Source organism: Sinohyriopsis cumingii, chromosome 7 (assembly GCF_028554795.1).
Source record: "Sinohyriopsis cumingii isolate HCF-2022 chromosome 7, ASM2855479v2, whole genome shotgun sequence".
Taxonomy (NCBI): Eukaryota; Metazoa; Mollusca; class Bivalvia; order Unionida; family Unionidae; genus Sinohyriopsis; species Sinohyriopsis cumingii.
In genome coordinates this window covers 115,826,266-115,898,354 of record NC_142967.1, presented here as the reverse complement: position 1 = coordinate 115,898,354, position 72,089 = coordinate 115,826,266, and the positions used below count along the sequence as shown (strand labels likewise).

General features: G+C 36.5%; 1 protein-coding gene across 1 annotated transcript; it reads right to left on the bottom strand.

Moving 5' to 3' along the window:
- Positions 1-16,128: 16,128 nt before the first annotated feature.
- Positions 16,129-70,731, bottom strand: LOC149795973 (cell adhesion molecule CEACAM5-like). The gene is made up of 5 exons (XM_089963906.1): positions 70,402-70,731; positions 66,152-66,442; positions 55,248-55,547; positions 50,063-50,329; positions 16,129-16,466 (listed from the first exon to the last, which is right to left on the bottom strand). The coding sequence occupies exons 1-5, from the start codon at positions 70,475-70,477 to the stop codon at positions 16,129-16,131; spliced, it is 1,272 nt and encodes a 423-aa protein (XP_089820032.1). The 5' UTR covers positions 70,478-70,731.
- Between the last annotated feature and the right edge of the window lie 1,358 nt (positions 70,732-72,089).

Here is a 72,089-nt window from a genome sequence, read left to right as displayed (position 1 = left end):
AAGAACTATAATGCAAAGTTTGAAGGATGATGACAAGAACTATAATGTAAAGTCTGAGGGATGATGATAAGAAATAATGCAAAGTCTGAAGGATGATGACAAAAACTATAATGTAAAGTTTGAAGGATGATGACAAGAACTATAATGTAAAGTTTGAAGGATGATGACAAGAACTATAATGTAAAGTCTGAGGGATGATGACAAGAACTATAATGTAGAGTCTGAGGGATGATGACAAGAACTATAATGTAAAGTTTGAAGGATGATGACAAGAACTATAATGTAAAGTTTGAAGGATGATGACAAGAAATATAATGCAAAGTTTGAAGGATGATGACAAGAACTATAATGTAAAGTCTGAAGGATGATGACAAGAACTATAATGTAAAGTCTGAAGGATGATGACAAGAACTATAATGCAAAGTTTTAGGGATGATGACAAGAACTATAATGTAATGTCTGAGGGATGATGACAAGAACTATAATGTAAAGTCTGAGGGATGATGACAAGAACTATAATGTAAAGTCTGAAGGATGATGACAAGAACTATAATGTAAAGTCTGAGGGATGATGACAAGAAATAATGCAAAGTATGAAGGATGATGACAAAAACTATAATGTAAAGTTTGAAGGATGATGACAAGAACTATAATGTAAAGTCTGAGGGATGATGACAAGAAATATAATGTAAAGTCTGAGGGATGATGACAAGAACTATAATGTAAAGTCTGAAGGATGATGACAAGAATTATAATGTAAAGTCTGAAGGATGATGACAAGAACTATAATGTAAAGTCTAAAGGATGATGACAAGAACTATACATAAAGTCTGAAGGATGATGACAAGAACTATAATGTAAAGTCTGAAGGATGATGACAAGAACTATAATGCAAAGTTTGAGGGATGATGACAAGAACTATAATGTAAAGTCTGAGGGATGATGACAAGAACTATAATGTAAAGTCTGAGGGATGATGACAAGAACTATAATGTAAAGTCTGAAGGATGATGACAAGAACTATATTGCAAAGTTTGAAGGATGATGACTAGAACTATAATGTAAAGTCTGAAGGATGATGACAAGAACTATAATGTAAAGTCTAAAGGATGATGACAAGAACTATACATAAAGTCTGAAGGATGATGACAAAAACTATAATGTAAAGTTTGAAGGATGATGACAAGAACTATAATGTAAAGTCTGAGGGATGATGACAAGAAATATAATGTAAAGTCTGAGGGATGATGACAAGAACTATAATGTAAAGTCTGAAGGATGATGACAAGAACTATAATGTAAAGTCTGAAGGATGATGACAAGAACTATAATGTAAAGTCTGAAGGATGATGACAAGAACTATACATAAAGTCTGAAGGATGATGACAAGAACTATAATGTAAAGTCTGAAGGATGATGACAAGAACTATAATGTAAAGTTTGAAGGATGATGACAAGAAATATAATGCAAAGTTTGAAGGATGATGACAAGAACTATAATGTAAAGTCTGAAGGATGATGACAAGAACTATAATGTAAAGTCTGAAGGATGATGACAAGAACTATAATGCAAAGTTTGAGGGATAATGACAAGAACTATAATGTAAAGTCTGAGGGATGATGACAAGAACTATAATGTAAAGTCTGAGGGATGATGACAAGAACTATAATGTAAAGTCTGAAGGATGATGACAAGAACTATATTGCAAAGTTTGAAGGATGACGACAAGAACTATAATGTAAAGTCTGAAGGATGATGACAAGAACTATAATGTAAAGTCTGAAGGATGATGACAAGAACTATAATGTAAAGTCTGAGGGATGATGACAAGAAATAATGCAAAGTATGAAGGATGATGACAAAAACTATAATGTAAAGTTTGAAGGATGATGACAAAAACTATAATGTAAAGTCTGAGGGATGATGACAAGAAATATAATGTAAAGTCTGAGGGATGATGACAAGAACTATAATGTAAAGTCTGAAGGATGATGACAAGAACTATAATGTAAAGTCTGAAGGATGATGACAAGAACTATAATGTAAAGTCTAAAGGATGATGACAAGAACTATACATAAAGTCTGAAGGATGATGACAAGAACTATAATATAAAGTCTGAAGGATGATGACAAGAACTATAATGTAAAGTTTGAAGGATGATGACAAGAAATATAATGCAAAGTTTGAAGGATGATGACAAGAACTATAATGTAAAGTCTGAAGGATGATGACAAGAACTATAATGTAAAGTTTGAAGGATGATGACAAGAACTATAATGCAAAGTTTGAAGGATGATGACAAGAACTATAATGTAAAGTCTAAAGGATGATGACAAGAACTATACATAAAGTCTGAGGGATGATGACAAGAACTATAATGTAAAGTCTGAAGGATGATGACAAGAACTATAATGCAAAGTTTGAGGGATGATGACAAGAACTATAATGTAAAGTCTAAAGGATGATGACAAGAACTATAATGTAAAGTCTGAGGGATGATGACAAGAACTACAATGGAAAGTCTGAAGGATGATGACAAGAACTATAATGCAAAGTTTGAAGGATGATGACAAGAACTATAATGTAAAGTCTGAGGGATGATGATAAGAAATAATGCAAAGTCTGAAGGATGATGACAAAAACTATAATGTAAAGTTTGAAGGATGATGACAAGAACTATAATGTAAAGTCTGAGGGATGATGACAAGAAATATAATGTAAAGTCTGAGGGATGATGACAAGAACTATAATGTAAAGTCTGAAGGATGATGACAAGAATTATAATGTAAAGTCTGAAGGATGATGACAAGAACTATAATGTAAAGTTTGAAGGATGATGACAAGAACTATAATGTAAAGTCTGAAGGATGATGACAAGAACTATAATGCAAAGTTTGAAGGATGATGACAAGAACTATAATGTAATGTCTGAGGGATGATGATAAGAAATAATGCAAAGTCTGAAGGATGATGACAAAAACTATAATGTAAAGTTTGAAGGATGATGACAAGAACTATAATGTAAAGTTTGAAGGATGATGACAAGAACTATAATGTAAAGTCTGAGGGATGATGACAAGAACTATAATGTAAAGTCTGAGGGATGATGACAAGAACTATAATGTAGAGTCTGAGGGATGATGACAAGAACTATAATGTAAAGTTTGAAGGATGATGACAAGAACTATAATGTAAAGTTTGAAGGATGATGACAAGAACTATAATGTAAAGTCTGAGGGATGATGACAAGAACTATAATGTAAAGTCTGAGGGATGATGACAAGAACTATAATGTAAAGTCTGAGGGATGATGACAAGAACTATAATGTAAAGTTTGAAAGATGATGACAAGAACTATAATGTAAAGTCTGAAGGATGATGACAAGAACTATAATGTAAAGTCTGAGGGATGATGACAAGAACTGTAATGTAAAGTCTGAGGGATGATGACAAGAACTATAATGTAAAGTCTTAGGGATGATGACAAGAACTATAATGTAAAGTTTGAAGGATGATGACAAGAACTATAATGTAAAGTCTTAGGGATGATGACAAGAACTATAATGTAAAGTCTGAGGGATGATGACAAGAACTATAATGTAAAGTTTGAAAGATGATGACAAGAACTATAATGTAAAGTCTGAAGGATGATGACAAGAACTATAATGTAAAGTCTGAGGGATGATGACAAGAACTGTAATGTAAAGTCTGAGGGATGATGACAAGAACTATAATGTAAAGTCTTAGGGATGATGACAAGAACTATAATGTAAAGTCTGAGGGATGATGACAAGAACTATAATGTAAAGTTTGAAGGATGATGACAAGAACTATAATGTAAAGTCTGAGGGATGATGACAAGAACTATAATGTAAAGTCTGAGGGATGATGACAAGAACTATAATGTAAAGTTTGAAGGATGATGACAAGAACTATAATGTAAAGTCTGAAGGATGATGACAAGAACTATAATGCAAAGTTTGAAGGATGATGACAAGAACTATAATGTAATGTCTGAGGGATGATGATAAGAAATAATGCAAAGTCTGAAGGATGATGACAAAAACTATAATGTAAAGTTTGAAGGATGATGACAAGAACTATAATGTAAAGTTTGAAGGATGATGACAAGAACTATAATGTAAAGTCTGAGGGATGATGACAAGAACTATAATGTAGAGTCTGAGGGATGATGACAAGAACTATAATGTAAAGTTTGAAGGATGATGACAAGAACTATAATGTAAAGTTTGAAGGATGATGACAAGAACTATAATGTAAAGTCTGAGGGATGATGACAAGAACTATAATGTAAAGTCTGAGGGATGATGACAAGAACTATAATGTAAAGTTTGAAGGATGATGACAAGAACTATAATGTAAAGTCTGAGGGATGATGACAAGAACTATAATGTAAAGTCTGAGGGATGATGACAAGAACTATAATGTAAAGTCTGAGGGATGATGACAAGAACTATAATGTAAAGTTTGAAGGATGATGACAAGAACTATAATGTAAAGTCTGAAGGATGATGACAAGAACTATAATGTAAAGTTTGAAGGATGATGACAAGAACTATAATGTAAAGTCTTAGGGATGATGACAAGAACTATAATGTAAAGTCTGAGGGATGATGACAAGAACTATAATGTAAAGTTTGAAAGATGATGACAAGAACTATAATGTAAAGTCTGAAGGATGATGACAAGAACTATAATGTAAAGTCTGAGGGATGATGACAAGAACTGTAATGTAAAGTCTGAGGGATGATGACAAGAACTATAATGTAAAGTCTGAAGGATGATGACAAGAACTATAATGTAAAGTCTGAGGGATGATGACAAGAAATAATGCAAAGTATGAAGGATGATGACAAAAACTATAATGTAAAGTTTGAAGGATGATGACAAGAACTATAATGTAAAGTCTGAGGGATGATGACAAGAAATATAATGTAAAGTCTGAGGGATGATGACAAGAACTATAATGTAAAGTCTGAAGGATGATGACAAGAATTATAATGTAAAGTCTGAAGGATGATGACAAGAACTATAATGTAAAGTCTAAAGGATGATGACAAGAACTATGCATAAAGTCTGAAGGATGATGACAAGAACTATAATGTAAAGTCTGAAGGATGATGACAAGAACTATAATGCAAAGTTTGAGGGATGATGACAAGAACTATAATGTAAAGTCTGAGGGATGATGACAAGAACTATAATGTAAAGTCTGAGGGATGATGACAAGAACTATAATGTAAAGTCTGAAGGATGATGACAAGAACTATATTGCAAAGTTTGAAGGATGATGACTAGAACTATAATGTAAAGTCTGAAGGATGATGACAAGAACTATAATGTAAAGTCTAAAGGATGATGACAAGAACTATACATAAAGTCTGAAGGATGATGACAAAAACTATAATGTAAAGTTTGAAGGATGATGACAAGAACTATAATGTAAAGTCTGAGGGATGATGACAAGAAATATAATGTAAAGTCTGAGGGATGATGACAAGAACTATAATGTAAAGTCTGAAGGATGATGACAAGAACTATAATGTAAAGTCTGAAGGATGATGACAAGAACTATAATGTAAAGTCTGAAGGATGATGACAAGAACTATACATAAAGTCTGAAGGATGATGACAAGAACTATAATGTAAAGTCTGAAGGATGATGACAAGAACTATAATGTAAAGTTTGAAGGATGATGAGAAGAAATATAATGCAAAGTTTGAAGGATGATGACAAGAACTATAATGTAAAGTCTGAAGGATGATGACAAGAACTATAATGTAAAGTCTGAAGGATGATGACAAGAACTATAATGCAAAGTTTGAGGGATAATGACAAGAACTATAATGTAAAGTCTGAGGGATGATGACAAGAACTATAATGTAAAGTCTGAGGGATGATGACAAGAACTATAATGTAAAGTCTGAAGGATGATGACAAGAACTATATTGCAAAGTTTGAAGGATGACGACAAGAACTATAATGTAAAGTCTGAAGGATGATGACAAGAACTATAATGTAAAGTCTGAAGGATGATGACAAGAACTATAATGTAAAGTCTGAGGGATGATGACAAGAAATAATGCAAAGTATGAAGGATGATGACAAAAACTATAATGTAAAGTTTGAAGGATGATGACAAAAACTATAATGTAAAGTCTGAGGGATGATGACAAGAAATATAATGTAAAGTCTGAGGGATGATGACAAGAACTATAATGTAAAGTCTGAAGGATGATGACAAGAACTATAATGTAAAGTCTGAAGGATGATGACAAGAACTATAATGTAAAGTCTAAAGGATGATGACAAGAACTATACATAAAGTCTGAAGGATGATGACAAGAACTATAATATAAAGTCTGAAGGATGATGACAAGAACTATAATGTAAAGTTTGAAGGATGATGACAAGAAATATAATGCAAAGTTTGAAGGATGATGACAAGAACTATAATGTAAAGTCTGAAGGATGATGACAAGAACTATAATGTAAAGTTTGAAGGATGATGACAAGAACTATAATGCAAAGTTTGAAGGATGATGACAAGAACTATAATGTAAAGTCTAAAGGATGATGACAAGAACTATACATAAAGTCTGAGGGATGATGACAAGAACTATAATGTAAAGTCTGAAGGATGATGACAAGAACTATAATGCAAAGTTTGAAGGATGATGACAAGAACTATAATGTAAAGTCTGAGGGATGATGATAAGAAATAATGCAAAGTCTGAAGGATGATGACAAAAACTATAATGTAAAGTTTGAAGGATGATGACAAGAACTATAATGTAAAGTTTGAAGGATGATGACAAGAACTATAATGTAAAGTCTGAGGGATGATGACAAGAACTATAATGTAGAGTCTGAGGGATGATGACAAGAACTATAATGTAAAGTTTGAAGGATGATGACAAGAACTATAATGTAAAGTTTGAAGGATGATGACAAGAAATATAATGCAAAGTTTGAAGGATGATGACAAGAACTATAATGTAAAGTCTGAAGGATGATGACAAGAACTATAATGTAAAGTCTGAAGGATGATGACAAGAACTATAATGCAAAGTTTTAGGGATGATGACAAGAACTATAATGTAATGTCTGAGGGATGATGACAAGAACTATAATGTAAAGTCTGAGGGATGATGACAAGAACTATAATGTAAAGTCTGAAGGATGATGACAAGAACTATAATGTAAAGTCTGAGGGATGATGACAAGAAATAATGCAAAGTATGAAGGATGATGACAAAAACTATAATGTAAAGTTTGAAGGATGATGACAAGAACTATAATGTAAAGTCTGAGGGATGATGACAAGAAATATAATGTAAAGTCTGAGGGATGATGACAAGAACTATAATGTAAAGTCTGAAGGATGATGACAAGAATTATAATGTAAAGTCTGAAGGATGATGACAAGAACTATAATGTAAAGTCTAAAGGATGATGACAAGAACTATACATAAAGTCTGAAGGATGATGACAAGAACTATAATGTAAAGTCTGAAGGATGATGACAAGAACTATAATGCAAAGTTTGAGGGATGATGACAAGAACTATAATGTAAAGTCTGAGGGATGATGACAAGAACTATAATGTAAAGTCTGAGGGATGATGACAAGAACTATAATGTAAAGTCTGAAGGATGATGACAAGAACTATATTGCAAAGTTTGAAGGATGATGACTAGAACTATAATGTAAAGTCTGAAGGATGATGACAAGAACTATAATGTAAAGTCTAAAGGATGATGACAAGAACTATACATAAAGTCTGAAGGATGATGACAAAAACTATAATGTAAAGTTTGAAGGATGATGACAAGAACTATAATGTAAAGTCTGAGGGATGATGACAAGAAATATAATGTAAAGTCTGAGGGATGATGACAAGAACTATAATGTAAAGTCTGAAGGATGATGACAAGAACTATAATGTAAAGTCTGAAGGATGATGACAAGAACTATAATGTAAAGTCTGAAGGATGATGACAAGAACTATACATAAAGTCTGAAGGATGATGACAAGAACTATAATGTAAAGTCTGAAGGATGATGACAAGAACTATAATGTAAAGTTTGAAGGATGATGACAAGAAATATAATGCAAAGTTTGAAGGATGATGACAAGAACTATAATGTAAAGTCTGAAGGATGATGACAAGAACTATAATGTAAAGTCTGAAGGATGATGACAAGAACTATAATGCAAAGTTTGAGGGATAATGACAAGAACTATAATGTAAAGTCTGAGGGATGATGACAAGAACTATAATGTAAAGTCTGAGGGATGATGACAAGAACTATAATGTAAAGTCTGAAGGATGATGACAAGAACTATATTGCAAAGTTTGAAGGATGACGACAAGAACTATAATGTAAAGTCTGAAGGATGATGACAAGAACTATAATGTAAAGTCTGAAGGATGATGACAAGAACTATAATGTAAAGTCTGAGGGATGATGACAAGAAATAATGCAAAGTATGAAGGATGATGACAAAAACTATAATGTAAAGTTTGAAGGATGATGACAAAAACTATAATGTAAAGTCTGAGGGATGATGACAAGAAATATAATGTAAAGTCTGAGGGATGATGACAAGAACTATAATGTAAAGTCTGAAGGATGATGACAAGAACTATAATGTAAAGTCTGAAGGATGATGACAAGAACTATAATGTAAAGTCTAAAGGATGATGACAAGAACTATACATAAAGTCTGAAGGATGATGACAAGAACTATAATATAAAGTCTGAAGGATGATGACAAGAACTATAATGTAAAGTTTGAAGGATGATGACAAGAAATATAATGCAAAGTTTGAAGGATGATGACAAGAACTATAATGTAAAGTCTGAAGGATGATGACAAGAACTATAATGTAAAGTTTGAAGGATGATGACAAGAACTATAATGCAAAGTTTGAAGGATGATGACAAGAACTATAATGTAAAGTCTAAAGGATGATGACAAGAACTATACATAAAGTCTGAGGGATGATGACAAGAACTATAATGTAAAGTCTGAAGGATGATGACAAGAACTATAATGCAAAGTTTGAGGGATGATGACAAGAACTATAATGTAAAGTCTAAAGGATGATGACAAGAACTATAATGTAAAGTCTGAGGGATGATGACAAGAACTACAATGGAAAGTCTGAAGGATGATGACAAGAACTATAATGCAAAGTTTGAAGGATGATGACAAGAACTATAATGTAAAGTCTGAGGGATGATGATAAGAAATAATGCAAAGTCTGAAGGATGATGACAAAAACTATAATGTAAAGTTTGAAGGATGATGACAAGAACTATAATGTAAAGTCTGAGGGATGATGACAAGAAATATAATGTAAAGTCTGAGGGATGATGACAAGAACTATAATGTAAAGTCTGAAGGATGATGACAAGAATTATAATGTAAAGTCTGAAGGATGATGACAAGAACTATAATGTAAAGTTTGAAGGATGATGACAAGAACTATAATGTAAAGTCTGAAGGATGATGACAAGAACTATAATGCAAAGTTTGAAGGATGATGACAAGAACTATAATGTAATGTCTGAGGGATGATGATAAGAAATAATGCAAAGTCTGAAGGATGATGACAAAAACTATAATGTAAAGTTTGAAGGATGATGACAAGAACTATAATGTAAAGTTTGAAGGATGATGACAAGAACTATAATGTAAAGTCTGAGGGATGATGACAAGAACTATAATGTAAAGTCTGAGGGATGATGACAAGAACTATAATGTAGAGTCTGAGGGATGATGACAAGAACTATAATGTAAAGTTTGAAGGATGATGACAAGAACTATAATGTAAAGTTTGAAGGATGATGACAAGAACTATAATGTAAAGTCTGAGGGATGATGACAAGAACTATAATGTAAAGTCTGAGGGATGATGACAAGAACTATAATGTAAAGTCTGAGGGATGATGACAAGAACTATAATGTAAAGTTTGAAAGATGATGACAAGAACTATAATGTAAAGTCTGAAGGATGATGACAAGAACTATAATGTAAAGTCTGAGGGATGATGACAAGAACTGTAATGTAAAGTCTGAGGGATGATGACAAGAACTATAATGTAAAGTCTTAGGGATGATGACAAGAACTATAATGTAAAGTTTGAAGGATGATGACAAGAACTATAATGTAAAGTCTTAGGGATGATGACAAGAACTATAATGTAAAGTCTGAGGGATGATGACAAGAACTATAATGTAAAGTTTGAAAGATGATGACAAGAACTATAATGTAAAGTCTGAAGGATGATGACAAGAACTATAATGTAAAGTCTGAGGGATGATGACAAGAACTGTAATGTAAAGTCTGAGGGATGATGACAAGAACTATAATGTAAAGTCTTAGGGATGATGACAAGAACTATAATGTAAAGTCTGAGGGATGATGACAAGAACTATAATGTAAAGTTTGAAGGATGATGACAAGAACTATAATGTAAAGTCTGAGGGATGATGACAAGAACTATAATGTAAAGTCTGAGGGATGATGACAAGAACTATAATGTAAAGTTTGAAGGATGATGACAAGAACTATAATGTAAAGTCTGAAGGATGATGACAAGAACTATAATGCAAAGTTTGAAGGATGATGACAAGAACTATAATGTAATGTCTGAGGGATGATGATAAGAAATAATGCAAAGTCTGAAGGATGATGACAAAAACTATAATGTAAAGTTTGAAGGATGATGACAAGAACTATAATGTAAAGTTTGAAGGATGATGACAAGAACTATAATGTAAAGTCTGAGGGATGATGACAAGAACTATAATGTAGAGTCTGAGGGATGATGACAAGAACTATAATGTAAAGTTTGAAGGATGATGACAAGAACTATAATGTAAAGTTTGAAGGATGATGACAAGAACTATAATGTAAAGTCTGAGGGATGATGACAAGAACTATAATGTAAAGTCTGAGGGATGATGACAAGAACTATAATGTAAAGTTTGAAGGATGATGACAAGAACTATAATGTAAAGTCTGAGGGATGATGACAAGAACTATAATGTAAAGTCTGAGGGATGATGACAAGAACTATAATGTAAAGTCTGAGGGATGATGACAAGAACTATAATGTAAAGTTTGAAGGATGATGACAAGAACTATAATGTAAAGTCTGAAGGATGATGACAAGAACTATAATGTAAAGTTTGAAGGATGATGACAAGAACTATAATGTAAAGTCTTAGGGATGATGACAAGAACTATAATGTAAAGTCTGAGGGATGATGACAAGAACTATAATGTAAAGTTTGAAAGATGATGACAAGAACTATAATGTAAAGTCTGAAGGATGATGACAAGAACTATAATGTAAAGTCTGAGGGATGATGACAAGAACTGTAATGTAAAGTCTGAGGGATGATGACAAGAACTATAATGTAAAGTCTGAAGGATGATGACAAGAACTATAATGTAAAGTCTGAGGGATGATGACAAGAAATAATGCAAAGTATGAAGGATGATGACAAAAACTATAATGTAAAGTTTGAAGGATGATGACAAGAACTATAATGTAAAGTCTGAGGGATGATGACAAGAAATATAATGTAAAGTCTGAGGGATGATGACAAGAACTATAATGTAAAGTCTGAAGGATGATGACAAGAATTATAATGTAAAGTCTGAAGGATGATGACAAGAACTATAATGTAAAGTCTAAAGGATGATGACAAGAACTATACATAAAGTCTGAAGGATGATGACAAGAACTATAATGTAAAGTCTGAAGGATGATGACAAGAACTATAATGCAAAGTTTGAGGGATGATGACAAGAACTATAATGTAAAGTCTGAGGGATGATGACAAGAACTATAATGTAAAGTCTGAGGGATGATGACAAGAACTATAATGTAAAGTCTGAAGGATGATGACAAGAACTATATTGCAAAGTTTGAAGGATGATGACTAGAACTATAATGTAAAGTCTGAAGGATGATGACAAGAACTATAATGTAAAGTCTAAAGGATGATGACAAGAACTATACATAAAGTCTGAAGGATGATGACAAAAACTATAATGTAAAGTTTGAAGGATGATGACAAGAACTATAATGTAAAGTCTGAGGGATGATGACAAGAAATATAATGTAAAGTCTGAGGGATGATGACAAGAACTATAATGTAAAGTCTGAAGGATGATGACAAGAACTATAATGTAAAGTCTGAAGGATGATGACAAGAACTATAATGTAAAGTCTGAAGGATGATGACAAGAACTATACATAAAGTCTGAAGGATGATGACAAGAACTATAATGTAAAGTCTGAAGGATGATGACAAGAACTATAATGTAAAGTTTGAAGGATGATGAGAAGAAATATAATGCAAAGTTTGAAGGATGATGACAAGAACTATAATGTAAAGTCTGAAGGATGATGACAAGAACTATAATGTAAAGTCTGAAGGATGATGACAAGAACTATAATGCAAAGTTTGAGGGATAATGACAAGAACTATAATGTAAAGTCTGAGGGATGATGACAAGAACTATAATGTAAAGTCTGAGGGATGATGACAAGAACTATAATGTAAAGTCTGAAGGATGATGACAAGAACTATATTGCAAAGTTTGAAGGATGACGACAAGAACTATAATGTAAAGTCTGAAGGATGATGACAAGAACTATAATGTAAAGTCTGAAGGATGATGACAAGAACTATAATGTAAAGTCTGAGGGATGATGACAAGAAATAATGCAAAGTATGAAGGATGATGACAAAAACTATAATGTAAAGTTTGAAGGATGATGACAAAAACTATAATGTAAAGTCTGAGGGATGATGACAAGAAATATAATGTAAAGTCTGAGGGATGATGACAAGAACTATAATGTAAAGTCTGAAGGATGATGACAAGAACTATAATGTAAAGTCTGAAGGATGATGACAAGAACTATAATGTAAAGTCTAAAGGATGATGACAAGAACTATACATAAAGTCTGAAGGATGATGACAAGAACTATAATATAAAGTCTGAAGGATGATGACAAGAACTATAATGTAAAGTTTGAAGGATGATGACAAGAAATATAATGCAAAGTTTGAAGGATGATGACAAGAACTATAATGTAAAGTCTGAAGGATGATGACAAGAACTATAATGTAAAGTTTGAAGGATGATGACAAGAACTATAATGCAAAGTTTGAAGGATGATGACAAGAACTATAATGTAAAGTCTAAAGGATGATGACAAGAACTATACATAAAGTCTGAGGGATGATGACAAGAACTATAATGTAAAGTCTGAAGGATGATGACAAGAACTATAATGCAAAGTTTGAGGGATGATGACAAGAACTATAATGTAAAGTCTAAAGGATGATGACAAGAACTATAATGTAAAGTCTGAGGGATGATGACAAGAACTACAATGGAAAGTCTGAAGGATGATGACAAGAACTATAATGCAAAGTTTGAAGGATGATGACAAGAACTATAATGTAAAGTCTGAGGGATGATGATAAGAAATAATGCAAAGTCTGAAGGATGATGACAAAAACTATAATGTAAAGTTTGAAGGATGATGACAAGAACTATAATGTAAAGTCTGAGGGATGATGACAAGAAATATAATGTAAAGTCTGAGGGATGATGACAAGAACTATAATGTAAAGTCTGAAGGATGATGACAAGAATTATAATGTAAAGTCTGAAGGATGATGACAAGAACTATAATGTAAAGTTTGAAGGATGATGACAAGAACTATAATGTAAAGTCTGAAGGATGATGACAAGAACTATAATGCAAAGTTTGAAGGATGATGACAAGAACTATAATGTAATGTCTGAGGGATGATGATAAGAAATAATGCAAAGTCTGAAGGATGATGACAAAAACTATAATGTAAAGTTTGAAGGATGATGACAAGAACTATAATGTAAAGTTTGAAGGATGATGACAAGAACTATAATGTAAAGTCTGAGGGATGATGACAAGAACTATAATGTAAAGTCTGAGGGATGATGACAAGAACTATAATGTAGAGTCTGAGGGATGATGACAAGAACTATAATGTAAAGTTTGAAGGATGATGACAAGAACTATAATGTAAAGTTTGAAGGATGATGACAAGAACTATAATGTAAAGTCTGAGGGATGATGACAAGAACTATAATGTAAAGTCTGAGGGATGATGACAAGAACTATAATGTAAAGTCTGATGGATGATGACAAGAACTATAATGTAAAGTTTGAAAGATGATGACAAGAACTATAATGTAAAGTCTGAAGGATGATGACAAGAACTATAATGTAAAGTCTGAGGGATGATGACAAGAACTGTAATGTAAAGTCTGAGGGATGATGACAAGAACTATAATGTAAAGTCTTAGGGATGATGACAAGAACTATAATGTAAAGTTTGAAGGATGATGACAAGAACTATAATGTAAAGTCTTAGGGATGATGACAAGAACTATAATGTAAAGTCTGAGGGATGATGACAAGAACTATAATGTAAAGTTTGAAAGATGATGACAAGAACTATAATGTAAAGTCTGAAGGATGATGACAAGAACTATAATGTAAAGTCTGAGGGATGATGACAAGAACTGTAATGTAAAGTCTGAGGGATGATGACAAGAACTATAATGTAAAGTCTTAGGGATGATGACAAGAACTATAATGTAAAGTCTGAGGGATGATGACAAGAACTATAATGTAAAGTTTGAAGGATGATGACAAGAACTATAATGTAAAGTCTGAGGGATGATGACAAGAACTATAATGTAAAGTCTGAGGGATGATGACAAGAACTATAATGTAAAGTTTGAAGGATGATGACAAGAACTATAATGTAAAGTCTGAAGGATGATGACAAGAACTATAATGCAAAGTTTGAAGGATGATGACAAGAACTATAATGTAATGTCTGAGGGATGATGATAAGAAATAATGCAAAGTCTGAAGGATGATGACAAAAACTATAATGTAAAGTTTGAAGGATGATGACAAGAACTATAATGTAAAGTTTGAAGGATGATGACAAGAACTATAATGTAAAGTCTGAGGGATGATGACAAGAACTATAATGTAGAGTCTGAGGGATGATGACAAGAACTATAATGTAAAGTTTGAAGGATGATGACAAGAACTATAATGTAAAGTTTGAAGGATGATGACAAGAACTATAATGTAAAGTCTGAGGGATGATGACAAGAACTATAATGTAAAGTCTGAGGGATGATGACAAGAACTATAATGTAAAGTTTGAAGGATGATGACAAGAACTATAATGTAAAGTCTGAGGGATGATGACAAGAACTATAATGTAAAGTCTGAGGGATGATGACAAGAACTATAATGTAAAGTCTGAGGGATGATGACAAGAACTATAATGTAAAGTTTGAAGGATGATGACAAGAACTATAATGTAAAGTCTGAAGGATGATGACAAGAACTATAATGCAAAGTTTGAAGGATGATGACAAGAACTATAATGTAATGTCTGAGGGATGATGATAAGAAATAATGCAAAGTCTGAAGGATGATGACAAAAACTATAATGTAAAGTTTGAAGGATGATGACAAGAACTATAATGTAAAGTCTGAGGGATGATGACAAGAACTGTAATGTAAAGTCTGAGGGATGATGACAAGAACTATAATGTAAAGTCTGAGGGATGATGACAAGAACTATAATGTAAAGTCTGAGGGATGATGACAAGAACTATAATGTAAAGTTTGAAGGATGATGACAAGAACTATAATGTAAAGTCTGAGGGATGATGACAAGAACTATAATGTAAAGTTTGAAGGATGATGACAAGAACTATAATGTAAAGTCTGAGGGATGATGACAAGAACTGTAATGTAAAGTCTGAGGGATGATGACAAGAACTATAATGTAAAGTCTGAGAGATGATGACAAGAACTATAAAGTAAAGTTTGAAGGATGATGGCAAGAACTATAATGTAAAGTCTGAAGGATGATGACAAGAACTATAATGTAAAGTCTGAGGGATGATGGCAAGAACTATAATGTAAAGTCTGAAGGATGATGACACTGATAATATCTCCAGCAGGAAGTTGATACCTGTGTCTTAATATATGTTAAAGCTGGCAAAACAAAGATCTTTCTTTACCATACAATCATTCTGCTTACATTTTACAAAAAACTGTAATGTCTTGTTTGCTTGTGTCCCGATTCCATTAAATGCAGAACAAGTATAGTTGTTGGTATCCTGACACTGGGCAGACTCAATCCTAAACTGACTTTGTACAACTCCAGATTCGGTCTTAAGAACAGTGTTGGTGCCTTCTTTCCTCCATGTTATTGTTGGTAGTGGGTTGCTGTCAACTTGACATTGGAAAATGGCTGATGAATTTTCATTGACAGTGTTACTATCCTGCACAGACAGGCTCATTAGTTTGGCTCCATCTGAAAGTATTGTCATGTGTATACTGAACAGTATATGCACTTACAACATCATAAAATCTCACTTGTTATAGCACACATATTGCATAGTTATTAATGTTAAGTTCAATAACATACAAAGGTATGAGTTAGTGTTAGCTAATGGAAATTTAAATTTGGAGGATAGAATAACAGAAAGTTATGTTTTCTTGCCTTCTACGGTTCATGTGTGTTAAAAGGTCAGCACGTCACAACCAAACCTGCCATATTTGTATACAGTGACAGTAGTGGGTCACACACAGATAGGGACTTTCATGGTTAAGGGTGTGAGTGGGTCTGGTGGGGGCTGGGTATTGCTGGGGGTGTGAGTAGGTGTGGTGGGGGCTGGGTAATGCTGTAGGTGTAAGTGTGTATGATGGGGTCTGGGTATTGCATTTGATGCAATTAATTGTATTTTCAAATATAAAATTCCAATGATCTATAAATAATATTGATTTTTAATACCCCATATATTCATGTCACATCTACCTAATGGCCAAATATAACAGCACTTGGCCAAATATAACAGCACTTGGCCAAATATAACAGCACCTGGCCAAATATAACAGCATATAACAGCACTTGGCCAAATATAACAGCACTTGGCCAAATATAACAGCACTTAGCCAAATATAACAGCACTTGGCCAAATATAAGCACTTAGCCAAATATAACAGCACTTGGCCAAATATAACAGCACTTGGCCAAATATAACAGCGCTTAGCCAAATGCACTTGGCCAAATATAACAACACTTAGCCAAATATAACAGCACTTGGCCAAATATAACAGCACTTGGCCAAATATAACAGCACTTAGCCAAATATAACAGCACTTGGCCAAACATAAGCACTTAGCCAAATATAACAGCACTTAGCCAAATATAACAGCACTTGGCCAAATATAATAGCACTTAGCCAAATATAACAGCACTTGGCCAAATATAACAGCACTTGGCCAAATATAACAGCACTTGGCCAATCAAATCAGGATGAATAGGATACTGTCTACATATATTTATTCCAATGGTGCTGACTGCATGCCACGAAAACAATTGGTTCAAGGTTTGTCTAGTTTCATACCTCTATCCATATTTTGATAGCACACCATCATCATTTGTCAAATACTGAATGACCAACATGCTAGGGTACTGTAATGCCAGGCAATTTATTACTGACAATTTGATGGCACACCATCATCATCTGTCAAATACTGAATGACCAACATGCTAGGGTACTGTAATGCCAATCAATGTATTACTGATATTTTGATGGCACACCATAATCATTTGTCAAATACTGAATGACCAACATGGTAGGGTACTGTAATACCAGGCAATGTATTACTGATATTAAAACATAAGTTAGTAACATTCTGACAATCCCTCTAATTTCAACTGAAAAGCAAGATCAAGTTGTGTAAGCTAACTATTTTGTCATATTTTAGACACAAAACTTCATGATTACTTAGAAGACCAACTTATCATAACCTGTAATCAAACTGATTTAGACATAAATAAAAAATACCTGATCATATATGGAAACTCGTATTGTAAGAAGCATTTGATTCAGAAAACAGGATGTAACCTAACTGCATCTATGATTGCTTTATCTGCCCTTTGTTATCCTTAATACCAATGTAACTTGATTTCTGTATCTGCCCTTTCATTACCCTTAATACCTATGTAACTTGATTTCTTTATTTGCCCTTTGTTACCCATAATACCAACGTGACTTGATTTCTTTATCTGCCCTTTCATTACCCTTAATACCTATGTAACGTGATCTGCCCTTTGTTACCCATAATACCAATGTGACTTGCTTTCTTTATCTGCCCTTTGTTACCCTTAATACCAATGTAACTTGATTTCTTTATCTGCCCTTTGTTACCCTTAATACCTATGTAAATTGATTTCTTTATCTGCCCTTTGTTATCCTTAATACCAATGTAACTTGATTTCTTTATCTGCCCTTTGTTATCCTTAATACCAATGAAACTAGATTGATTTATCTGCCCTTTGTTACCCTTAATCCTAATGTAAGCTGATATTTTTGTCTGCCCTTTCATTACCCTTAATGCCTATGTAACTTGATTTCTTTATCTGCCCTTTGTTACTCTTAATGCTAACATAACTAGATTTTTTTGTCTGCCTTTTCATTACCCTTAATATCAATGTAACTTGATTTATTTATCTGCCAGTTTGTTACCATTGATACCAATGTAACTTCATTTCATTATCTGACCTTACATTACCCTTAATACCAATGTAACTTGACTTCTTTATCTGCCTTTTCATTACTATTAATACCTATGTAACCTGATTGATTTATCTGCCCTTTCATTGACCTTAATACCAATGTAACTTTATTGATTTATATGCCCTTTGTTACCCTTAATACCAATGTAACTTGATTTCTTTATCTGTCCTTTCATTACCCTTAATATCTATGTAACTTGATTGATTTATCTGCCCCTTCATTACCCTTAATACCAATGTAATTTGATTGATTTATCTGCCCTTTGTTACCCTTAATGCTAATGTAACTTGATTGATTTATCTGCCCTTTCATTACCCTTAATTACACTTAATATCTGTATGACTAAGCAGCCAACAGCATAAAACAATTTTGCCCGAGTGTATCAGCAAATCAAGTTTTTGCAACATTTGGGACATTAGGGCCCAGAGTGTCCAAGCAGTCTATAGTGCTCACCATTCCAGATCACTTCTATCTCATGTCTATCTGTATGGGTTTGACTGTCAGACTTGGCCAATGTGGATGTGTGAGAAAGCTTGCCAGTATCTTCTCATGGGTCGGTGGTTCTTCCTGGGGTTTTCCTCGGCTTTTTCCCCCCACTAGTTATACTGGTTATCATGTATAGTCTATATTGTGCTGAAAATTGGTGCTAAACCCCCAACAACAACATTTGGTACATTAACCATCTGCTCTATAAAAGGCTTTGCAAGGATCTGAATGTGGCACAGGAACTCAAAAGAAGACAAAATTTGTATTTATGAGGTTTTAATGCATTTTAAAACTTGTAATATGGCTGTAACTACCTGCAGCTAAAATGTATCTAATGATTTACTTTAGATGGTGCCATTGGCTGCTGCTGTATCTAGTGAATGGCTCTAGATGGTGCCATTGGCTGATGCTGAATCTAGTGCCTGGCTCTAGATGGTGCCATTGGCTGATGTTGTATCTAGTGATTGGCTATAGATGGTGCCATTGGCTGCTGCAGTATCTAGTGATTGGCTCTAGATCATGAGATCGGCTGCTGTTGTATCTAGTGATTGGCTCTAGATCATGAGATCAGCTGCTGTTGTATCTAGTGATTGGCTCTAGATGGTGCCATTGGCTGCTGTTGTATCTAGTGATTGGCTCTAGATGGTGCCACTGGCTGCTGTTGTATCTAGTGATTGGCTCTAGATGGTGACACTGGCTGCTGTTGTATCTAGTGATTGGCTCTAGATGGTGCCATTGGTTGCTGCTGTATTTACTCATTGGCTCTAGATCGTGAAATTGGCTGCTGTTGTATCTAGTTATTGGCTCTAGATGGTGACATTGGCTGCTGCTGTATCTAGTCATTGGCTCTAGATCATGAAAATGGCTGCTGTTGTATCTAGTGATTGGCTATAGATGGTGTCATTGGCTGATGTTGAATCTAGTAATTGGCTATAGATGGTGCCATTGGCTGCTGTTGTATCTAGTGATTGGGTATAGATGGTGCCATTGGCTGCTGTTGTATCTAGTGATTGGCTCTAAATGGTGCCATTGGCTGCTGCAGTATCTAGTGATGGGCTCTAGATGGTGCCATTGACTGCTGCTGTATCTAGTGATTGGCTACAGATGGTGCAATTGGCTGCTGCTGTATCTAGTGATTGGCTATAGATGGTGCCATTGGCTGCTGTTGTATCTAGTGATTGACTATAGATGGTGCCATTGGCTGCTGCTGTATTTAGTCATTGGCTCTAGATCATGAAATTGCCTGCTGTTGTATCTAGTCATTGGCTCTAGATGGTGCCATTGGCTGCTACTGTATCTAGTCATTGGCCCTAGATCGTGAAATTGGCTGCTTTGTATCTAGTGATTGGCTCTAGATGGTGCCATTGGCTGCTGTTGTATCTAGTGATTGGTTCTAGATGGTCCCATTGGCTGCTGTTGTATCTAGTGATTGGCTCTAGATGGTGCCATTGGCTGCTGCTGTACCTAGTAGTTGGCTCTAGATGGTGCCATTGGCTGATGTTGTATCTAGTGATTGGCTCTAGATGGTGCCATTGGCTGCTGTTGTATCTAGTGATTGGCTCTAGATGGTGCCATTGGCTGCTGTTGTATCTAGTGATTGGTTCTAGATGGTGCCATTGGCTGCTGCTGTATCTAGTGATTGGTTCTAGATGGTGTCATTGACTGCTGATGTATCTAGTGATTGGCTACAGATGGTACCACTGGCTGCTTTGTATCTAGCGATTGGTTCTAGATGGTGCCATTGGCTGCTGTTGTATCTAGTGATTGGCTCTAGATGGTGCCATTGGGTGATGCTGAATCTAGTGATTGGTTCTGGATGGTCCCATTGGCTGCTGTTGTATCTAGTGATTGGCTCTAGATGGTGCCATTGACTGCTGCTGTATCTAGTGATTGACTATAGATGGTGCCATTGGCTGCTGCTGTATCTAGTGATTGGTTCTAGATGGTGTCATTGACTGCTGATGTATCTAGTGATTGGCTATAGATGGTGCCATTGGCTACTTTGTACTAGTGATTGGTTCTAGATGATGCCATTGGCTGCTGCTGTATCTAGTGATTGGTTCTAGATGGTGCCATTGACTGATGTTGTATCTAGTGATTGGTTCTAGATGGTGCCATTGACTGATGTTGTATCTAGTGATTGGCTCTAGATGGTGCCATTGGCTGCTGTTGTATCTAGTGATTGGTTCTAGATGGTGACATTGGCTGCTGTTGTATCTAGTGATTGGCTATAGATGGTGCCATTGGCTGCTGCTGTATCTAGTGATTGGTTCTAGATGGTGCCATTGACTGATGTTGTATCTAGTGATTGGCTCTAGATGATGCCATTGGCTGCTGCTGTATCTAGTGATTGGTTCTAGATGGTGACATTGGCTGCTGTTGTATCTAGTGATTGGCTATAGATGGTGCCATTGGCTGCTGTTGTATCTAGTGATTGGCTCTAGATGGTGCCATTGGCTGCTGTTGTATCTAGTGATTGGTTCTAGATGGTGCCATTGGCTGCTACTGTATCTAGTCATTGGCCCTAGATCGTGAAATTGGCTGCTTTGTATCTAGTGATTGGCTCTAGATGGTGCCATTGGCTGCTGTTGTATCTAGTCATTGGCTCTAGATCATGAAACTGGCTGCTATGGTATCTAGTGGCTGGCTCTAGATGGTGCCATTGGCTGCTGTTGTATCTAGTGATTGGCTCTAGCTGGTGCCATTGGCTGCTGCTGTATCTAGTGATTGGTTCTAGATGGTCCCATTGGCTGCTGTTGTATCTAGTGATTGGCTCTAGATGGTGCCATTGGCTGCTGCTGTACCTAGTAATTGGCTCTAGATGGTGCCATTGCCTGATGTTGTATCTAGTGATTGGCTCTAGATGGTGCCATTGGCTGCTGTTGTATCTAGTGATTGGCTCTAGATGGTGCCATTGGCTGCTGTTGTATCTAGTGATTGGTTCTAGATGGTGCCATTGGCTGCTGCTGTATCTAGTGATTGGTTCTAGATGGTGTCATTGACTGCTGATGTATATAGTGATTGGCTATAGATGGTACCACTGGCTGCTTTGTATCTAGCGATTGGTTCTAGATGGTGCCATTGGCTGCTGTTGTATCTAGTGATTGGCTATAGATGGTGCCATTGGGTGATGCTGTATCTAGTGATTGGTTCTAGATGGTCCCATTGGCTGCTGTTGTATCTAGTGATTGGCTCTAGATGGTGCCATTGACTGCTGCTGTATCTAGTGATTGACTATAGATGGTGCCATTGGCTGCTGCTGTATCTAGTGATTGGTTCTAGATGGTGTCATTGACTGCTGATGTATCTAGTGATTGGCTATATATGGTGCCATTAGCTAATTTGTACTAGTGATTGGTTCTAGATGATGCCATTGGCTGCTGCTGTATCTAGTGATTGGTTCTAGATGGTGCCATTGACTGATGTTGTATCTAGTGATTGGCTCTAGATGGTGCCATTGACTGCTGCGGTATCTAGTGATTGGCTATAGATGGAGCCATTGGCTGCTGCTGTATCTAGTGATTGGTTCTAGATGGTGCCATTGACTGCTGTTGTATCTAGTGATTGGCTCTAGATGGTGCCATTGACTGCTGCTGTATCTAGTGATTGGTTCTAGATGGTGCCATTGGCTGATGTTGTATCTAGTGATTGGCTCTAGATGGTGCCATTGACTGCTGCTGTATCAAGTGATTGGCTATAGATGGTGCAATTGGCTGCTGCTGTATCTAGTGATTAGTTCTAGATGGTGCCATTGACTGCTGTTGTATCTAGTGATTGGCTCTAGATGGTGCCATTGGCTGCTGCTGTATCTAGTGATTGGTTCTAGATGGTGTCATTGACTGCTGATGTCTCTAGTGATTGGCTATAGATGGTACCATTGGCTGCTTTGTATCTAGTGATTGGTTCTAGATGGTGCCATTGGCTGCTGTTGTATCTAGTGATTGGCTCTAAATGGTGCCATTGGCTGCTGCAGTATCTAGTGATGGGCTCTAGATGGTGCCATTGACTGCTGCTGTATCTAGTGATTGGCTACAGATGGTGCAATTGGCTGCTGCTGTATCTAGTGATTGGCTATAGATGGTGCCATTGGCTGCTGTTGTATCTAGTGATTGACTATAGATGGTGCCATTGGCTGCTGCTGTATTTAGTCATTGGCTCTAGATCATGAAATTGGCTGCTGTTGTATCTAGTCATTGGCTCTAGATGGTGCCATTGGCTGCTACTGTATCTAGTCATTGGCCCTAGATCGTGAAATTGGCTGCTTTGTATCTAGTGATTGGCTCTAGATGGTGCCATTGGCTGCTGTTGTATCTAGTGATTGGTTCTAGATGGTCCCATTGGCTGCTGTTGTATCTAGTGATTGGCTCTAGATGGTGCCATTGGCTGCTGCTGTACCTAGTAGTTGGCTCTAGATGGTGCCATTGGCTGATGTTGTATCTAGTGATTGGCTCTAGATGGTGCCATTGGCTGCTGTTGTATCTAGTGATTGGCTCTAGATGGTGCCATTGGCTGCTGTTGTATCTAGTGATTGGTTCTAGATGGTGCCATTGGCTGCTGCTGTATCTAGTGATTGGTTCTAGATGGTGTCATTGACTGCTGATGTATCTAGTGATTGGCTACAGATGGTACCACTGGCTGCTTTGTATCTAGCGATTGGTTCTAGATGGTGCCATTGGCTGCTGTTGTATCTAGTGATTGGCTCTAGATGGTGCCATTGGGTGATGCTGAATCTAGTGATTGGTTCTGGATGGTAACATTGGCTGCTGTTGTATCTAGTGATTGGCTCTAGATGGTGCCATTGACTGCTGCTGTATCTAGTGATTGACTATAGATGGTGCCATTGGCTGCTGCTGTATCTAGTGATTGGTTCTAGATGGTGTCATTGACTGCTGATGTATCTAGTGATTGGCTATAGATGGTGCCATTGGCTACTTTGTACTAGTGATTGGTTCTAGATGATGCCATTGGCTGCTGCTGTATCTAGTGATTGGTTCTAGATGGTGCCATTGACTGATGTTGTATCTAGTGATTGGTTCTAGATGGTGCCATTGACTGATGTTGTATCTAGTGATTGGCTCTAGATGGTGCCATTGGCTGCTGTTGTATCTAGTGATTGGTTCTAGATGGTGACATTGGCTGCTGTTGTATCTAGTGATTGGCTATAGATGGTGCCACTGGCTGCTGCTGTATCTAGTGATTGGTTCTAGATGGTGCCATTGACTGATGTTGTATCTAGTGATTGGCTCTAGATGATGCCATTGGCTGCTGCTGTATCTAGTGATTGGTTCTAGATGGTGACATTGGCTGCTGTTGTATCTAGTGATTGGCTATAGATGGTGCCATTGGCTGCTGTTGTATCTAGTGATTGGCTCTAGATGGTGCCATTGGCTGCTGTTGTATCTAGTGATTGGTTCTAGATGGTGCCATTGGCTGCTACTGTATCTAGTCATTGGCCCTAGATCGTGAAATTGGCTGCTTTGTATCTAGTGATTGGCTCTAGATGGTGCCATTGGCTGCTGTTGTATCTAGTCATTGGCTCTAGATCATGAAACTGGCTGCTATGGTATCTAGTGGCTGGCTCTAGATGGTGCCATTGGCTGCTGTTGTATCTAGTGATTGGCTCTAGCTGGTGCCATTGGCTGCTGCTGTATCTAGTGATTGGTTCTAGATGGTCCCATTGGCTGCTGTTGTATCTAGTGATTGGCTCTAGATGGTGCCATTGGCTGCTGCTGTACCTAGTAATTGGCTCTAGATGGTGCCATTGCCTGATGTTGTATCTAGTGATTGGCTCTAGATGGTGCCATTGGCTGCTGTTGTATCTAGTGATTGGCTCTAGATGGTGCCATTGGCTGCTGTTGTATCTAGTGATTGGTTCTAGATGGTGCCATTGGCTGCTGCTGTATCTAGTGATTGGTTCTAGATGGTGTCATTGACTGCTGATGTATATAGTGATTGGCTATAGATGGTACCACTGGCTGCTTTGTATCTAGCGATTGGTTCTAGATGGTGCCATTGGCTGCTGTTGTATCTAGTGATTGGCTATAGATGGTGCCATTGGGTGATGCTGTATCTAGTGATTGGTTCTAGATGGTCCCATTGGCTGCTGTTGTATCTAGTGATTGGCTCTAGATGGTGCCATTGACTGCTGCTGTATCTAGTGATTGACTATAGATGGTGCCATTGGCTGCTGCTGTATCTAGTGATTGGTTCTAGATGGTGTCATTGACTGCTGATGTATCTAGTGATTGGCTATAGATGGTGCCATTAGCTAATTTGTACTAGTGATTGGTTCTAGATGATGCCATTGGCTGCTGCTGTATCTAGTGATTGGTTCTAGATGGTGCCATTGACTGATGTTGTATCTAGTGATTGGCTCTAGATGGTGCCATTGACTGCTGCGGTATCTAGTGATTGGCTATAGATGGAGCCATTGGCTGCTGCTGTATCTAGTGATTGGTTCTAGATGGTGCCATTGACTGCTGTTGTATCTAGTGATTGGCTCTAGATGGTGCCATTGACTGCTGCTGTATCTAGTGATTGGTTCTAGATGGTGCCATTGGCTGATGTTGTATCTAGTGATTGGCTCTAGATGGTGCCATTGACTGCTGCTGTATCAAGTGATTGGCTATAGATGGTGCAATTGGCTGCTGCTGTATCTAGTGATTAGTTCTAGATGGTGCCATTGACTGCTGTTGTATCTAGTGATTGGCTCTAGATGGTGCCATTGGCTGCTGCTGTATCTAGTGATTGGTTCTAGATGGTGTCATTGACTGCTGATGTCTCTAGTGATTGGCTATAGATGGTACCATTGGCTGCTTTGTATCTAGCGATTGGTTCTAGATGGTGCCATTGGCTGCTGTTGTATCTAGTGATTGGCTCTAGATGGTGCCATTGGCTGCTGCTGTATCTAGTGACTGTTTCTAGATGGTCCCATTGGCTGCTCTTGTATCTAGTGATTGGCTCAAGATGGTGCCATTGACTGCTGCTGTATCTAGTGATTGGCTATAGATGGTGCCATTGGCGGCTGCTGTATCTAGTGATTGGTTCTAGATTGTGCCATTGACTGCTGTTGTATCTAGTGATTGGCTCTAGATGGTGCTATTGACTGCTGCTGTATCTAGTGATTGGTTCTAGATGGTGCCATTGGCTGATGTTGTATCTAGTGATTGGCTCTAGATGGTGCCACTGACTGCTGCTGTATCTAGTGATTGGCTATAGATGGTGCCATTGGCTGCTGCTGTATCTAGTGACTGGTTCTAGATGGTGCCATTGGCTGCTGTTGTATCTAGTGATTGGTTCTAGATGGTGCCATTGGCTGATGTTGTATCTAGTGATTGGCTATAGATGGTGCCATTGGCTGCTGTTGTATCTAGTGATTGGCTCTAGATGGTCCCACTGGCTGCTGTTGTATCTAGTGATTGGCTCTAGATGGTCCCATTGGCTGCTGTTGTATCTAGTGATTGGCTCTAGATGGTGCCAGTGCCTGCTGTTGTATCTAGTGATTGGCTCTAGATGGTGCCACTGGCTGCTGCTGTATCTAGTGATTGGCTCTAGATGGTGCCATTAGCTGCTGTTGTATCTAGTGACTGGCTCTAGATGGTGCCATTGGCTGCTGCTGTATCATGTGATTGACTCTAGATGGTGCCAGTGGCTGCTGTTGTATCTAGTGATTGGCTCTAGATGGTGCCATTGGCTGCTGTTGTATCTAGTGATTGGTTCTAGATGGTGACATTGGCTGCTGTTGTATCTAGTGATTGGCTATAGATGGTGCCATTAGCTGCTGTTGTATCTTGTGACTGGCTCTAGATGGTGCCATTGGCTGCTGTATCATGTGATTGGCTCTAGATGGTGCCATTGGCTGCTGTTGTATCTAGTGATTGGCTCTAGATGGTGCCACTGGCTGCTGTATCATGTGATTGGCTCTAGATGGTGCCATTGGCTGCTGTTGTATCTAGTGATTGGCTCTAGATGGAGCCATTGACTGCTGCTGTATCTAGTGATTGGCTCTAGATGGAGCCATTGGCTACTGCTGCAGCAACTCAAGCTTTACATCTTCTGATGATGGTCATAATTTTTTTTTACTGAATTAGCTCGAAACAATGAGACGATTTGTTGAGGAATATTTGACATGGAAATCATTAGCTATTATTTTTTGCTACTGACATTGTTGATTATGAAGATTTTTTATTGGAGTAATTGCTAGATTGAACTTTGCTGCTTCTGAGTGAAGACAACATTGTATACCAAAAATTGTTATGAAATTTATTTTCTAAGTGTACCAAGTGTATCTCTATCTAAAAATGGCACAATATGCAGTACTGGATGGATCGGAGGACCATTTGGGACTACACATACTTTGAAAATCAATCACTTGTCTGAGACAAAGCCATGGTTCACTTGCTTTAGCATAAAGGCTTTCCAATGGGGAAGTCATAAATGCTTCCAGACTTTCTAATGGGGAAGTCATTAATGCTTCCAGACTTTCTAATGTTAAAGTCATAAATGCTTCCAGATTGAGTATAAACTCCCTGTTTGTGTATCATGATAAGAATCAATAGGTAAGAATTACAATCTGATTTGTACACAACTGAACCTCAGTCAAGTTTAGATCTAAATCAAGTCCTGTATAACTGGAGTGAAACCTTCTGGTCTGCTCCCCAACCTATGTTCACCACAAATCATACTGAATCCAGGAAAATTAGTTTACAACACAAAAACTATTCCAAAAATTTGGTCTCATCCACAACAAGGATAAGCAAACCAGCTTATTATATAAGTTAATTGTCAAGGGTAATAACTCTTTTCCAACTAGAACTGACAAGACAAAACACATAAAAGACACATCTAGGTCTGTGTGATGACACACAGAAAACACTGCATCAGAATGTATGTATCTTTGTCCTTGAATATGCAGTCTCTTGTAAAAAGTCCTAATGATCCAAGACTCTGTATATGTGCATGTCCATGTATATTCTTGCATAAATGTATATAAATTCTTCTTTTGTATGTACTCCATATTAATGTAGATGTAAAACATTTCAGCCATTTTTCTGACCTGAAATTTTGCTGATTTTCCTGTTTAATTGTTCAGTCTAAATTAATAAAAAGGAATGCAAATCTTTTCTAGGAATAGTTCTAAATGTGCATGGCTTACAAGAAGACAAAATGTTACCATGTCAACCTGAAACTCAATGCCATATCACATTATATACTTGAAGTTAAAGGGACTCGGAAAAGAAACTACATGATGTAACCAAACTTCTCTTTGATATTCATAATTTGCCATCGTTACTTTCAAATTCATTTAATATAAGATGTAAAATCTTGGGGAAATGATTGAAATAATATGGTACAAATTTGTCTACAATGCAATTTTCAGCCATTTCCTGATTATATTAACTATGATGGAATATTATCAGTGCCTATTCACTCATCATTTTGACAATAAATGTATCAGAAAACATATCCTTGGTTTGTGAAGATAAAAAGATTTAAATTGTAAAATGAATAGTTGCCTAATTAGGTAACTAGGTTCTTTGATGAACAGGAATAACTAAGTTTTAACCTAATTTTGGGTAATGTCATGGACAGACAATGTTTTGTTACATTTAACTAATGTTCTGGGTTGTCAAAGCTAAGCCAAACTTTGGCAAAAAGTTATAAGCTGTCAATTTTTAAAGTAAAGTAAACTTTTGAAAAGCCAAATGCACTCACTGCAAATGCCTGATTGGATCAAATTGAAATATGTCTGAAAATGCACAGCTGTGGTCTAAACCCTAGAATCAAACAAAAAGATGAAAAATTATATTTCATTATCACCCACAAAAATAATGTTTGGAGAGCTAGTTCATCATCAGTATCAACTAAATGTGCTTAATGAGTAAGTGTTATGCATCTTCTAGACTTTGTGTCTAAAATCTGATCAAAACAAATTCATGGTCTATTCTAAAGCTGAATATTTCTTGTTTCATTGGGGGTTGGGGCTGAATCAGTTGGCTTGCATGCAAAACCATCATTGATTTCACTAAGGACAAAAAAGACATTGCTAGAAGACTTTTGGTGAAAACACCATGTTGATATGATCATCCATTTTGATGAATCAGTGATGACAATTTTTTAATATATTTATTGTGGCAGCCATAACGGATGGTTGCAGGGCACCATTTAGAACCAACTTGATATCATAGACGTCTTTGTGAAAACACAATACTGATGTAAACAACAATTCTTAAGGAATAGCAATAAGATTTTCAAGACAGCCAATATGATAGCCATAATGGATGTCAGACTGGCACCGTTTTCATTTAGGACCAACTGGACACTGTAAGAAGTCTTCTGGCAAAAAAAGCATTCCAAATGTGACTTTCTGTTTAGGTGGATGGCTGACAAGAACATTTTCAAAATGGCAGTCATGGTGGCCATATTTGAGGTCAGATAAGCATTTGTTTCATTCAAGAGCTACTAGCTATAATAGTCAGTCTTCTGGTGAAACACTGTTAATATGACTTTCCATTTCAGGATAGTAATAACATGATTTTAATGAAGGCTATATAAAAATCAAGAAAAATATCAACTATTGTTTAGAACATAGCAGTCCTGTGCTTGCATGTTTTAAAGATTTTTAATTGGGTAAATTCTTTTGCACTTTTTAAAATCTGTTAAACAATGTAATACCTATCTATACAGTTCATAACCATCTGAACTGATATGGCAAATAGGTACCTGATGTAATACCTCCCTATACAGTTCATAACCATCTTAACTGATATGGCAAACAGTTACATGATGTAATACCTCTCTGTACAGTTCATAACCATCTGAACTGATATGGCAAACAGTTACATGAAGTAATACCTGTCTGTACATTTCATAACCATCTTAACTGATATGGCAAACAGTTACATGAAGTAATACCTCTCTATACAGTTCATAACCATCTTAACTGATATGGCAAACAGTTACATGAAGTAATACCTCTCTATACAGTTCATAACCATGTTAACTGATATGGCAAACAGCTACATGAAGTAATACCTGTCTGTACAGTTCATAACCATGTTAACTGATATGGCAAACAGTTACATGAAGTAATACCTCTCTATACAGTTCATAACCATGTTAACTGATATGGCAAACAGTTACATGAAGTAATACCTCTCTATACAGTTCATAACCATGTTAACTGATATGGCAAACAGTTACATGAAGTAATACCTCTCTATACAGTTCATAACCATCTTAACTGATATGGCAAACAGTTACATGAAGTAATACCTCTCTATACAGTTCATAACCATGTTAACTGATATGGCAAACAGTTACATGAAGTAATACCTGTCTGTACAGTTCATAACCATCTTAACTGATATGGCAAACAGTTACATGAAGTAATACCTCTCTATACAGTTCATAACCATGTTAACTGATATGGCAAACAGTTACATGATGTAATACCTGTCTGTACAGTTCATAACCATCTTAACTGATATGGCAAACATTTACATGAAGTAATACCTCTCTATACAGTTCATAACCATGTTAACTGATATGGCAAACAGTTACATGATGTAATACCTCTCTATACAGTTCATAACCATGTTAACTGATATGGCAAACAGTTACATGAAGTAATACCTCTCTATACAGTTCATAACCATGTTAACTGATATGGCAAACAGTTACATGAAGTAATACCTCTCTATACAGTTCATAACCATCTTAACTGATATGGCAAACAGTTACATGAAGTAATACCTCTCTATACAGTTCATAACCATGTTAACTGATATGGCAAACAGTTACATGAAATAATACCTCTCTGTACAGTTCATAACCATGTTAACTGATATGGCAAACAGTTACATGAAGTAATACCTGTCTGTACAGTTCATAACCATGTTAACTGATATGGCAAACAGTTACATGAAGTAATACCTCTCTGTACAGTTCATAACCATCTTAACTGATATGGCAAACAGTTACATGATGTAATACCTCTCTGTACAGTTCATAACCATCTTAACTGATATGGCAAACAGTTACATGATGTAATACCTCTCTATACAGTTCATAACCATCTTAACTGATATGGCAAACAGTTACATGAAGTAATACCTCTCTGTACAGTTCATAACCATGTTAACTGATATGGCAAACAGTTACATGATGTAATACCTCTCTCTACAGTTCATAACCATGTTAACTGATATGGCAAACAGTTACATGATGTAATACCTCTCTATACAGTTCATAACCATCTTAACTGATATGGCAAACAGTTACATGAAGTAATACCTCTCTGTACAGTTCATAACCATGTTAACTGATATGGCAAACAGTTACATGATGTAATACCTCTCTATACAGTTCATAACCATCTTAACTGATATGGCAAACAGTTACATGAAGTAATACCTCTCTATACAGTTCATAACCATGTTAACTGATATGGCAAACAGTTACATGATGTAATACCTCTCTCTACAGTTCATAACCATGTTAACTGATATGGCAAACAGTTACATGATGTAATACCTCTCTATACAGTTCATAACCATCTTAACTGATATGGCAAACAGTTACATGATGTAATACCTCTCTATACAGTTCATAACCATCTTAACTGATATGGCAAACAGTTACATGATGTAATACCTCTCTATACAGTTCATAACCATCTTAACTGATATGGCAAACAGTTACATGAAGTAATACCTCTCTATACAGTTCATAACCATGTTAACTGATATGGCAAACAGTTACATGATGTAATACCTCTCTATACAGTTCATAACCATCTTAACTGATATGGCAAACAGTTACATGAAGTAATACCTCTCTATACAGTTCATAACCATGTTAACTGATATGGCAAACAGTTACATGATGTAATACCTCTCTATACAGTTCATAACCATCTTAACTGATATGGCAAATAGTTACATGAAGTAATACCTCTCTATACAGTTCATAACCATCTTAACTGATATGGCAAACAGTTACATGATGTAATACCTCTCTATACAGTTCATAACCATCTTAACTGATATGGCAAACAGTTACATGATGTAATACCTCTCTCTACAGTTCATAACCATCTTAACTGATATGACAAACAGTTACATGAAGTAATACCTCTCTATACAGTTCATAACCATCTTAACTAATATGGCAAACAGTTACATGAAGTAATACCTCTCTATACAGTTCATAACCATCTTAACTGATATGGCAAACAGTTACATGATGTAATACCTCTCTATACAGTTCATAACCAAGTTAACTGATATGGCAAACAGTTACATGAAGTATTACCTCAGCAGCAGAGGAGGGGAACAGACCACTTAAGGGAAGGGTCACCCTTGTTATACAAAAAAAATAGTGACCCTTCATAGAGGTCAAATACCACGTCTACGATTATTGTTTGTCCCCAACATAATTGTAGACGAGCCTCCTCTGCTGCTCAATCTTCGGAATCCTGGGATTTTGTTCTATGTTTCAAGTAATATTCAAGTTCTGATGGTGGTTTTTCTATTTTTGGATTTATGTTTTTTCTTTTTCTGTAATATATCATCAAACTTCTGTATCGATCTCCACCGCAATTTTTGCAAATCTGATATAATCCTCTAACGCCGTTGTTACATCCAACACATCTTCGTGGACCAGCATGAGGGTTTTTCTTTATAAGATAATTATGTTTTTTGCAATATTCTCCACGACATTTTTTATCACATTTATTAGTGGTTCCTTGACGCAGCCACGCACAATTGTTCATTATATTAATGATATCAGTTTAATTTTATCATCACCCCTTTTGCTGTTATAATAATTAAATCATTATGCTATAATAAAATGGTACATCCGGAATCTCATACTGCAAGGATAGCTCGAGAACGATTAGAAGCAATTAAAAAATTTCTTCCTGTTAGAGATTCATTTAGAAAAAATCTACAAGCGCAGCAAGAAGCACAAGTTGAGTATGAAGAAGAAACTAAAAAACTGTTTAAGCCCGTCACTGCAGCTACTGAACAAGTTGCAACAGTCATCAAAGAAGATCTTCTTCCGGTATCAAAACAAACTGCGGCGCAGACTGAAAAAATAGCAAGAAGAACTAAACAGACAAAAAGGATTTTACGAGACCTTCCAACTAATATAGCTGCAGCTCAACCTCCACCTGTCGGTGAAGAAATACTTGAAGGTATTGGAAAACTTCGTACTGAAGTCGCCGACGTGGGAAAAAAATATGCATCTGAATCCAAACCAGTAGGAGAGAATTTAGAATTAATTGCAAGATTTAACGAAGGAACTGTTGAAGATATTAGAAATACTGAAAGAGAAAAATTACCTGAAATGATATTATTTGGTATATTTAATAAATCTAGTATTTTAAAACCTAGTCATGAAAAAGTAAATGATGATAATTTTGTTAAATGGATATATCGCGTATATTACAACAAAAAACAAGCTAGAGGTCCAGAATACGAAAGTCTTCATGAAGAAGTAAAAAGACTTTATAAAGAGAGAATAAAACAACTAAAACAAGAACAACCCTCCCAGCAGGAACCTTCATATCAACTTCCTCCACCTCTGCAAGAAATAGAACAACAACAATCTTCTTCACCGGGGGAAAGGTTTAGGTCGAAACTTAAAAAAAGTGCTAAACTACTTAAAAAAACAGAAGAAGAAAGATCACCCTTAAGACTATTTAAGAAATCAGAAGAAGAAGGAGCAACGGGAAGTGGTCTGGGAAATAATTTTGTTTGTCCTAATAATATCCTCAATGACGTGTCACGGTTAGAAGTTCTCATAGGGGGAAAACGTGCAGGAAATAACTCAACAGAAATAACCAATGAAATATCTGATATTTGTCGAAGATTATTTCAAGGTGGTATTATGGATCGCAGCATTTATCGTTCACTTATTGATGAAATTGCTGATGATTATCACAGTGACTAAACAATTAATCAATTAGTATATAAAAATGATTATACATACTGCTCAGCGTGGACCGATCATGGTCAGGGTAGTAAACTCATGACTGCCAAATTACAAAGTAATTTACGGAGATGGACTTGGTGATGTTATTCAGGGTTTATTTAGAAGGATGGCTCCAAAAGCAATACCGATTGTAAAACAATTAGGTATGAAGGCTATTGAGGCTATTCGTGAAAAAGCTCCTGGTGCAATCGTCAATGTTGCTGGTAAGGCGTTCTCGGCGATCAAAGATAGACTAGCATGATTAATAAGATGAAAACAACCACCAGTGAAACTGGCAAGTACTGAGGTTATGCCAGCAAATGTCAGTAAAATAATAAATCAGGCTGCAAATCAAAAACTAGCGGAATTATCTGAAGAAGCAGAAAAAAATATAACAGCGAATTTAATAGCGGGAGGCGGTCTTCGTCGACGATGATTATCATTTGGAAAAATGGTAATTACAATAAAATGTTTAAACGCATGTCCGACCCAGCATTTGACATGGATGCACTGGTCCTCAAAGATGAATCAGTGCGTGATTATCAATTTTATTCCTATGACGCAAGACAACCAAATCAGTGGGGGAGAATCGAATTACAGGTTCTTGATACAAGTAGATATTTCTTGCCCGCTGAGGCGTTTATTGAAATAGAGGGTAGAATTGTAACAAATGTTGCAGCTAATACGCCATATGCTGCTAATTTGCGTGTTGGTTTTGTCAACAACGGGATTATGGCACTGTTTGATAGCGCCACATACATGATTGATGGAAAAAATATTGAATCAATTCAGAAGGATGTCGATGTTGCTACAACAATAATTGGTCTAGCCAGATATTCTGATGATTACACAAGATCAGCCGGTCCAACAATGATGTTTGCTAAGGATATCACTGACAGCACTGATCATGTTCAATATACCAAAATACGGACACCTCGAGATACTGCATCTGATCCACAACCAGTTGATTTTGAACACGCAGACAGACCAGGTGCTGCTTTTGATATTGTAGGAAGCGTTAATGCGACTTACAACCTGGGATTTGCAACACGCCGAGCAGCGTTGTCAGGAAATGATAGAAATTTTTCATGTGCAATTCCATTATCTCACATCTTTGGATTTTGCAGAAATGTTAGAAAGGTCATCTTTGGACAGGTTTTCCGGGGGTTGTATCTGTTATACTGAATAGCGGAACCGAAGAAATATTTATTCTGGAAGCAGCTGATAAGAAATTAACCGCAACATCCTTCTGGTGGTGTTTGGAATTTGTAGCTGAAACACCTCAATTGGTTACGGCATAAAATATAATGAGTGCTATCGACGTTCAAGGATTTAGGTACAATCAAGCGCGTGAATGGCAGGCAGCGTTGAAAGATCGAGTCGAACAATATACAGTAAAAATAAAAAAGTATCAACAACGATTAGTTATCATCGACGTTGTTGTTTATTCGGTATCCGCTGTTGTTGCCGAAGCGGAATAATATTATCCGCGGTAACAATGATGGCACCAGTAGCTGTGACTATTTGTGTTTGTGCAACTACGACAATTGCAGGTGTGCTTAATATCGTTGCAAAAAAAATATGTACTTGCACGAACGAAAAATTATCCGATTACAAGATAAAATTACACATAGCAACTGTCGCATACACGAGGTTATCCTCGTTGTTATCAGCGAGTCTCAATGATGGAATTATATCCAATTTTGAGTTTTCAATGATGATCAGCGTATACAATTGCGCCGGTATTAAAGGTACGAGTATCAATAATGACGGAATTACTACAGCAGATCGTGACGAACACAACCCCGCACAAGACCACGATGATCTCGCTAAGTTCGATTAATCCTGAATTTAACATCAATTTTCCAACAGCAATTCGCGCGAATGAAATTGCACTAGCACAATTACGAGTATATTACAGCTGGCCAAACATCAGATCGAGATCATTTAATGGTACACCAGCAAATAATTCGCTTGTATTTGCTGATAAAAACAAACCCGATGGAACACCTGACTGGGTTGTTGTTGGAATACCAACTGGTAGTTATGAGGTCGAACAAATCAATGATGAATTTGCTCGTAGAATAAAATCAATAACAGGAAAAGAAGCAAAAATATCGATTAATGTTCATGAGCCGACGCTGTCCTCGACGATTGAAATAAACTCGCCTGATTACGTCGTTGATATTTATCAGTCCACGATAAGATCCGTGCTAGGCTGGCCTGATATCGTGTCAGTGCATGAAGGACCACCAGAACCAAAATTAATTGATTTTATCGCAGGCAGTGCCGGGTTTATAACAACTCCAGAATACCAAAATTTGTATCCATGGACTGGTAGGGATTTTCGTATTATTAATGATGGAAAATATTATCCTATGACACCGTTTTCTATCATTGATTTTGATGCAAAAACATCAACTAATATCGTTTATGAAAGAGAATTCAGATCAAGGGCTAGCGAAATTAGAACTGAATACACAACTACATTAACGACACTAGCACAGTTGTTTAAAAACTATATCCTGGAATATCCTAATGACGATCTAAGACATCAGATCATTGCAACGATGGAACATTTAAATCAAATTGTATTAGATCTTAAATATTTTAATCAGACCATTATTGAGGTAATAAATGCTAATAATTATATAGATTCAGGAAGAAAAAGTATCAAACAAGCATACATTGATCATTATAAAATAACTGAAGCAGATTTATTAAATTTTACACTACCAGGATTTGAAACTGGCGAATTGATAAGATCACTCAATGATCTTGTCGCGAAAAACTTTTCTGAAATACTTGGTGCATGGACAAAAATAACACCACCAGCAACTGTTCTTAGATATGATAATGATCCACTCGGAGGCGGTAGGCACATATCTCCGGGAATCGTCAATATAACGTCGACGATCGCGGTTAACCTAGTTTGTGACGTAATCGAAGGCAGTTATCAAATAGATCTTGGAAAATCAAATCAGGCTCAACAATGATACATCCTATACACGTTCACACCACAAGTTCCCCCTGGCGATTTGATCGTGCAAGTACCAACCAATCCTGTCTATCTACGCACACATAATCAGTATTTGTCACGAATAAATTTCAAACTCACAGACCACCTTAATCGCTTAATTGACCTACGTGGAGAAGAGCTTGTAATAAATCTGTATGTAAAGTCGTAGAAAGATCCAGCACGTGAGGGTTTTTATACACTTGAAAACGCGCGTTTTCACAAAACATAGAACAATTTAGCCACGGAAACGAGGATTTCTTATTAACACAAGAACAGTTAGATGAACTCCGGCGCACTCCTGCATCAAAGTCGAATAAATATATCTGATGAGGTAATTCATCTTTTTTAAAATGTTTTATTTTTTTCCGAAAATTTGATCATTTTCACATAAATAAGAATCTTCGATTCTAAGTACCAACTCACCCATCAGAGTTATAAATAAATAATAAATCAGAAATAAAATAATAATTCAGAAATAAATAATTTGTAAAATTAAGAAATTTGTACAATTTTATGTTTTTGATGGGGTAAATGGTACTCAAATTAAGAAATTTGTACAATTTTGTGAATTTGATGGGGTAAATGGTAGTCAAAATTAAGAAATTTGTACAATTTTATGTTTTTGATGGGGTAAATGGTAGTCAAAATTAAGAAATTTGTACAATTTTGTTAAATTTCAGTAAAAAAAACAAATTAATTCAGTAAATAAATAAATAATAATTCAGAAATAAAATAATAATTCAGAAATAAATAATTTGTAAAATTAAGAAATTTGTACAATTTTGTGAATTTGATGGGGTAAATGGTACTCAAATTAAGAAATTTGTACAATTTTGTAAATCTGATGGGGTAAATGGTACTCAAATTAAGAAATTTGTACAATTTTGTGAATTTGATGGGGTAAATGGTAGTCAAAATTAAGAAATTTGTACAATTTTGTTAAATTTCAGTAAAAAAAACAAATTAATTCAGTAAATAAATAAATAATAATTCAGAAATAAATAATAAATCTGACTACCAACTAACCCATCAAAATTACAAATTGCATGAATAAGAATCTTCGATTCTAAGTACCAACCAACCCATCAATTTCAGAAATAAATAATATTTCAGAAATAAATAATAATTCAGAAATAAAATAATAAATCTAAGTACCAATTAACCCATCAAAGATCTCAGCCATCTTCAAAATTACTACTTTGGACGGGGTTACTCGCTAACATAATTTTTCTTAATAGTCTTATGCGAGTACTAATTGTTTTCTTTTCCTCGTACTCGTGGGATAACAGCGATCTAATTTTTTCAACCGCGGCGGAGAGAGGAACGAATTCCTTCACCTGATTATCTTCTACGGTAGCTAGCGACTGAAACATAGCTGCCTGAATCCGCTCTATGAACTTATATTGAGATGATAGAACGTACTTATTTTCATTCTTAAGCTCTTCTAACGTTTCAAAATCAGATATTATTTTTTCAGGATTTAGTTCATCAGATATATTAATTCTGTTTTCTTCTAGTTTTTTGATGGCAGAAATAATGTCTTCGATATTTTCATGGTTCATTATATAAATATATAAATCTTTAAAATAAAAAAAAATATCCCTAAACCCCTATCGAGTCTTTAGCGAGTTCGTCGGGATGTTTCAAGGACAGTACAAACATATAATGAAAGACAGTACAGCCAAGAACTCATAGATTGCCATCGCATTCTATCAAGTTCACCAGGCACATGAAATATTCCTTCTACGAGAGCTTCTAACCCGTCAAACAACGGTCTAGAGGCCCAAGAAGGGGGACGGCACAAACATATATTATGAATGAACCTCTATTCAAGTCTTTTAGCAGGTTCAGTAAATATGTAATGAATGAATGAATGTAATGAGATGTAGTGAATGAATGAATGTAATGAATGAAATATATATAATGAGATGAATGAATGGCCATTTTCTCCGCTCAACAGAACCACCTACCCCAATAATCAACCCGTGGGTGGTACAAAACATGTATCAACCACCGGTGATACGTGGTTTGGATTGTTTTGTGAGCGGAGAGAGGCTGGCGGTGCCCCAATTAATTATAAAAATCGCTAATATGCGTAACCACCGACCAATTGTCAGTCATGGGATTCGATCCTGGACCGCGAGCGTCACAGTCCAATTCGATACGGATTGAGCTATCAAATCTTATTACAAACATATGTTTCGGAAGTTAATATATAGCTACAGCATTTCTGAATTAAAACAGCGGAATAGTTTCTATATTTAAATAACTGTTTCTACATTAAAATGACGGTTTCTGAATATAACAACGGTTTCTGACTATAACAGCGTTTTTCGTAACAGACTGCAAATATAAACCTGCGTGCAGTGATTCACTGCATATCGATTTGTGCATAACAACGGTTTGTAAATGCAGCATATACAGCTACTTGCGGATCAATAACAACGGTCAAGTTACCTCAGTTCCTCGCTATGTTGTATGATGGGAAATTTCTATTTTGTAAGTTAGAAACCATAAATATACTTCTACGAGTAATTAATTACGACGTACATGGTTAATCTGACCATAAAAATCGGAAATTTACGAAGAAAACTATATATTACAAAGTAATCTCCCTTTTGCATAATTAAAAATTCAGTAGTATAAGGGGGACATACAGCAACTAATATAATTCAATGTGGTTAAATATAATTCAATGTGGTAATGATAATTATTGATATCGGAAGATAATTTTTTGCTTATATTTTTTCGAGAAAGATGTTTTATATATATTTTCTGCTACTTTTTGTACTGAATGCGGGTGAATATCAAAATATTTCGCAGCAGAACATATTGAACGAAATATAATTATTTCGCCAGTTTCTGTGTTTGTGGAATTTACCGCCTTCTTTCCGATTGTCTTACATCTTCCAGTATTACCACGCGCAGAGTTCACGCTTTGCGTGACAACACAAAGGTTGGATAAGGAGTTGTTCTGAGGATCCCCGTCAAGATGATCAATAACAAGACCGTCATTGATCAATCCGTTATGACACTCATAGGTAAATCTATGACACAGATAATGTTTCTTTCCTGCCTTGTACGTGAACGCTAGATAACCAGAATTAATGACATGACCAACTGGTTTTTTTAACCTGCAGTGTCTGATGATACCATTAATATTTGATTCGTAGTTTGTCACGACAGGATGTGGGATAAATATATTTTGCTCCATATATGATAATATTATTTGTTTAAATTATTGTTTGTCTGAAAACTTAGTTAGATAATCCTCCACGGATTTTATAGCATTTTCACTATTATTATTTTTTTTGTCATAATATCTTTTAAGTTCTCTGAACCGTTTCCCCCCGCACTTTCCACATAATTTTGTTTTTCCTTGCACTCCAGTACCACATCGCAGACATGGTATTGGTCCTAAGCTTCCACGGTTAATGCACTGCATGTGTTGTCCGCAGAACTCCCTTTTACAGGATTTATTACAACGAGTCAATGAACCCACCATGAGCCATCTGCATTGAGACATTGTATACATAATATTTTAATTTAAATACTTGTCTGAAATATAGTATGAACGAATTCGATAGATTATCCCGAATAAAGCCCTGGAGCGTGGATAAATTCAACCTCGACAGAATATCTCCAGACTTACCAGTACGAGATCTGGTTGATCCGAAAAATAAAAGTCTGATCTCGAAAATTCACGACGCCAAGAAAGAATTTCACACAGATGGTGCATCTCATGTCTGGTCAACGTTCAAGATTATACGCAACGGCGCCATTAACGCTATGATGAACGACAAACGAGCAGCAATTATCATTAACTACCTCTTTGATATTCATCAAGGTAATCGCAAGTATCTTTTCAAAATAAAATTCGTCGTGTTGACAGAAACAAATGATTGGATTATCCGTGACAAATATGATCCTGTCCATGGTAATAAAAAAACTGTCGTACTAAGTAAAGATTCCAAACCAGGTCTATTGACAGGTATTGACAAACCGTATTATGAACGAGCATATCCTGTGACCGCGGTTATTTATGGAATCTATGTGATAAATGAAAAACCTAGCGTTGATAAACTAGCGCCGATGAAATTTTCAAAAATAAATTGTGTAGCTGAACGAGTAACAGAACATTTTACCGTTTTGACTCGTGGAAACGGTCTAACGGATAAGAGACGTAAAATAATAAACACGTGGGGAGAAATGGTTAAAGATACTGGTGCGTCTATGAAAGATGTCGCTGAGTTAGGAAAAAGATTAAAATTTCCAATAACCGTAGCGACGATAACTGGAGAAATTTTGTATGAATCAAAATATAGATCAAAAGGAGCTTCGATCGAAATTATTGATCATAACTCACACGCGTGGACTAACGCAGTAACAATATTTCCACGAGATCGAACTGTTAAATGTTATCCCGTAGATAATTCTGATGGAGGTATGTTTGATTTTATTAACGAAATAAGTAAAAACGATCCTGTGTCAGTATGGTTATTTCATTCTTGCGTGGAAGAAAATAATCAATTTGATCAGTTTGTGAGGCCAAATGGTGTTATTTATCGAACAAATCATCTTCACGAGAAAATGAAAAATCTTGCACTGCAATACACTGATGACACTGACGAATTATTGACCAACTGCTTTACTGTTCCGTCCGTTGCTGCTCATTTTGCTAGAAAGAAAAATTCGTGGAAACCAACTCGGTTTGATTTTCTCAATGACATAGTATCCAGTTGTGTCGAATATGGACACGGCGGACTATGGAATACTAAATACGATCATAGAGATGTTATTTCAGTTGATATGGTTGCGTGTTATCCGGAAAGTTTTCTTGGATACGGAGATTGTTCTGTGTATTTTGAGCGATTCGGTCATCCCACGCACGAAATGACGCGAGTATCGATAAATGGACCATTACCGGATTTTGATCTGACTGGATTTGCTCGTATCGAGTCATTCGAAATGTCTAAAGGACTCCATGCAATTTGTTATGTTTGGTTTGGAAAACATTTTTCTGAAAAAATGTGGACACCAATAGTACTATTACGGTATATGCTTGATTGCACGATGTTAATATCGCTGACGATCAGCGAAGCAATTATATCATATCGAAAACAAACCGAAGTTTGGTTACCACATTCGGATGAAACCGATTCGAAGGATCTTGGTAGAAAAATAATTGGCAAATTTACCCGAGGAGCAGCATATGATCACAGACAACATTGTACAAGATTGATCATGGACGACGCTGAGTTAGATTTTATAATCGCTGATACAACGAACAAGAACACGTTTGTAAGTCGAGAAACAGCTTTCTTGTCAAATGGAAATAAACTAGGTACAATCGTGAACTACATGGACGGTGAGTCACTTCAGTATACTCATTTAAGATCATCGATGCTCGCGTATGTTTCAATAAATCTATTATCGATGATAAATAAGGTTTCTACGCATGCCGTCAGAGTTGCTACCGATTCGTTTTATATAAGCAAAAAACATTCAATGCTGTTAGAAGGATTAAACATAGGCACTTATGCATCGTGGGGTTCGTGGAGAATAAAAAAGGAATATATGCTCGATTATTCCGAATCCGCTGATGTTGCGGTTAAAGATATTTACTGTAAAAAATATCAAACGTTGACAACTTCGTTGTTACCATCGGTATACGATCCAATAACTAGACACAAAACGGTTTATCTAAACGGACCTGGCGGCAGTGGTAAAACCACTCGAGCTATCGAACTATTTCAGAACTCGGATATGATCGTGCTAACACCCACACATAGACTCGCGCGAGAGATGAAACAACGCGGTGTTAATTCCTGTACTTATCACAGCTTTTTTCGATGGAAGGGTGATACATGGACATCTTTAAGGATGGGAGAGAAATACATTCCAAGGATTATAATATGGGATGAAATATGCACTGTACCGCAAGAAACATTAAAAACATTTCTTGATTGGTTGTTGACAAGAAATACTGCTGTGATAATGTGCGGCGATCACGGTCAACCACCACCTGTAGCTGGACCATCTCCACATGATTGGCTGAAAAGTTTCGTTGATCACTACGAAGTAGTGGCTGATGATCATAGAGCACTTGATGCAGCATTGAAGGAATTTAAAAAATTAATCAGACTACAACCGAATAAAATTCAATGTGAAATAATGCGCGAGATAATTTCAGAAACACCCATGAAAGACTTTATGCAAACGTGGCGACCAAACGATTTGATAGTTGCAAGTAGAAAGATAGTTCGTGATACACTTCAGCGGGAGTTGTTTCAGTTACAACGAGAAAAGTTTCCAACGTTGTCAGTTCCACTATGTTATCGACCAGCAGATACGCGACGGCAAAATATCGACGTTGATATACCAGGAGAGTCAAAGAGGAAACAGAATCTTGTATTGAATGATATTGTTGCCGTCGACGTTGATGTTGTTGAAGATGCTCTACGTGCTGATAAATCCCCGTGGACGCTCGGATACGCGATGACAATTCATTCATCTCAGGGATTAACTATTACTGATACAGTTGTTTGGATCGTTGATGATCACATCGAATGGTCGAACTTGGTTTATCTCGCAGTGTCTCGAGTTAGAAAAATATCTCAATTGAGACGAATCGTCATGAACTCGTCAGTGATTAGTGATGATATTGACGGTGATATAATAAGAAAAAAATTATCTGGTTATGAACGGTGTGACAAAAAAAATAAACGCAATTTTGATCTTGATGTTGATTTTATTAATGCGTTAAAACAACAACAGAATAATCATTGTGCAAGTTGTAATTGTATAATGTTATGGCGGTATCTGAAAAATGATCCAAGACAATTTACCGTAGATAGAAAAAATAACAATCTTGGTCATACACGAGAAAATATCATGTTGACCTGTCTTGAATGTAATCGACGCATAGGCGCCACCGCTAGTTAAGTGATTTTGGTGGTAATTGTGTATCCGTAGGGATTACTTGTAATTGTTCACGCACAAATCCGCGTTGAGGAGCAGCCGAATCTAGTCTGTAGATTGCGGGTCTACCTGGCGATCTTGTCACGGTGGATATCTTATGCGTGGTAACACTCCAAATAGGATCAGTCGCTCTTTTTTTACCGCCTTCAAGTTCGCCGGGCTCATATAAATATCTAACTGTAACATCACCCAATATTTTTTGTTTTTCAATATCTTTTCGTTGTGTTGGTATATTTGTTTTGTTAATTGCATTAATGGGTTTCATGTTGGTTGTTCGTGTAATCTCATTATTTAATGCAGCTATCACGCTTGGTAATCTTGCCACCCATTCACGAGATCTTTTATCCTGAATCAATTCCTTCGCGTATTGATATCCAAATAACCGCTCAGCGAGTGTTCGATTAAATCGCTCAACAATCGCCTGATCACGATGAATTGCAGTATGCCCTCGTCGTATTTTGGTATTATGCTGTTTCATCAACGATGATACTGGACCAAGAAATTCCTTGCCAGGATCAACCTGTAGCAGCTGTGGCCATCGCAGACCACCTCGTTGATAAATTCGTTTAAATGCGTCGGCTACTTCAGCGGCTGTTTTAGTCGTCAACGGTTCTGCTTCTTTATATCTACTTGCAACGTCAATGACAGTTAGCGCGTATTTGTACGTTTTTCTACGTACAGTATCAGATGGTAAAAATAAAATATCAGCTTGATGAACTTCATTAGGAACACTGACACTGAAATACACGTACTGAATTTGTTTAGGACGTGGTAGATAAATTTGCCATATTGCCTGCCTGGACAACCACGCGCTAGCGGCAGAATGTTTAACCGCTGCTGCATCAGCAAGTTTACTAATTGCTGATTTACCCTTCCAGTATCCAATTGGTGAATAATAAATCGATTCCATTATATATTACCAGCCCCTAGCGCTAATTTACTTTTCATCGCGGATCTTACTAACCAATTAGCTAATGATTCTCTGATATTTTTATTTTTTATGGAATTTAATGAATGAATTAATTTCACATCTGCAATATGCCTATCTTGTAGATTTTTACTCTTATAAGCTACATCATGAACATGACAAGCTCGATCAATGGCGTTTATTGGTTCCTCGCCTGGTTTTGGTTGATCCTGATTATCAAGCCTGATATCGAGTCGAGTACCAGGACCGCAATAATTATATCCTGGTAGATGTTTTTCTCCGCTGTATTTAGCCCATGGAGCACCTGGAAACTTTGACATCAAATTAGCAATATCACCACCGCGCCTATTAGGTAAAAACGAAAATTTCTTTCTACCGCATACAGAACATTTTCCACCATACGCTATTTTTTTATTTTTTGTTATAACCGTAGCTAAATCAGTGGTTGGAGTTTTAACTTTACAGCGTAAACAATATAAATTCATGTTATGATATATATGGATATAATTGATTTCTCAGCAACTCGGCAGCAAGAGCCAGTTAAACACCATCCTGCACTACCGAATTCCATCAGAATGATTATCATGGGACCATCTGGATCGGGTAAGACGCAATTATTACTTAATCTGATAATGAGATGGTTGAAATGGGATAAGTTGTATTTGGTAGCACCATCCGCTGATGATCAACGATGTTATGAAGTACTTAAAGATTTTAACAAAAACGCGCGATTACTGGACGAAAATAATGATGTTATAGAGTTTATAACAGATATTGATGAAGCACCGTCCGTTGATGTTTTAAACGGATTTATTAATAATTTAGTTGTATACGACGATGTGATGCTAGATAAACAGTCAAATCCAGCTAGGATTTTTTCCCGTGGTAGACATAAAAATACCGATGTTATTTATGTTACTCAACGATACACACAAATACCAAAAGTGATCAGAGATAACTGTAACATTTTAGTTGTGTTTAATGGCGTAGACACACACACGTTGCGAAATATTCATCAAACCTGGTGCAGCGGTGACATGGATATAATTAAATTCAGAAACTTCTTTTCACGAGCGCAAACTACTCCGCACAGGTTTATAACAATAAATTTGCACGATCCTAGAAGAAGATATCGTATTGGACTTGATAAAATATTTGGATAACGGGGGGTGATGATAAAATTAAACTGATATCATTAATATAATGAACAATTGTGCGTGGCTGCGCCAAGGAACCACTAACAAATGTGATAAAAAATGTCGTGGAGAATATTGCAAAAAACATAATTATCTTATAAAGAAAAACCCTCATGCTGGTCCACGAAGATGTGTTGGATGTAACAACGGCGTTAGAGGATTATATCAGATTTGCAAAAATTGCGGTGGAGATCGATACAGAAGTTTGATGATATATTACAGAAAAAGAAAAAACATAAATCCAAAAATAGAAAAACCACCATCAGAACTTGAATATTACTTGAAACATAGAACAAAATCCCAGGATTCCGAAGATTGAGCAGCAGAGGAGGCTCGTCTACAATTATGTTGGGGACAAACAATAATCGTAGACGTGGTATTTGACCTCTATGAAGGGTCACTATTTTTTTTGTATAACAAGGGTGACCCTTCCCTTAAGTGGTCTGTTCCCCTCCTCTGCTGCTACCTCTCTATACAGTTCATAACCATCTTAACTGATATGGCAAACAGTTACATGATGTAATACCTCTCTATACAGTTCATAACCATGTTAACTGATATGGCAAACAGTTACATGAAGTAATACCTCTCTATACAGTTCATAACCATGTTAACTGATATGGCAAACAGTTACATGATGTAATACCTCTCTATACAGTTCATAACCATGTTAACTGATATGGCAAACAGTTACATGAAGTAATACCTCTCTATACAGTTCATAACCATCTTAACTGATATGGCAAACAGTTACATGATGTAATACCTCTCTATACAGTTCATAACCATGTTAACTGATATGGCAAACAGTTACATAATGTAATACCTCTCTATACAGTTCATAACCATCTTAACTGGTATGGCAAACAGTTACATGATGTAATACCTCTCTATACAGTTCATAACCATCTTAACTGATATGGCAAACAGTTACATGATGTAATACCTCTCTATACAGTTCATAACCATCTTAACTGATATGGCAAACAGTTACATGATGTAATACCTCTCTATACAGTTCATAACCATCTTAACTGATATGGCAAACAGTTACATGATGTAATACCTCTCTATACAGTTCATAACCATCTTAACTGATATGGCAAACAGTTACATGATGGGAAAGTGCAGTATCCATGTCTTTTCATGTAACCAACTGAGTGAGGCAAGAGGTGTTTCTTTTTCGCCTTCATTATTTAACATATACATATACTATTTAAATCATAGAATGGCTAAACAATCATATGGCACAGCAATTTGCTATCAAATGCTTTTTTCTTAACAATTTTAGTTTTGATGTTGAAGTGTCATTGCTAACTCCTTCTATCACTGTCAAGGAAATTATTAAAGATATGTGAGCATTATGCACTTAAGAATGATATCATAGATAATACACAAAAAGCAGTATGCATGAATGTTCAGTCAACTTCTTTCAAAATATAACCTCCTCCCTCTGTACTTCTTAATGGCCAGTTACATATTGCATATTACAACAGCTATACTTATTTGGGTCATGTGTTTACAATACATTTATACTTATTTGGGTCATGTGTTACAATACAGCTATATAACTTATTTGGGTCATGTGTTTACAATACATTTATACTTATTTGGGTCATGTGTTACAATACAGCTATACCTATTTGGGTCATGTGTTTACAATACATTTATACTTATTTGGGTCATGTGTTTACAATACATTTATACTTATTTGGGTCATGTGTTACAATACAGCTATACCTATTTGGGTCATGTATTTACAATACATTTATACTTATTTGGGTCATGTGTTTACAATACATTTATACTTATTTTGGTCATATTTTACAATACAGTTATACTTATTTGGGTCATATTTTACAATACAGTTATACTTATTAGGGTCATATTTTACAATACAGTTATACCTATTTGGGTCATATTTTACAATGCAGTTACACTTATTTGGGTCATGTGTTTACAATACATTTATACTTATTTGGGTCATATTTTACAATACAGTTATACCTATTTGGGTCATATTTTACAATACAGTTATACTCATTAGGGTCATATTTTACAATACTGTTATACTTATTTGGGTCATATTTTACAATGCAGTTATACTTATTTGGGTCATGTGTTTACAATACATTCATACCTATTTGGGTCATATTTTACAATACTGTTATACCTATTTGGGTCATATTTTACAATACAGTTATACTTATTTGGGTCATATTTTACAATACAGTTATACTTATTTGGGTCATATTTTACAATACAGTTATACTTATTAGGGTCATATTTTACAATAATGTAAACAGTTATACTTATTTGGGTCATATTTTACAATACAGTTCTACTTATTTGGGTCATGTGTTTACAATACATTTATACTTATTTGGGTCATATTTTACAATACAGTTATACTTATTTGGGTCATATTTTACAATACAGTTATACTTATTTGGGTCATATTTTACAATACAGTTCTACTTATTTGGGTCATGTGTTTACAATACATTTATACTTATCTGGGTCATATTTTACAATACAGTTATACTTATTTGGGTCATATTTTACAATACAGTTATACTTATTTGGATCATATTTTACAATACATTTATACTTATTTGGGTCATATTTTACAATACAGTTATACTTATTTGGGTCATATTTTACAATACATTTATACTTATTTGGGTCATATTTTACAATACAGTTATACCTATTTGGGTCATATTTTACAATACAGTTATACTTATTTGGGTCATATTTTACAATACAGTTATACTTATTTGGGTCATATTTTACAATACAGTTATACTTATTTGGGTCATATTTTACAATACAGTTATACTTATTTGGGTCATATTTTGTGATTCAGTTTATCAGATGAAGAATATGTTATGAGACATACAGATTTTTTTAATACTCAAACAAACATGCTTTTATGTAAATGAGAAATTGTTTTGTGAATTTCAAAATTAGATTATTCAATTCTTATTGATGCACGATGCATTGCATATATTGGTGGACAAACTACAGTGAATGTTTGACAAGAAAATTCACTGGTTATAAAAATGGTCTTCGTTGTTATCTTCCAAGATGGAACAATTATCATGTTTTTAACAAAAATATATTTAATTTTGACAACTTAAAGAGAAAGTTTGTGTTTTTAATGAGGATAACAATATTAGGAATTCTTCCTGAAACCTCTGTGGGACTATAATGATATTCATTTCAATTTTCAAGTTACAGAAAGATGGAAACATTTTCTTTTTACCATAATTCTACTCTTAACAACGACAGACACATTCAGCAACTGTACGTGTATCTTCATATACAGGTATGATAAGATAAGAATTCTTTATTTCAGACTAGACTGTCATACATCTAAATTAAAAGTATAAATGTATTTTTTTAAAAACACCTAGAAAGATTTTATACTTTAATTTATAACTTCTAAAACAAAGATTTTTTTATCTTACATGTATTTATAGTTTTTAGGATATGATTTATTATTTTAAATGTACTTAATAGTTTTGAAAGGATTTATTTACTTAAATATACTTAATGTTTTTAGAATATGTCTCATTAATTTTCTGTGAAGACATTCATTTTTCTTTAATATTTGTTTGGCATGGGCTTCAAACTTTCAGAAGCTGTATATATCTTTCTGGTCTTAGCAGGGTGAATAAAGCGACAGCAGAGTACAATGTTGCTGTCTGAATGATTCCTGTTTGCTGTACTTACATATGACTATCAGTGTTGTTTGAAGACTCTGAGATCTACCAGTAACGCCGTTGGACACAGTACATGTATAGTTGTCTGCATCACTCTTGCCAATGCTGTCTATCATCAAGGTCTGGTCGGGTTTGAGATATCCAGGAACTGACCCTCTCCTCCATTGGAAACTACAGATAGGGTTACAGTCTGCTGTACAATGTATAATGACTGAGTGGTTTTCTATGGCCTTGATAATCCCAACAGAGGGGTTAAGCTGAGCATCGTCTGGGCCATCTGAAATTATGACACAATCATCAGCTCACAAGCTCAAACAAAAAGAAAACATTAAGCACACCATAGCTTGATCATCTTTATTAAACACAAACAGGACATATGAGACATATTGACTGGACTTCCTGTGGTGCAAAAGGTTTATCAATTGTTTGTACTGTGGACTTCTTGAGACACAAAAGAAGGTTTATTGTTTGTACTGTGGACTTCCTGAGGTGCACAAGAAGGTTTATTAATTGTTTGTACCGTGGAATTCTTGAGGTGCAAAAGAAGGTTTATTAATTGTTTGTACTGTAGACATCTTGAGGTGCAAAAGAGGGTTTATTAATTGTTTGTACTGTGGACTTCCTGAGGTGCACAAGAAGGTTTATTAATTGTTTGTACTGTAGAATTCTTGAGGTGCAAAAGGTTTATTAATTGTTTGTACTGTGGATTTCTTGAGGTGCAAAAGAAGGTTTATTAATTGTTTGTACTGTAGACATCTTGAGGTGCAAAAGAGGGTTTATTAATTGTTTGTACTGTGGACTTCTTGAGGTGCAAAAAAGGTTTATTAATTGTTTGTACTGTGGACTTCTTGACGTGCAAAAGAAGGTTTATTAATTGTCTGTACTGTGGACTTCTTGAGGTGCAAAAGGTTTATATAGTGTTTTGCACTTTTTGCAATTTTACCCACATTCAGAACCTTGATGTACCTTTTCTTTACCTAACCAAAAAGTCAATAAAATTTAAATGAATAAAAAAAACATGTTCTATACATCAATTGATTCATTAACTTTTTTTATTTGATTTTGACTTGAAAGCCTTATGTTTGCTTCATTGAAGCTAATTTAATAACTAAAGGAATGGCAAGCAATTTATTCAAGTAAACATTCATCCAACTCACCAGCATCCCTCCTCTTCCTTATAATGCAGACTAGCCTAAAGTCAAACCAAGAGTTCATCAAGGAATTGTTACTCTATCGGCCAACATGAATGCCAGGAATGCAAAATAAGACCATTTCTTCTTTCTTCTTTTTAATTGCAAGGTCTAGAAACTATCTCTTGTATTCTTGACAAATAAGATTTCCAAGATGACCACCACAGTGGCCATATTGCATGTAAGATCGAGTCCAGTTGAATTTATACTGATAGTGATATCATTAATTATATGAATTCAGATAATGCATATCATTCATCTCAAAACTTAGAATTCTCTCAAAATCAGTGGCTTATGAAAAAAAGTCTCAAAATTTGCCATCTGCGTATCCATTATATATTTCCAAAACAAGACATTATAAAATTACTTCTCTGAGGAATTGATAGTTTTGCATTCAGTGATACCTTCTTTCATGAACTTTTTCATGGTAATACAATTCTTAACTAAAGTTTTCAAAGAAAAGTCGAATTTTTTCAAAAGGGTGGTGGACTTTTTGTTTACATTAAGAATGGCATTTCTCTCAAACCTTGATATGATCTTGAGGAAATTTGTATGGAAATAATCTGGCTATAAAGACATAATGTCCAAAAACCATTTGTATTAGGCTGCATATAGACCACCAAACACTGACAATACTTGGTATACTTTATTTCAAAATACACTTTAAACTCTGTATAAACAAAACATAGAAGTCTGTTTAGTGAGTGACTTCAATAACAATATGCTTTATGAAACCAGTCAAAGCTGGATTAAAACCATGAATTACATGAATTATCAACAGCTAGTTCATGTACCCACTAGGATAACAAAAGTTCCAGCCCGAAGACGTATGCAACTGACTGAAACATCCTGAAATTGACCTATCTAAAAGTTTATCAAATCCCTGTTTTCCCTTGAATTTAAAGGAGACCAGAAATCAAAATTTTCCTTCTACGTATGTAATTCTCTACAGATTTTAATTCGACTGACATGTTTATAAATTAAATATCGTAAGCGGGTAGTGATTTTATTGCATGGAAGATACCACGATTCCGTAAATTGCCGAGTTTTTCCGAGTTTTAATGAGACGACAGATCACGTGGTACCGTGACGCAATACTAGCCAGTCCTCGAATACAAACATGAACATTGGCGAGCGAGGCAGACGGAAGGACACCACATTTGGGTTGCACATTCAAAACTTGAATCTGCAGTCTGATATAACAGCTTATGTACTGTACTGGTCAGTGTTAAAAGAATTCTTTTAGGCACAGGCCCCGGGCTGGTGACTTAAATAAACTCAAGCCCTGACTGAAATTCTACAAGCCCGGACAGTTCATACCTGTCAACTCTCAAGCCGGGAGAAAAACCTTGTGATTTTGGGGGTATTTCCTCATCTACATCCCGATCTCGTAATATCTCTAAATTTTTCGCAGCGATGTCCCGATAATTACATTATGTCTGTCAATTTTCATTTGTCAGAACAAGAAAAAACCAACCCCAAACCGTTTATAAATAGATATGACCTATGCAATCCACAGTCTAATCTGCCACACTGCAGACATCGTAGTGATATGACTGAAAAAATTGTTAAAGCTACGTTAAAAATTCAAATCACACGCACACACGTCTAAATCCGGCACTGGAGGAAATAATTAATATCCCAAAAAGTTTTTTTTTTTTTTCTTTTTTTCTTCTTCAGTAAATAGAACGTGAAAATTAAACATTATTCAAGTAAATTTCAGATGTTTTTAAACAACTACAACGGTACTTTAGTATAACAAAATTAAAAGAATACAATTGTCACCAATTAGCTTAAATGAATGATCACTGTGAAATTTTCTCTGCAAACAAAATCGCATCTCCATTTCCGCCAAAGAAACTTGGCCAGTTAACACCTAACATTCCTCCACCGTATATGTAAAGTTTAATTACCATAATTAAATTAAAAGGAATAAAACAAAATATACCATGCAGTATATGTGGCCCTAAAGAACTAATTCTGAATAAACATTTTGTTCAGCAAACAGTGTTACATGCATTAAGACTTAAACCTGAAGTCCATGGCATCGTAAGTAACAACAAAATAGGCATCGTTTATTTTGGCAATCAATTGCTGGTGCTTACACACACACACACACTGTCGAACAGGGTTTCTTTGAAGTATGTCCGAAGGGCAGTCCTTTTCACAAGATCAATGCAAGGATGGAGTATGTTCATTAGTCACATCGGCTTTATTGTTTGCGTACATAAATCAGAACTTTAGCTATTTTGCAATTTAGCCAGAGCTGACCAGAATATGCAAAATAGGCTTGTCCTGGGGGAATAATAAGGCGTATCACATGGAGAAAAGGTACGTCCCATGGGCGCTCGCACATTGGGGTAAGGGGTTGGGTCAATAGTCCCCCCCCACAGCCAGTTTCTATTGTCAGCCATTTAATGTGAAACTTTGACCTCTTTTCTTTTAATCGCTACTATTTAAACTGCCCAAGGAATAGTTTTATATCAGTTCCAATCATTACAGATTACCGTTTATACATATTACATGTATACAATGATTTTTTTTAAATTTGTAATTTTTATAAGATTACTGAAAATTGTGTTTTCTCGAAACACGACAGGTATTGAATATTATTTTTGGCAAAGCCTCCATTTAATTAAAATCAAATCTAAATTTCACCTTGAACAGTAGTGATTTGATTTAGATTGTGCCGTGTTAAGGCATGTATGTCAACATCTTGAAAATACATTTACTAATTTCACCAGCCCGATCAAAGTTTCCTCAGGCAAACAATTTTTGTTTCGACAAGCCTGACGGGCACCTCATTTTGAACACAGGATGGGCCGGAACTAAAACCAGAGGGGCCCAGGGTGTCGGGTTATCCGATTTAATTTTAACACTGCTGGTGTAGATCAAAGATCTGTGAATTGATTGTTGCATTTCGTGGTCACTTACTCGGCCTTCTGCCTATTTTCGTAACTCGCACGTTCAACACTTTTCCCAGGACTTAAAATATTCAACGTTATGTCTGGAACAGCGCCAACTTTTTGTCTAGGCCTAGCATTTGCGTATCCTTGAGCTGCCATTTTTTTAGAATCCCTCTCGTAACAGTTCTTTGAGAAATGTAACGAGCACATAGGGCTGTATGGTGTTGCTTTGAAATCGACACGTTTGTAATAATGTATCCATTCTTTCATTATGCCTTTATCTTTCGGAAAAGAAAAAAAAAATGTTGTCCACTGGCTTTTCTTAATGTTTTATTACACCCGTAAGCAACGCAAACGGTATTGTCTTTTACTCTGGCAACTCTCACTTGGGCTGCTGGAGTCGCTACTATGACGTCACATCCCGAAAGTAACCGAATAGGCGCGGAAATTTTGCATACGAGGTCACGGAAATTCAGCTCCTAGAAGATAGGCCAATATTTTAATATTGGCATTTCGGTCTCAGATGATACTTCAGAATAAGGTTTACTGCTATAGTACCTTTATTATTATTCAATATTTCCATTGGTTTCTGGTCTCCTTTAAGCAATTTATCTGCAACAGTACAGATATTTTCCTGGTTGGAGACAAACCCATTCTTCTTCACAATTTTCGACTGACAGGTAGAATTGGAAACCTGAATCATAATTAAGCCCTCTTAATGTCCACTTTTGGTATGATTAACTGACTGAGACTAGTGTAAACTTAAATTTGTTATTTTATTTTTTTATGTTTGAAAGGTCAAATGTATGTAATTTGATCACAGGTTAAGATGACTGACATTGAGTTATGACACTATTGAGGTATAGATGCTTTCAACATGAAAAAAATAATTCCAAAAAGCATGTATTTTTAATGGCTGCTATCTCATTTCCTGTAGTAGAAATTCTCCTAGCTCACATATAAGGTGAAGGTCAATAAAAAATAAAAGCAATGCATAAACTTAATTCGAACTAAACCAAGTAATAATTTGACCAGCTGTATACTTGACAATTTTGATACAATCATCTGAAAATTAGTAAAACGAATCTTCACTACTTACACTTCACATCAATGACATGTTCACTGCTTTGAACTGACTTCACTAGTGAATCCTCATATACAACACAAGTTAGCCTGCCACTGTTGTCTTGTCTTGTAAGACTGGCAATGGTCAGTTCTGTTCCTTGGACCTTATAGCGTCCTCCTGTTGTAATAAGCTGGTCATTTACTTTCCACTCTGACATCATAGTCAGGCCATGGTCAGGAGGTACACTGTTGGACACAGAGGAACAATTCAGGTGGTAGTCAGATCCCAATACAGAACTGGAGAGTGTAATTATCTGAGGCTTGGATGGAGAAGCTAAATGAAAGTTAACAGTTTATATATCAATACAGAACTCTTGATTAACTGCAATAAGCTCAACTTAAAAAAGTTAAATCTTGTCTGATTCTGGAAGAGGTCATGATTTTTATGATGACCACATTAATGACAATTTACATTTCCAAATAAGAGTACCATATATAGTACATATGACCTTCTTATGACCTTTTCTTAACTAATGTCCTTGACCTTTAGCTAGGGACTTCACTATAGTCTGATAAGTGTGGACCTGGATTTATGTCTATCTTTATTGAGTCTATTACTACGGTGCATGCCTGTAGATTGCATAGGAGATATAAATAGGTCTTGACAAGTCCCAAAATCAAATCATAATAATGAACCCATTTACAATTTTGGAGTGATTTCCCATGGAGGGGGACAGTCACATGGGTTCTGTTGTGACATGGGGTATTGTGACATAAGCCATGTAACAAGTAGGAACATATTACAACGTATGGGTGTATATAAGGAAACAGAGGTGAACAGTTAATTCATTTCTATCTCCTATGTCCTTATTTTAATATCACTCTGTAGATGTGTTTAATGTTGTGTTTAGATATAATTTACAAGGAAACATTTGTTTGGATTATTCATTGGAATTACAAAGTACTCACTGGCTCTGGACTAAAATAGTCTGAGATTTTTGTAAATTTATTCAAAGGAGATCTGACCAATGCTATTGTGGTACAGTAGGACCATTGGTACATCAGCACACTCAAGGACATGTAACTCATTCAGAACATTTGATTCATTTCAACTTGTGTAAAATGTTTTGGATTATTTTTTATTTAATTCATATCAATGTAAGCTTCTCTTCAATTTTCATTTAATAATTTAGAGATTTAAACTAGTTTTCAAATTTTACAAAACTTATTCGTTTCACTTCGCTGTGTTACTTAGTTTATGACCACAGCAAGAAACACCTGCATCAAGTTTCATCAAATGTCAGTATCATTTGTTGTGACCTTGCCCTTGAAGCAGAGGGCACATGAAAACACAAGATTCTGTCATGTCAAGAAGAGTCAAAGCTAGAGTTTATTAAAGAATCCTTATTGGTTAAAAACTAATATTGATACATGAACAGAGGTCAATGTTTTCTATTATTCCTTGTTGTCTCCTTAATGTGGATGGTGGGGCTTTGGATAATGCATTTGTACATAAAATACTGTTGAGTCATGACATATAATGTTTGGACATAGTACTTGTACATAAAATGCTGCTGAGTGATGACATTTAATGTGTTTAAATGTTATTAAATGTATTTAATCACTTAAAAGTTACACTTCTGGTAATGATTTTGCTTGCCGTGACATTGAACTTTGGCTAATGGGTTATGACTATAGCATGCATCACAACGACTGTCCATAAAGTATGACAATAGTAAGGATCACAATGACTGTCCATACAGTATGACTATGGTATGCATCACAACGACTGTCCATAAAGTATGACTATAGTAAGGATCACACAACGACTGTCCATACAGTATGACTATGGTATGCATCACAACGACTGTCCACAAGGTATGACTATGGTATGCATCACAACGACTGTCCATAAAGTATGACTATGGTATGCATCACAACGACTGTCCATAAAGTATGACTATAGTATGCATCACAATGACTGTCCATAAAGTATGACTATAGTAAGGATCACAATGACTGTCCATAAAGTATGACTATCGTAAGGATCACAATGACTGTCCATAAAGTATGACTATGGTATGCATCACAACGACTGTCCATAAAGTATGACTATGGTATGCATCACAATGGCTGTCCATAAAGTATGACTATAGTAAGGATCACAATGACTGTCCATAAAGTATGACTATAGTATGCATCACAACGACTGTCCATAAAGTATGACTATGGTATGCATCACAATGACTGTCCATAAAGTATGACTATAGTATGCATCACAATGACTGTCCATAAAGTATGACTATAGTATGCATCACAATGACTGTCCATAAAGTATGACTATAGTAAGGATCACAATGACTGTCCATAAAGTATGACTATAGTAAGGATCACAATGACTGTCCATAAAGTATGACTATGGTATGCATCACAACGACTGTCCATAAAGTATGACTATGGTATGCATCACAATAGCTGTCCATAAAGTATGACTACAGTAAGGATCACAATGACTGTCCATAAAGTATGACTATAGTATGCATCACAACGACTGTCCATAAAGTATGACTATGGTATGCATCACAACGACTGTCCATAAAGTATGACTATAGTATGCATCACAATGACTGTCCATAAAGTATGACTATAGTAAGGATCACAATGACTGTCCATAAAGTATCACTATAGTAAGGATCACAATGACTGTCCATAAAGTGTGACTATAGTAAGGATCACAATGACTGTCCATAAAGTATGACTATGGTATGCATCACAACAACTGTCCATAAAGTATGACTATGGTATGCATCACAACGACTGTCCATAAAGTATGACTATGGTATGCATCACAATGGCTGTCCATAAAGTATGACTATAGTAAGGATCACAATGACTGTCCATAAAGTATGACTATAGTATGCATCACAATGGCTGTCCATAAAGTATGACTATAGTAAGGATCACAATGACTGTCCATACAGTATGACTATGGTATGCATCACAACGACTGTCCACAAAGTATGACTATGGTATGCATCACAACGACTGTCCATAAAGTATGACTATGGTATGCATCACAACGACTGTCCATAAAGTATGACTATAGCATGCATCACAATGACTATCCACAAAGTGAAACTATGGTATGCATCACAACGACTGTCCATAAAGTATGGCTATGGTATGCATAACAATGACTATCCACAAAGTATGACTATAGTATGCATCACAATGACTATCCACAAAGTATGACTATGGTATGCATAACAACGACTATCCACAAAGTATGACTATGGTATGCATCACAGGGACATTCGCCTTCAGCTAATGGGTTATGACTATGGTATGCATCACAATGACTGTCCATAAAGTATGACTATGGTATGCATCACAATGACTATCAACAAAGTAATGCTATGGTATGCGTCACAACGACTGTCCATAAAGTATGACTATGATATGCATAACAACAACTATCCACAAGAATGACTATGGTATGGATCACAAGGACTGTCCACAAAGTATGACTATGGTATGCATTACAACGACTGTCCATAAAGTATGACTATGGTATGCATCACAGCGACTGTCCATAAAGTATGACTATGGTATGCATCACAACGACTGTCCATAAAGTATGACTACTGTATGCATCACAATGACTGTCCATAAAGTATGACAATGGTATGCATCACAACGAATGTCCATAAAGTTTCATTAAAAATGTACTCCAGATAAGGATACAAGTCACAGAATTATAAACAATATTTAGCTGGCTAAGTTTCACTGAAACATCCAGGTTCAAATATTATTATAGACGAGACAATGATACAAGTAGCAGAATTACATTTACCTTACTGTGATATTTAAGCAGGGGCATGGCTATGATGTGTGACATGATACGTAACTTACTAATGTTTCATTAAAGTGTCTTTTGTGATTCAAAAGTTTTTTTGTAAAGTAATTTCTTTCTGGACAGAATGAATATATTCTTAAATATGTGATCTGCATAATGCTGGGTGAAATTTTTGGTACATCCAGTTTTCAGTAACTTTATATAAACTGAGCAGGAGCTTTATAACTGAGATTGAAAGCAAGAACCCCTTGAAGGGACTGGAACTCCACTGTCCAGAAAGAATTAACAGGAATTCAAGAAGACACTATTTCTACCTTAAAATTTTTAACTGGTGAGTTGTGCAACCATTTCTATATTCATCTGTGACAAGATTTTTACATAAGCCAATGTGTCAGCCATACTGGATGTTAGATCAGCACCATTTTCATTTCAAAACCAGACATGCCATTCAAAGACTTTTGGTGAAATCACATGACAATCAGAATAGTGATAACATCATGACATCCATATTTCATACAGAACTGGTGTCATTTACATTTATGACCAACAAGATAGCATATTATGTCCTTTGGTGAAAACTCTATCAAAATGACCATCAATTCTAGAGAAGTAATGATAATAACAAAATTTTCAAGATAGCTGCCATGTTGGCAATAATGGATGTCAGATTGGCATAATTTTCATTTAGAACCAACTAGACACCATAAGAACTCTTCTGCTGAAAGCTCATATTGAAATGATTTTCCAGTGATAACAAGATGTACAAATCAAACTGATGCAATGGAGGCCATACAGGAGGTAAGATCAGCACTAATTTGTATTAGCTTTTAATGATTCATTTGCCAATCTGTCAGCATCTTTTCAATTGTTTTTCTGGGTAAGCTATTTTCATAACTATATTTTCCTTCTTTCTTTCCATTGAACAGAATTTGAAACAAATCTTTCTTAACACTCTCATATAAATACAGTAGAACTGGTCTTGAAAGACCACCTCTTTTGCCAAAAAAGTATGGTCTCTCAAGACAGGTAAGAGATCTCTTATAACAGGTCACAATGCTATTTTCTTGGCATCCGTCCGTCTACGAGAGATGATGGCATAGCTCCAAAGTACGCTTTTGCTTATCCTTCTTTTCAGCTCTTTTTTCAGCTTGCTTTATTCTTCTCTTTTCCTCTGCGTTTTGAACTCCCTGCCTGACAGCTAGACGCCAGCTGGAACGGTTGTTTGCACAGCTCTCCCAGTCGTTGACATTAATGTTTGCTGTCTTCATATCCTTCTTGCAAACATCTTTGTAGCGCAGATGTGGTCGTCCAGTTGGTCGTGCACCTTCTGCTAACTCCCCATATAACAGGTCCTTGGGAATGCGACCTGGGTCCATTCTCTTGACATGGCCGAGCCAGCGAAGGCGCCTCTCGCTGAGTATGGAGAACATGCTGTTCATGTTGGCGCATTCTAGAACCTCTGTGTTGGGTACTTTGTCCTGCCACTGGATGTGCAGAATGCGCCGCAGACATCTCAGGTGGAAGCTGTTGAGTTTCCTCTCGTGTCTTGCATAGGTGGTCCATGTTTCGCTGCTGTAGAGAAGTGAGCTGAGCACGCATGCTTGGTAGACACGCAGTTTGGTCTTCTCTGTGAGGTTGGGGTTGTTCCAGACCCTCTGGTTAAGTCTGGCCATCACTGCTGTTGCCTTGGCAATCCTGCCGCCCACCTCAGAATCAATGGAAAGTGAGCTGGAGATGTTAGACCCGAGGTATGTGAAGTTCTCGACAACTTCCAAATTGTACCCATCGATGGAGACAGAGGGAGGGGAGTCTGTGTCCTGTGCCATGACATTTGTTTTCTTCAAACTGATGGTCAGTCCAAATTCCTTACATGCATGGGAGAGGCAGCATACCAGCTGCTGAAGTCCATCTTCCGTGTGTGATGTCAAGGCTGCATCGTCGGCAAAGAGCAATTCACGGATGAGTACCTTTGTGACTTTAGTCTTAGCACGGAGATGTGAGATGTTGAACAGCTTGCCATCAGCCCTGGTATGGATGTACACTCCCTCGCTGCAGTCCTTGAATGCGTACTGGAGAAGCATGGAGAAGAAGATGGCAAAGAGCGTCGGTGCAAGGACACAGCCTTGTTTGACTCCGCTAACGACTGGGAATGCTTCAGATGTTGCGCCATTGAAGCACACTGTGCTGTGCATGTTCTCGTGGAATGACATAATGACAGCAAGCAGACGTGGGGGGCAGCCGATCTTCTGCAGGAGTCTGAAGAGTCCACTCCGACTAACCATGTCAAACGCCTTCGTCAGGTCTATGAAGGCAATGTAGAGGGGCATCCGCTGCTCGCGACACTTCTCCTGCAGCTGACGTAGTGAGAAGATCATGTCTACAGTTGACCTGCCGGCTCGAAATCCACACTGGGATTCTGGGTAGAAGCGGGAGGCTAGGATCTGCAAGCGTGCCAAGGCAACACGGGCGAAGGCCTTTCCGACGATGCTGAGGAGGGAGATGCCCCGATAGTTGTTGCAGTCACTACGGTCTCCTTTGTTTTTGTACAAAGTGACGATGTTGGCATCACGCATGTCCTGTGGGATGTATCCCTGTTCCCAGCAAAGGCAGAGGAGTGTGTGTAGGGGCTGGAGCAGTGCTGGTTTTCCGCTCTTGAGGACTTCAGGCGGAATGCCGTCACTTCCAGGAGCATTCCCACAGGCAAGGCAATCGATGGCTTTTCCGAGCTCTTCCAGGGTGGGCTGTGTGTCTAGCTCCTCCATGACAGGCAGGTCTGGAATGGCGTCCAGGGCAGTTCCAGTGACATTGTTTTGGGTTGCATATAGCTCGAGATAGTGCTCAACCCATCGCTGCAGTTGTTTCCCCTGGTCTGTGATGACTTCGCCCGTCTTGGACTTGAGGGGGGCGGTCTTGTAGCTGGGGGGGCCTGTCGCTTTTTTGATACCCTCATACATTCCTCTTGTATCCCCGGTGTCAGCAGCTGTCTGTATACTGTTGCAAAGGTTCAGCCAGTAGGTGTTGGCACAGCGGCGGGCGGTCTTCTGGGCATTATTCCTTGCAATCCTGAGGGCTTGTAGTGTTCTGGGGCTAGGTGCAGCCTTGTATGCCAGGAGGGCTTTCCTCTTTGCCTCAGTCACGGGCTCCATCTCCTCCCAGTTTGCCTCATACCAGTCGACATTCTTTCGCTCCCTCTTCCCGTAAGCTGTGATGGCTGAATTGTACACAGAGTCACGGATATGGGACCACTTGGAATCAATGGTGTCATCAGGTGTCACTTTGGTGAGGGCTTCCTTCAGTTTGCTGATGAACTGCTGTGTTTTCTCTGGGTTGCTTGCACAGTAGGTGTTGATACGTGGGTGACCCTTCTTCTTGGCGTGGTGCAGCTTCTTGGGTAATATTCGCACCTTGCTGGCCATGAGGGAATGGTCCGTGTCACAATCGGCACTGTGGTAGCTGCGGGTAAGGAGGACATTGGCCAGTTCTGCATGCCTGGTGATGACGAGGTCCAACTGGTGCCAGTGGCGTGAACGTGGGTGTCTCCACGACACCTGGTGGATCTCCTTGCATTTGAAGAAAGTGTTTGTCACACATAGGCTGTGGGAGCAGCACATCTCCAGCAGTCGCTGACCATTCTCGTTGATCTTGCCCCTTCCGTAAAAGCCGAGACAGGTGGACCAGGCCTCATGGTCAGCTCCCACTCTAGCATTGAAGTCTCCTAGTAAGTAAAGGCTTTCATTGTTGGGGATACTGGATATTGCCTGATCCAGAGCCTCATAAAACTTGTCTTTCTCCTCGTAGGTGGAGTAGAGGGTTGGGGCGTACACACTGAAGATGTTGACCGGGCCTAAGGATGTTGACAGCCGGAGGGCAAGGATTCTCTCAGTACCTGATGATGGAGGTTCAATGAAGGCGATTAGCGTGTTCTTGACGGCAAAGCCTACACCATGCTGCCTAGGTTCATCCAAGGGTTTCCCCTGCCAAAAGAATGTGTAATTGGCTTCCCTGATGGTGCCTCTGTCAGCCAGTCGGGTCTCCTGGAGGCAGGCAATGTCGATGTTCAGTCGGGAGAGTTCTCTGTCAATGACGGCAGTCTTCCGTACATCGTCGATCTGCTGTAGGTCAGTGGTCAATCCAGGACACATGGTCCTGATGTTCCAGTTGCAAAACGAAGAGTTGGAGTCTTTTTATTTCTTCTTTTAGTCTTTCCTGGTGCAGAGTTTTGTGGCCCACTTGTCGAGATGGTTCTCTAAGCTCCACGCACCCAGTGAAGCAGGCAGGCCATGGCGGGCAGCACCTTACTGACTGGGGGCTGCCCAGCTTGAGGCGGGCGGTAGCTGTCCAGTGAGACCTGATGATCTCTCCCACCGTCAGAAGTAACCCCTGGCGCCAAGCTCTACGCCAATCGAGCTTTGACTTAGAACCGGTAAACTGCTACTTCTCGTGTTGTGCCGACGCCGTACGACGATGCTGGAGTGTCCTCTCCAGTGGAGCTATGAAGCCTGGGCAGGGTGGTATGGAGAATCAGCTGTTGCCCATGCAGCAGATCCCCCCTCTCCACGCAGCTGGTGTGCCCAAGGGAACGACGAATGCCGATACAGCTTGGCACCAACGGCGTCGCAGGAGTTGCCGGAATGACGTTGAAGTCAATGTCATACCGCCTTAGGGACTCCATCTCCGGATTTTCTGTCGGGCTTTACTCCCTTAGCCTTTCCCATGAGTGGGTATTGCCACAAGGCAGCAGAGGTTTGGAATCGGAGTTTTCCTTCTCCTAGATGAGCTACCATCCAAGGTTTACGAGTCCCATCTACCCGAAGCAACTGGTTTTAAGGCGCCAGTGGGCCGCCTTCACCCCTTCTCCTGTTACCATAAATGATAATAAACAGTACAGTATGATAGATTAATGGTTAATATACAATACTTCATAATACAATAAAGGTTAATATACAATATAATGATAAAGTAAAGGCTAATAAACAGTACAGTATGATAAAGGCTAAAATACAGTATAGTATAATAAAGGCTAAAATACAGTACAGTATGATGAAGGCTAATAAACAGTACAGTATGATAAAGGCTAATAAACAGTACAGTATGATAAAGGCTAAAATACAGTACAGTATGATAAAGGCTAAAATAAATTATGTGCATTGAGAATGTGGTCTCTCAAGAAAGGTGATCTCACACAACAGTGGTCTTTCAAGACAGGTTTTTACCTTAAACAAAAAGCCACGTTACCAAATTAAACTTACAGTATCATGCCATATTGATATCAAATGCAAGTTTTTATGTTTAGCAGATATTAATGATGACAATGCTAGGAAGCTAAAAGAAAAAGTTTATCTTTTGAAAACTACTGTTCAAGACTTGTATTTAGATACCTATAATGTTTTACATAACAAAATCCAACAGTCTGGAATACTGAAAAAGACTTGGATTTAGATGCCAATAATCATGTTTCTCCATGTTGACACATCTTTTCATTCGGGATGATTCCAAGATGGCTGCCATGTTGGATATACTGTGGTCAGATGGGTACCATTTTTATTTAGGCCCAACTAGACATAACAATAAGTCTTCTGGCAAAAATCCAATATTGATGTAATTTTCATCTAATTATGGTGGGCAAATTGGATGTCAGAACGGTAAAATTTTTGTTTATGAGCATCCATTCAGCAGGAGCTGCATTAATATTTTCGAGCTGGCTACTGGTGGCCATACTAGATGCCTGAGTGGCACCATTACTATTTAAAAGAAAGAAAGTGAAAAAACTTAAAATTTAAGTAATATCAAGAAGCAATTTCCAAATTCCAAATAATCCTAAGTGTCCTATTACATGTAAAAAAATATAGAAAGTTCTGAACCAATTTCAATAGTCTTGATTGTCCTAATGTCTTGTCTCGATATACCAATGATGAATACATAACATCTTTGAATCGATTCACAAAACCCAGAAGTAAATTAACTCTTTAGTAATACCAGCAAATATTTTAAATAAAAAGTTCCTCTTGAATTATTTCTGATTTAAGCAACACATCTGTGAACTCTGATCACAAATAGATCTCAAAAGACTAGTCTAAATCAGTAATAAATTACTTTATCAAATCTCTACTTATAAACATTTTAATTTGACCAACATCATGAAGTAATCCAAAAGAAAAACCTCCATTTAACTGTAACCAAGACTGGCCTTGAAATCAAATTTTAGTACACATTCTGTATACTACCAAAAATACAACCTACCATCACAGACAACAATTAAGAACAAAACATAGATTATAAGTAACACCATTTTTATTTACGACCAACAAGACAGTTTGGGTGAAATGATGTATTGATATATTCACCATATCAATACTCGTATCAATACAAGAGATAAAGAGTCGATACAAAATGATATTCATCCTATGCAAGTTACTTTAATATTCAGCAGTCATGAATAATTGTTAATCATTTGCCCTTTTTTTCATTAAAATGAGAATTTGTGTGACCTAGCAGTAGTAGGCACGTGCATTTATTTATGACAGTAACAAAAGACAACCATTAACATCAACAACTCAAGTTCTTCACATTAGCAAACACAAGGTGACTAACATGGTTTGAAATCTGCCTCCCACCACCACTAGCATCAATTCCATGGTATTATCATATAGGGACAGACAACGGACTTGTCCTCTATAAGACTTTCCTAGTATGAGGAAAAACACTTTCTTCTCTTTTGAGAATAACACTATCATGAATTCCAAATTTATGTGAAGACATGACACTGGCAATAAAAAGTTTTAAAAGATCATGAACACTAGTGACTATTTCTGATTACCTTTTGTATCGGCTTGTTACTGCTGGTAATTACAGATTCTATGTTTTTCACTGAGTTTTTATACAACTTTAATAAATGGGTTTATATCAAGAGGATCACAAATAATTTTTATGAGCAATACACTATCAATATTAATTATATCCCTATCTTTAGAAAGAATCTTGACAGGTTTAATCAGAATGATAAAAAGTTTGGAAGAAAGTTTACAAAGGTGTGAATCAGACATATTATTTCTGCCGTTTGATGAAAAAGTAATAAGTATTACCTTTCACAATTAATGTTTGCTCTCCTCCAGGTGGAATACCTGTTTCACTGGCAGTATATGTCCCAGCATCTCCTAATGTAACATTTCTCAAGATGAAAGAGATCTGGTTTTCTATCGTGTTTCCTGTGAACTCAAACCGGTCTGCTACATCCCTAAACAGTGTGCCCTTTACCCGCATTATTATCACACCATTCTTCAGTATGGTGATTAATGAATCCCTGTCAGGATATGGATCTAGTTGCATACTAAAACTGGCATTCCATCCCACAATTGTCTGTACTGGAGATGTAACTGTAAAACAAAAAACATGCAAAATATGTTCACAATAAAAACCAGAGAGAACTATTAAAAACTAAATTATCTTAACAGCTGCATCACGATTGATTTACATCAAGCAATAGCTATATTAATAAAGAGATTTAATCCATTTACTGCCATTCATTCAGTCTCATCTTCTCATTTTACTGAGGAAAAATTAGTAAACAAGACACAACAATAAAAACAGAGCAATTTACTGTCATCATCAATGATTCAGTGTAGCAAAGTCTAAAGACATTAGTGATGGCAATCTTTTCTTAGATCATGTTATACCATAAGTAGTATCAGCAATGGTAGGTCTTGGAATAACTAATCCATCCCAACCCCACATCTCTAGTTAGCCCCTTAGCACAAACATTAAAAAGCTTATGAACTCGCTTCATGTCACTGGGGCACTGTCACTGATATATGGGGCATTGTGACTGATATGTGGGGACTTGTCATTGATATCTTAAGGTACGGCTGAAATAGGACATGAACTCAGATGAGACCCATGAGTATAAAAACCATGTCATGTGACAAACCTTGTCATGTACAGCAATCTGGAAAAGATTATTAGCATGCATCAGATGCATGAGATTAAGGACTTGCTTTATGAAGCATTGTCACTGTTTTATGGGACATTGTCAATGTTTTATGGGACACTGTCACTGTTTTATGGGATATTGTCACTGTTTTATGGGACATTGTCACTGTTTTGGTGGCGCTATACAGTTTCGCATTTTGCATAGGTTAGGATTTTAAAGAAAAAGAATGTCCCCGGCTTTCCTCACTGGTTATACTGGCTATTTAAAAAAGACCTTGTATATCTTAGGTATAATGCAAAGAACCTTTAATTCCCTTTATGTTGGTGTATGATTGATGGGTGTACTATGGGTTATAGAGTATACAGCTTGGCCTTACTTCAAATGTGCACCTTTCAAAAAAGTGCTAGCTCTACTTGGTCATTTTCACTTCCTGAACTTCAGAGGTAAATTGTATAAAAAAGAGCCGATAACTTTTTTTACATTTTATATATTTGGTAATTCATTCATTGCACTTTCAGAAGCTGGTATTGTCTAGTCTGGCAAAATTCATTTTCCCTATTTTAATAGCTGCTATGTATAGACTACTTTAGACTAATTCAGACTGATTTTTTAACACAAGGGAGCAGTCATTTTAGTTATCAGTGTGCTTAAATCATGTAAAATTTCCAAAAGTACAATATCCAAAAGAAATATCATCCACATTACATTAATGTAGCATAGAGGTATGCAAACATTCTCTCCACTGTGCATGTTTTAGATGCGAACTACTTCACCTTACATACATCACTCTCTCAAAAGTACATATTATCTGGTGAGCGCCACCTTTATGGGGCATTGTCAATGTTTTATGGGACATTGTCATGTCACTGTTTTGGTGGCGCTCAGCAGATAATACGTACTACAAGAGTTTTACTAAGGTGTTTGGTAACAAAGACTACAAGAGTTTTACTAAGGGGTTTGGTAACAAAGGCTATAAGAGTTTTACTAAGGTGTTTGGTAACAAAGACTACAAGAGTTTTACTAAGGGGTTTGGTAACAAAGGCTATAAGAGTTTTACTAAGGTGTTTGGTAACAAAGGCTACAAGAGTTTTACTAAGGGGTTTGGTAACAAAGGCTAAAGGAGTTTTACTAAGGTGTTTGGTATCAAAGACTACAGGAGTTTTACTAAGGTGTTTGGTAACAAAGACTACAAGAGTTTATCTAAGGGGTACGGTAACAAAGACTACAAGAGTTTTACTAAGGGGTTCGGTAACAAAGGCTACAGAGTTTTACTAAGTTGTTTGGTAACAAAGACTACAAGAGTTTTACTAAGGGGTTTGGTAACAAAGGCTATAAGAGTTTTACTAAGGTGTTTGGTAACAAAGACTACAAGAGTTTTACTAAGGGGTTTGGTAACAAAGACTACAAGAGTTTTACTAAGGTGTTTGGTAACAAAGGCTAAAAGAGTTTTACTAAGGTGTTTGGTATCAAAGACTACAGGAGTTTTACTAAGGTGTTTGGTAACAAAGGCTACAGAGTTTTACTAAGTTGTTTGGTAACAAAGACCACAAGAGTTTTACTAAGGGGTACGGTAACAAAGGCTACAAGAGTTTTACTAAGGTGTTTGGTAACAAAGACTACAAGAGTTTATCTAAGGGGTACGGTAACAAAGACTACAAGAGTTTTACTAAGGGGTTCGGTAACAAAGGCTACAGAGTTTTACTAAGTTGTTTGGTAACAAAGACTACAAGAGTTTTACTAAGGGGTTTGGTAACAAAGGCTATAAGAGTTTTACTAAGGTGTTTGGTAACAAAGACTACAAGAGTTTTACTAAGGGGTTTGGTAACAAAGACTACAAGAGTTTTACTAAGGTGTTTGGTAACAAAGGCTAAAAGAGTTTTACTAAGGTGTTTGGTATCAAAGACTACAGGAGTTTTACTAAGGTGTTTGGTAACAAAGACTACAAGAGTTTATCTAAGGGGTACGGTAACAAAGACTACAAGAGTTTTACTAAGGGGTTCGGTAACAAAGGCTACAGAGTTTTACTAAGTTGTTTGGTAACAAAGACCACAAGAGTTTTACTAAGGGGTACGGTAACAAAGGCTACAAGAGTTTTACTAAGGTGTTTGGTAACAAAGGCTACAAGAGTTTTACTAAGGGGTTTGGTAAATCTGATGCCTAAATGACAGACACTTCATATTTTACAACTGACCAAACAGACTGCTTAAAAATCTGATTTTTTTCTTCTTCTTTTTTCTTCCAATGCATGAATTAGAAACCTGAACAGTTAAGTTGATGGGAATGGTCAGAGGAAACTCAGACTAACTGCAGATCACAAAACAGTTGAAGTACCTTATATTGTCAAACCATAGAACAAAGTTGCCTGTCAAAAGTTTCACGTTTTTGATGGAATCAATTACTTTACATAAATTATATTCATGGTAGCAGTGCAGATAGCCTTTCCAGGTGAGGTACATGATGGCCTATGCCAGGTGACAGATCTCTGTTTGGGTAGTTACTAGTATTATCAGGATAAAAAAGCAAAGATCTACATGTAATGGTCTAACGAAAGGCATGCAAGTCGTTTTTCCCAGTCCAGGTACACTGCTACTATGTGCCTAAGAATATTCAAATAGACATAGACAAATTTTATCTAACGTCAGAGTTGTATTGCCTAATAAGATAAATTAGCTTGTTTTAGCTATTTTACAATTAGTATAACAATTAATTCAACAATCAGTCATATAGTACATATGGTCATAAGTTGTTTTTTTTCAATATTATCATTTTTAAAATGTTAAAATACACAAGCTTAATGACTGGCCAATATACACTAAAGTTATTCCCTTCCCCTTAATTAATATTTTCACGATAGTTTGTGTAACTTTAGTAACATCCTTATCTGGACCCAGCCACTTTCAAGCTGGACCCAATCAATTTTTTATAAACAGTCCAAGAAAATAAAATATTAAAAAACAAATAAAAACAAAATAAAAAAGTAAACCATTCCTACATACTCAGTATTAGACTGCTCAGTTTGCCTAGTGGTTAGAGCGTCCGCCTTGGTTGAGGGAGGTCGCGAGTTCGAACCCCGAGTCGTACCAAAGACATGAAAAATAGTAACTAAGAGCTGCCTCGCTTGGCGCTTAGCATGAAGATGTTAGTATTAGGACTGGTCGGCCTGGTGTCAGGATAATGTGACTGGGTGGGACATCATGCTACACGTCTGTGGCATGATGCTCCAGTGCTAGGCAGCACTATAAAATGCCACATTGCAGACATCGTAGCGATATGACTGAAAAATTGTTAAAGCTACGTTAAAAATCCAAACCACACACACACACACACACACACACACATTATTAACAATGAGTGCTTTCTCCATCTGATTATATGTCGTGCAGTGAAAACATAACTGTAGTTTACCTTGCAGTGTTGTTGATTCATAACATTGTAAAATGAGGGCCCAAAATGCATTAAACAGACTTATGTTTTTCAGCATAGCGTCATACCGAAAGCTTCCTTTGTATCTTGAAACGTTAACTTAGCCTTGTTTCAAAGATGCCAGATATTTTATAAGTGGTGTATTACATTAAGTCCATGTGTGTTGTTTTTCTATATGTTCTTGTTTACATTTCTTCTTCGCCGATTGCAAGGCCCAGTACTCTAATCGGCGAGTCAAGCAACGGAACATTTTCTCGATACCTTTTCGTCGCTTGCTAGGGAGTTAAATGCATCGTTTTACATGACGCTAGATTTGTCTCTTGGCATCGGAGATTTGTATTGGGTGGGAGAACTCTTTATTTCATCGCCAGAGAATGAATTCGAGGGGAGTTCAAATCGGCCTCTTTTTGTTTTAAACGGGGTGTGGTCCGGGTGGTGGTTGAATAAGATGGAAAAAGACCGAGAGTATTCCGATTAGCAAAACAGAACAGTTAGGCCTTACCGAATATATTCGTATTTTGACCCTATTCCAAGCACACTTTTTTTTCAAGTAGAGGGCACTGTAATGTTTGGGTTTTGTAATGAGGAAAAGGCCAGTTTCTACAAGCACATGTTTATTCCACAGTATACAACTATATGTGTCTTGCTTGACAGACCTACATCTTGAACCCTATCTGTCAGCCTTATCTTAGGTCTCTAATATGCTGGTTCAGCAACGGGAAAGTCTATATTACTGTACAGCACTGATTCTGGAACACTACATCGCTCCTTTTTCAGATTTAAAATTGATGTTTTTAAATTGAAAATCAGTTCAATATATTTCGAACTAGTCATAATGATAATGATAATACATTTCTTAACAATAGAAATTCACATAATAGAAATTCATCAGTGCAATACAATTTGTGTCTTGATTTTTTTTATTAAAAAAAATTCATAATGTATAAAATGGTAAACTTAGAACTGGGTAAAGTAGGTTTACAGTTCTCACAGCTTAGTCCTAACAATATTCTGGATTTTGATTGATGGTAGAGTTCAAATTCGCTAGGTTAAACTAAACTGTCATTTGATGAGACACTTGTGTTATTGTTAACTATTTAGATCTACATACCAGTTTACAGTTGTAACACACTACACTATTTATAAACATAACATCATACAGCCCAATGCATGTGGTAAAGCTTCTAAAAGTTTATATTATTTTTCACACATATAATCCTTTAGGTAGTCGTGTGGTTTAGCAGCAGAGGAGGGGAACAGACCACTTTAGGGAAGGGTCACCCTTGTTATACAAAAAAAATAGTGACCCTTCATAGAGGTCAAATACCACGTCTACGATTATTGTTTGTCCCCAACATAATTGTAGACAAGGCTCCTCTGCTGCTATGTTATTCTGAATCTTCATCTGAATCCTGGGAATTTGTTTTATGTTTCAAGTAATATTCAAGTTCTGATGGTGGTTTTTCTATTTTTGGATTTATGTTTTTTCTTTTTCTGTAATATATCATCAAACTTCTGTATCGATCTCCACCGCAATTTTTGCAAATCTGATATAATCCTCTAACACCATTGTTACATCCAACACATCTTCGTGGACCAGCATGAGGGTTTTTCTTTATAAGATAATTATGTTTTTTGCAATATTCTCCACGACATTTTTTATCACATTT

Coding starts and splice junctions, on each gene's coding strand:
- LOC149795973 (XM_089963906.1), bottom strand. CDS start 70,477: ATGCTGAAAAACATAAGTCTGTTTAATGCATTTTGGGCCCTCATTTTA. Junction 55,548..66,151: donor GCAAACATTAATTGTGAAAG/GTAATACTTATT, acceptor ACTTTCATTTAG/CTTCTCCATCCAAGCCTCAG. Junction 50,330..55,247: donor ACATGTCATTGATGTGAAGT/GTAAGTAGTGAA, acceptor TCATAATTTCAG/ATGGCCCAGACGATGCTCAG.